The 71,804-nt window shown below is 42.7% G+C and overlaps 2 protein-coding genes and 2 long non-coding RNA genes across 6 annotated transcripts in view; 1 reads left to right on the plus strand and 3 right to left on the minus strand.

The window, feature by feature from the left end:
• Positions 1-261: 261 nt before the first annotated feature.
• LOC310758316 lies at positions 262-4,621 on the minus strand. Its single transcript, XR_014545706.1, has 2 exons — positions 4,520-4,621; positions 262-1,114 (listed from the first exon to the last, which is right to left on the minus strand). It is a non-coding gene; the product is annotated as an uncharacterized lncRNA (long non-coding RNA).
• Positions 4,622-23,055: 18,434 nt separating this feature from the next.
• Positions 23,056-33,432, plus strand: CYP1B1 (cytochrome P450 family 1 subfamily B member 1). Of its 2 annotated transcripts, XM_083606257.1 has the most exons (3): positions 23,056-23,612; positions 27,013-28,008; positions 29,946-33,432. In XM_083606257.1, exons 1-3 carry the CDS (start codon positions 23,575-23,577, stop codon positions 30,550-30,552), a joined length of 1,641 nt encoding a protein of 546 aa, XP_083462383.1. In that variant the 5' UTR covers positions 23,056-23,574; the 3' UTR covers positions 30,553-33,432. The 2 variants fall into 2 exon arrangements, with proteins under 2 accessions (XP_083462383.1, XP_083462382.1); XM_083606256.1 differs by lacking the exon at positions 23,056-23,612 and having other exon boundaries at positions 25,975-28,008.
• Positions 33,433-41,481: 8,049 nt separating this feature from the next.
• Positions 41,482-70,629, minus strand: RMDN2 (regulator of microtubule dynamics 2). Of its 2 annotated transcripts, XM_083604345.1 has the most exons (13): positions 70,346-70,607; positions 69,602-69,750; positions 68,426-68,892; positions 64,051-64,246; positions 63,034-63,136; positions 62,242-62,302; positions 54,251-54,326; positions 53,518-53,595; positions 48,439-48,537; positions 47,517-47,570; positions 47,345-47,425; positions 43,253-43,953; positions 41,482-43,017 (listed from the first exon to the last, which is right to left on the minus strand). In XM_083604345.1, the coding sequence occupies exons 3-12, from the start codon at positions 68,878-68,880 to the stop codon at positions 43,900-43,902; spliced, it is 1,257 nt and encodes a 418-aa protein (XP_083460471.1). In that variant the 5' UTR covers positions 68,881-68,892; positions 69,602-69,750; positions 70,346-70,607; the 3' UTR covers positions 41,482-43,017; positions 43,253-43,899. The 2 variants fall into 2 exon arrangements, with proteins under 2 accessions (XP_083460471.1, XP_083460470.1); XM_083604344.1 differs by lacking the exon at positions 69,602-69,750 and having other exon boundaries at positions 70,346-70,629.
• LOC310758318 overlaps positions 41,482-71,804 on the minus strand; it is a 166,206-nt gene continuing 135,883 nt past the window's right edge. Inside the window, exon 2 of the long non-coding RNA XR_014545708.1 lies at positions 41,482-41,928. This is a non-coding gene — a long non-coding RNA (uncharacterized lncRNA). The remainder of the gene's footprint in view (positions 41,929-71,804) is intronic.

The raw sequence follows: 71,804 nt of genomic DNA on the forward strand, positions 1-71,804 counted from the left end.
GAAAGACCCATTCAAACATTCAAACCCAACAAACATGGTACAACAGTGTGATTTCCTACAATTCCCTGACATTATGGTTTATTGTTTAGGTTGCATTCTTCATACAGCTTACTTCAGTGTAGGGATGAAAAGAGTTGCCAATTTTTGTTCTCTCAGTTTCTCATTTCTCCACAATTTGCATCAATTTTGAAAAAAACAAATCCTCATGAAAATTCATCAGCATTTTAGTGTGACTTTTTTGTAATTAACTTTTTTTAAAAAAACTGATGCACACATTTTCGGCAACAATTTCCCTGGATATCATGCAGTTTTGTATGTTATTTTCACTAACATCCATTTCTATGCACACTTTCTCCCAATATATGCATTTTTTAAAACACCACAAAATTCAGGTAAGTGTGAATTTTAAAGGATAGCCGTTTTGGTTTTCATACTGTTTCAGAACTTGTAAATTTAATAAATTCAGCTTTTAATGCATACTGAATAAAATTCATCCTTTATCAGTGACTAAATATGTTCATATGTGTACAAAATCTGATCAATAATAATGGTTTTGAATGCCATTAAAATTGTATCATTGCAAAGACATCTCTCACAAATATCCCATCATTTCAACCCCTCCAATCTCCCCCTTATGATAATACTACACTACCCACAAGTCTTCACAGTACACCACAAACCATGAGACCAATAACAAAAAGTCTCAGTGTTATATGTTTAATGGTTTAATTTTTCACACACACCCATAACTAATACTTCATCTAAGGTTCAACAAACAGTTGCTATCACACCACAGGTTTCAAAATTATTTTAAATGGAGAAAAAGGCCCACATTTATCTTCTTGGATGGTGTTTTAATTACTGAGTCCATCCCACATCCCAGTGGCTGGTCTTTTGTTATTAAAAAAAGAGAAAAGAAATGGCTTAATTGTTTTCTGAAGCCCTCATGGAACCCATACATATAAAGCGCTTTTCTTTGGACTTTCAAGACCTACATTTGGAGTTGGCTCGCTACCAGCGCACTCAAGCAGATAGTCACGTAGGTAGCAGCGAGGCCAACGTTGATGAAGTAATCACAGTTGACTGTCTCACTTGTGCTATCCCACAAACATGTCTGCAAACAAAACAAAAAAGAAACTGGGTGAGCGTATTGGTTTTGATTCTGAACTCATTCAGATTGGCCATAGCTGCTTTGGAAAGCAGAGAGACACCTTCACGGACTGTTGCCTACGCCTCGGCACAGCTTTGCAAGAGTCTGTTAGACAAAAACAGAGTCTGATCCAGATACCTTAATAAGCATCCCATCTGTGAGGCCATTGGGATATTTCAAACGACTTTCAACTCTCATTAGTTTAGAAGTTTCCACAGCTATGTCCTTATATTTTGTAACTTCTACAGCCAAACCTCATGGGAAAGTCTCTGAACTGGGTGTGACACTTTTACCCATGGGTCAGCCTTCAGTAATGAGGCCCCAATTGATGGGTCTTTTGCACTTTTCGGCAGTATATGTTTGTAATAACCTTTTGCATTGTGATTTCCCCCTTTTATCCTTGTAATACTCTGGCTTCTGCCATGCAAATCTCATTATTTCTAATAGGCTGCAATTAGGGTCTTCAGGCTGGTGTTCACAGACATTCAGAACTGTTCCAGCTTCAGTGGTTGCCCCCGCCATCGCCCACCCCCCCATAGTTATGAAATGCATACACTTGATAAAGATTATTTCTATTACATTTTCAGTTCCTAAATTTTCAATCCCTTTAAAACTTTCTTTAAAACATCTCTAACCAATGTTCACAATTGATTCATGCATAGCCAGTTATAGAGAGAAGCATATTGACTTAAGAAATTGTGGTTAATTTTTCATTATATAGTGAAATGTTTAATGGTATTTTGCACAAGTTGGATAAACAAAGTTACTTTCCTATTAGATAGTCCTGAGCAAAACCACATGAAGTAAGTGAATATTTTTAAAGAGACAAATAAAGCAATGGTATAAAAGTGATTTATGGTAGTGCATTCCTAGATGCGTCTACTCAAAATAACTGGCAATCTAGTCTCAGTTCTTGGATCATCTATGGGCAAGGTATGGGGATGATCCAGTCCTTAAAAATATTATTCATTTGATTGGGAAACAACTAATGTGGGTGGCCAACTATATAAGAGAAATCACAGAATCCTGAGAGTTGAAACTTGCATTATTCAAACTGAGTAATTGTGACATGGCAGGCTGATTTAAAAAATGGAACGGATGTAGAAAGGATTGCTCAAATTAATTAGATAACTGGGGGCTGTGCTCTAACGAAACCAAGCATCAAAATCTGGGGAAGAAAGGAAAGATTACTAGCAAGCTACTCTCAGGCTGTATGCATTGATAACAAGAAAGATAACAATGTTGTCATTAAAAACTGAAAAGATAAAAGAAAGGCAAATAAAAAAAATGGGGGTTTCTCAGAATCCATTTAAAATGCCTCTGAGATATCACAATGTAATTTCAGAAGGATAATTAGAAGTATGTTTGAACAAGAAAGAAAGAAAGAAAGAAAGAAAGAAAGAAAGAAAGAAAGAAAGAAAGATTCCACAAGTGTTTAGTTTATTTACCTCTTCTTTTTTAGATTTGGAAGTGTTAATTCAGAGCAGCCTAGTATAATATAACACATGATATTAAAGTGATAGTTGCACCCTGCTTCCATAATCTAAGTATCTTATAAAGATGGAGTTCCTTTATTTCCCTCATGGAAATGTGCAAGCTGTACCCATATTGGCAACACAATATTGCTCATCAGGGAGATGTGCAAATTAATTCTTCATGCAGTACCAAGTTTTATGGAGAGAGCATGTCTCGGTTATAATGTGCACATCTTAATAGTATTGGATTGAGCCCAAGCACCCAATTCTAAACTCCAAATTTTATTGGCCACTAATGAAATAGACCCAAGAAAATTCCTAAACATTGGTCCCAATCATTCCATTAACATTTTAAGTTATTTCCCCAATAGTTTGTTATCTTTCCTCCATGGTCTTCTTCATCTAGTCCACCTGTAAACTAAAGCTTTGAATACTGCTTTTTTGAACTGCTAAATTCGGGGGGGGGGGGAATGAAAAGAGGTATTATATAAAGTCTCCTGATATCAGGGTTTGCTTCTTTTTAATCACCTGTGTTTGCAATTTGGACATTTCTTCTGGCAAAATGTGTCTGGGAGACCACCATAAGTCCTTGCTTGCTGAGGTCACACATCATATTTAATTATTTGCTCTTTTAATTAGGTCTGCACCATACAATAATTTGCTGACAAACAGCTGAACTCATGAATGGATTGCACTGAAAAGTATTGCATTTGAGATGGTGTGGTGCAAATACAGAACACCACGATGGCTGTGGTGTCTGATCTACGATGGCAGTTTCATTCATACATGCCATGGGTAGGCAAACTAAGGCCCAAGGGCTGGATCTGGCCCAATTGCCTTCTAAATGCGGCCCGCGGATGGTCCGGGAATCAGAGTGTTGTTACATGAATAGAATGTGCCCTTTTATTTAAAATGCATCTCTCAGTTATTTGTGGGGCAAAGGAATTTGTTCATTTTTTTTCTCTTCAAAATATAGTCCAGCCCCCAACAAAGTCTGAGGGACAGTGGACCAGCCCCCTGCTGAAAAAGTTTGCTAACCCCTGATTACATGTTATCACTTCATGTTGCAGACACTGGGAAAAGAATATGTATGTAGGAACTAACTGAAAGTGGTTAGATTTCTTTTTTTAAGTTTTAACTATGCAAATGCCAATGCAAATTTTAAAAAATCCCAGTTTATGATCAGTGATATTCGGGTGCCCGTTTTGTCACATTTTCTTTTAGGTTTTAATCCTAGGCACATTTGCTTGAGAGTAAATCCAGTTAAACTCAATTTAGCTTACTTCTGCAGAGTAAACAAGCCTAGGAAACCCAGCCTGGTGGACTGGGTACAAATAAATTATTATTATTATTATTAGATTGTACTATTAATGTTGTATCTATGATATTCACTCTGCCAGTGCCATTTTATTTTAAAGAGAACGATCTGACTATATAGAGTTAATCTGAGCACTTTTAACATTCAATTTTGAAGCGTTTGCATCTTATCTGAACACACATCCAGAAGCCTTTGAATACTGATTATATTTTTAGATTGCAAATAATATAGAAGCTATTAAATGCTATTAGTCTGATCCCACTCACATCTTGGCTCGCTCAAGATTTCACATTAAACCCAGTTAAGCAATATTTCAAGCAGGGAGGGGTGGGGGAACTGGAAGGCAAAAGTAAGGACTGAATGTCAGTGTCATGGGAAACAAGAAACATTCCAGCTTCCCCATGTCTAAAAAAAAGGCCTCTTTCCCTCATATAACACCGGTATCTGCCATTATTCATTATTTATGTGAGCAGATCAGGAAGCCAAATTTCTCAACACTCTTTGTACAAAGATATATCTATGGATATAAAGTTCTTTGTCTCTTTCACCAAAATTCTGCCAGATGCCTGAGCTTACCCCAAATCCCAGCCAGTTTCTTTGTACAGTCTGTTCAGCACCAGTTGAAACGCCCCCCTTCTGCGGCCTCCTGCCTTTCTCATTGAATCATTCATCATCCTGTTTCTCAGAACTGCTTCTGTGTGAATGGCTGAGAATGCAGCCTCTCAGGCAGAGGGGTCTCAAAGATATTCTACTCAACCTCTGGGTGCCGAAGGGGGGGGGAGAGAGAGAGAAAGAAAGAAAGAAAGAAAGAAAGAAAGAAAGAAAGAAAGAAAGAAAGAATTCCCTCAATTATCTATCCCCTTTCTTTTATATTAAAAATATCATTTTACTCTATCTTCAATATATAATTTATTTTGCTTAGCATCTTTAAAATCTTCCAGTGAGGTGGGGAGTGGGAAATGGAGACACAGTTCACAGATTCCTAATAACAAGAAGGGGGTGATCCTCTTCAAATAGTGAGGTTAGGTCTACATCTGCACCTTTAAATGCTCCGAACTGCGCTACCACATGTTGTAACTGTGATGGTGATTAATGCTTTCCCTACAGATATACATAAGATACTGCGCAGCAATGATCCACATATGACCCTGAAAGCATGTCAAAATGTGCACTGATGACATGCATGGCAGTGACATGGTCATCATGCGCTCACTGGTTTACTCTGCCTTTCTTTGACCTAAAAAACAACAACAACTAGGTTCCTTATAAAGTAACTCAATAAACTACAAAAACGGTTATGCAAGTGGAAAGCCAGCAAGGCTCTGAGAGTGTTTTGCGCGGTCTGTCACGTGCCTATTGGACAGAAGTTGTGGGTGTATCTTTGGTGCAAAGAGTTCCTGGCTTTCCGGGAACAAGTTTGTTCTCTTGAGGCCAAGGTGGCTGACCTGGAAAAGCTGAGAAAGGCAGAGAGGTTAACAGATGAGGGCTCAGGGAATGTTATAGCTGTGTCCCAGTCCCAACATGATAGCTCCCAGACAATAATCTATGCATCTTAACTACAGCTAGCATTGTACACTTATGGCATACGTTTTCATTGGGTAGAGTCCACTTCATGAGGTGCATGAAAAATGTTTTGGTCTGTATTGTACCCAAATACAGATTTAAGATGTGCGCTTCCACGGAGGAGGTTCCACTTCATCAAAAGATACGGCAACTGACAAGTGAATTGCCACAGAAGCTAACATTGGATACCACCCAAAGCTTTCTGGTGAGCAGGAGACTCCACCTACTAATTGAGAAAATTTTCATGCACTTGTGGAAACTTTTTATGTGTCAGCTTAATGGACCTTAAACTAGATGTTGCAGTTGTGAATATCTTGGTTTTAAAGCCAGTAACCAAGCTGCTGAGCTGAATGGAATGTTTGCATTCATACTTTTGTTCCATTGTTTAAACAGGATAAATGGATTTCAGTTTTGCCAAATATTTTACACTGTATAAATCACTCTAAGCCATGGAAGATTTTGCTGAAAGAATTAATTTCTGCATGACAACACTTGTCAACACTTTCCCATTGATTTTTTTTTAAAAAAGAAGGCACTTAAGACTGCTCTTGTGGGAGAGGTTATGATGTAGTTTATGAAGTGAAGAGAAACTGAACTTCCTACAAACCTATATGTAGCTTAATTTGTGGGTAAGAGGGTTTAAGAGAGGGCTCCTCCACTTCCCTACCTGCTTATCTATCCATATGACAGTAGGTTACTACCTTGACAGTAGGTTGCTATCTATCTATCTATCTATCTATCTATCTATCTATCTATCTATCTATCATCTATCTATCATCTATCTATCTATCTATCTATCATCTATCTATCTATCTATCATCTCTATCTATCTATCTATCTATCTATCTATCTATCATCTATCTATCTATCATCTATCTATCTCTATCTGTGGTTTCTTTGTCGTTCTGGTTATTTTTAAAATAACCTCTTAACTTACTTCATTCTGATTTGTTCACATGCTAAGAGGGTGAACAAAAGGTTGAAAAGGATTGAAAAACTGTAAGGCCAGACACTCGCTCATCTTAATTCACTTCTCTTTTGCCTTGAGACAGGGAATCATAACACAACAAGAAGATTGCTATCTCTGATGCCTTAAAGTAAGTCGCATTTTCATAAAGACACACATAGTGATTTGCAGAAATATTTGAGGCAGTAGGGCATATAACGCCTGTGTTTCCCCCAAATCTGCTCCTGGGGGTTGGGAGACCTTCCTGAGCATATTTAAGGATGTGTCAGAGACTGCAAGGGGAAAGCAAGGAAGAGGAAGTCTTATTGTGCGCATGCATATTGGGTTTTATTTATTTATGTAAGCAATATATGCCCTCCTTTTCAGTTTTCATCTCAAAGCAGCTTACAGAAAAAATACAGCACACACTCTGGAAGAATGGCAGACAAAATTGATTGACTTTATGGGACTGGCAGAATTGACTGGCAGAATCCGTGACCAGGGAGAAGAATCGGCAGAAGAAGAATGGAAGAAATTCAAAGACTATTTGCAAAAATATTGTAACATTAAGGAACACTGAGTGATGTTGGATTGAAATTAAGGGGTTATTAGCTGTAATGATACAAAAGAATATGAAAAAAATAGTTCTTTTTTGTACATAAGTAAAAGTATAAGTTACAATAATTTAAGAAGATGGATTGAAAATAAGGTTTATAGCTGTAATGCTAGGAGATAAGGATTTGCTGGATGAATAATTTGAACTGGAATACAAGAAGGGGAGGTATGAGGAGGTCAAGGAAAAATGTTATTGGAAAATATGACATGAAATTTATGTGTTTTTAACATTTTTTCTTTTTAATCTTTTTTTTCTTTTTTTTCTCTTTTTTCTCTTTCTTTTTGATTTGTATAAAATGGAAAATCTCAATAAATATCTTTTTTTTAAAAAAAAGAAAAAATACAGCACACAACAGACAAGATTTAAAAGGTAGAATAAAACATGAGAACAACATTCACAATGCAAAGGCTACCTGAAATAGAACTGAAACTTAGCATGGATGATGCCTGCCTCATTTCTAATGGGAAGGGGCAGGAGATGACGAGGGGTGTGGTCTGTGTGCAAGCCGGCCTGCAGAAAAGGAGGAGGAGGAGGCATGGACATTGGAATGAAGATGAAAGTGGGTGCAGAGAAAGCCTGCAGAGTAGACGAGAGAAATACCTTCATAAATGAGGCTGCAATGGGGGGAAGGGAACTTAGTAGTTGCATGGGGTGGGAAGGAAAAGCTCTGGCGGGGGCAGGGGGTTGGCAAGCAGTGAGCAGAGGTGCAGTCCCAAGTAAACAATAATAATAATAATTTAAACAGGCACCACCATGTATAGTCAACGGCTTCATGCTAGAGAACAGAAACCACAGATTTTAAAGATATTTGTACCAAAAGCTGAATTAGAAGCAGATTTCTGCCACTTTCAGGCTTTATTTTTGGTTGTGTAAAACAATTGAAAAATTCAGTTAAATGATCATGTCCAGGCTATGAATTCGCCTTCTAATAAAGGAATATTTATAAAGAAATCATTATGTCAAATCAAACGGATATTCAGCTTCATCAGTTCAATCAATAGGAACCAAATCACAGCTACAGTAGTTCGGGAGGGAAGGGAAGAAAGTAACCCACAGGTGTGAGCTAAAGTCATTAAAATAACTTTGCCTGAACCACTGTGCTTCATAAATCTCGTAGCATGGAATATAATCAGAATGAAGGAGGTATGCTATTATGGTATAGATATTTTACAGTGGAATCCTATGTATGTCTATTCAGAATGAAGTACGCCCCACTGTATTCAATGGGATTCATTCCAAGGTGTCTGTGTGGGATTGTGGCCAGGAGCAGAGAGTGTGGTGGGGCCCTGCGACTCACCTGACCTCCAGTTGGTTGTGTCACTGCTGCTTACTGGGCGGCAGAGGGGTGGGACAAGGCAGTGACAAATGCACCAGTAGGAGCACCAGATTGGCCCCACCAGTGCCTCTTCTCCACGCTGTACTCGCCACCACCTCACCCCTCCATCTCTTTCATCAGGTAAGCAGCAGTAGCATGGCTGCCAGAGTTCAGGTGAGCAATGGCAGTCCATCATGCCATCTGCTACTTATTGCAGCATTAAAAATACAAGAAGATAGCACTGAACTTAGCAAGTTTATTGTGCATCTGTATTCTACATATAGCATCTATCATCAGTACCATATATGCTTTATCGTTTCCGTGATGCTAGTTTAGCTTTCAGAACTAGTATGTTCTAGGAAAGAAATCAAATTGTTTCAAGTGAATGCCTCTAGCTACATTAGAAAATCATTTACTTTCACACCTTTCATTTCTCCACTTTGAAAAGCAGGGAGTGAATTTGTGACTCTTAGGCTTACTTGGGTAATTCCAGTTCTCAGCTGTCAATCAGTATTAAAGCCAAAAAATATCTCAGTTGTCAATGGAAGAATCATGTAGTTTTTGGACAGCCCCATAGGTCAGTCATAGCCCAGAGCTTTGTTTAGGCATTCCTTTTTGTGAGAGGGTGGGGTTGCAGATGGGGATGGAGGGAATCAGGGTGCACCCACTGTGCCTTATATGTGCATAGGTACATAGGTCTAAACCACAGAGCCTCGGGCTTGCCGATCAGAAGGTCGGCAGTTCAAATCCCTGTGACGGGGTGAGCTCCCGTTGCTCGGTCCCAGCTCCTGCCAACCTAGCAGTTCGAAAGCACAAGTGCAAGTAGATAAATAGGTACTGCTCCGGCGGGAAAGTAAACGGCATTTCCGTGCGCTGTTCTGGTTCGCCAGAAGCGGCTTAGTCATGCTGGCCACATGACCCGGAAGCTGTACGCTGGCTCCCTCGGCTAATAAAGTGAGATGAGTGCCGTAACCCCAGAGTCATCCACGACTGGACCTAATGGTCAGGGGTCCCTTTACCTTTACATCAATATACCCAATGCACATACCCAACTATGCATAGGCTCTCATTATTCATCCTATTAAAAAATGAAGGCTGCAGATCAAGCATAGGAGCAACAGGTGCTTGGTTGTTTATGTATAGGCACAATGCACCCAGAACCCACCCTTAAAAACATTGAGGTCAAGGGCATGACCGCTGGGCATAACCTAGTGTGCACCTGTGCTTTGTATACATGTGAGGGCTCATGTGATTTGCATGTATTAAGGTAGCTTCTACATGGTAACTAAATCAGGTAGAAAGGCTGTGAAAGACTTGTGCTCAGTGGTTGTTCTCATAGTCACCTGAATATTTTTTTTAAGCATAACACTTTCTTTTTCCTTCATTTGGGATGCCTGCTCCACATTTATTTTATTTATTTTTTAAAAGCTGAACAACATTAATTAAGAATAAATGAATGGTAGGATGTAGAACACAGCTATAGGCATCTTTATTTGCTCTCATTTTCATCAAGAGTCTCTCACACAAAGGTTAGCAACTCCCCTTTATTCCTTTTTATTTTGTAAAAGGGTAAATGTAGTTAACTGGGGGAAATCACACACCAGGGCCCACTGCTTTACTCCTTCAAATCGGGCCAGTTCTTTTGCCGTCTTGCCGTGGACTATGGAAACCAAGGAATCCAGCTTTTGCTGCCAAAAGTTTAGACTGACTCTATAAAAAGGTTCCGTCTTGCCAAATTAAGAGAACACAAAGGCCTGTATTGGTTCACATGGAAGCAGGTAGGTGCCACAGATTCTATGCCGATAAGCACAGCAGATAAGCTGTTGTTTGCAACTAGTTGCCAGGCTTTTAAAAAACAGGAGACAGGACTAATAGGGATGGAATTTTCTGATGCCTTGCTTATCAATATCCTTGATCTTAATGAGAAACAATTTTTTAAAGAACCAATTTCTCAAAAAATACAAACAACTCTAGTATATTATATGCACTACTATACATATAATATTATATATATATTATATGCATGTACTACTACAGTTTTCCTAAGGTAACCAGCACATAAATAAATGTAACAAGTATAAAAATACTTACAGATCAATACTTATACACCCATGTTGCAGCAATACACAACCAAATGGACTTGCCTCTTGTGTATGTATAATACATATAATAGACAAATGTTTAGTGTAGAATTTTGCACAGAATTAGTCATGTGCTTTTTAAAAAGGGGGGCAATCCACAAGGGGTTCAGACACAAGCAGGCACATAGTGAAAGATGGAGTTTGATGTGGAAAAGGTCAGTTCCATTGTAATGGTCAAATTCTGTTTAAACTCTTCTTCAACCCTATAATAATAATACTGGTTCTCCCCCCACCCCTTTTTGCTCAATTATTCAGCAAGCATTCCATATTTTTTATGTTTCTTACTAGTTATGGTCAGTGTCTCTATATCTTTCTTTCAACCTTTTGTGGCTTCCTGCTTAAACCACAGCTTCTGAAACATACTACCTTTGTACTATTGGAGGGTGGCTGCTAATCTCTTTATTTTTATTAGCCTTTACCAGCATTATTCACAACCTGCGTGCAACGTATGATGGTCTGATGATATCGGCTTCATCTAACTCCAGGCAAATTCAAGCCACAGCAGGTATATCTCAAGATGAAGATAAATTACTTCAATGAACTTTGCTCCGAGGTATTTCTTTCTTTTCTTTTTCTTTTTTCTTTCACAGATCCTAGCTGGTTAGACAATGTTTGTTCCACTATACTTATGTAATTACAGCTATTGCTTGCAGATCCTACATATGTTCCTCTGTGTGTGCACTGTTTTCAAGCTCACATGCAATTCACATGCAATCGTGCCTCAAAGAGTGAACAGGCAATCCAGGTTGCAGAATGAGTTGCAGTAGGTGTGGCAAACAAGACAGTGGTGCTCCCTCTTTCCACAAAACCCTTCCTACAAGTGAGGTTTGTTTTGGCCCAGGCATAGGCAAACTCGGCCCTCCAGATGTTTGGAGACTACAATTCCCATCATCCCTGACCACTGGTCCTGTTAGCTAGGGATCATGGGAGTTGTAGTCCGAAAACATCTGGAAGGCTGAGTTTGCCTATGCCTGTTTTGGCCCCTTGTTAGTTCTGCTTCCTTGCCTGTTTTCCCCAGCAACATGGTCAATCCTAGACTTAGGCTGTTTTTTAAATGAGGGGCTCCTAGTCCTACCTGATCATTGCTACATGTAGAATTGCAATTGGCTTTCTACCCTGTTGCATTCCCACCCCCCCCCACCCCTATATGTACATCCTGCAATGTTCTGTCCACACCAGTAGGCATGGCATAGCTGCTGTGGGTGGGAACATTTGCAGCTCAGCAGACATTCACTATAATGTGGTGAGTACCATTTTATCACAGTGTTTCTATTTTTGTTTTTGAATTTCTCTAAAACACTTTCCCTTGGTTGTTTAAATGAAAGAAAGATACAGCACTATAATGGTATAATGCTGTTGTGCTTTTATTTTTCAGCCGGAACTCGCCACAACTCCGTTCTGGCACCTCTCAGGTAGGTGCCATTGCCATTATAAGAGAAGAAGGGGGTGTTCATGGTGAGTTCCAGCGCTTCTTTTTCTAGAAAAATAGCTCTGGCTGTAACATTATGCTATAATAAGGCTATGACAGATTGATGTTATAAAACTGTTTCTCCCTGGTGTGTGTGTGTGTGTGTGTGTGTGTGTGTGTGTGTGTGTGTGTGTAAGATAGATAGATGATAGATAGATAGATAGATAGATAGATAGATAGATAGATAGATAGATAGATATGGTAGATATAGAGTTGTTCTGCTGGGGCAATTAACACCATTTACCTTCTCCTCAGCCCCTTTTCTCCCCCTACTGCAGTTAATTGCTTGACTGCCCAACTGCTCTTTAAGTAGCAAAGCGTGTTCTCCCTAAAATGAGAACACGGGTTGCGGTGTGGGCCGCCAGGCCAGCCCTCTATTACCAGGCAGGTTAATGGCTATTGCCTGGTGCAATGATTGGCTGACCAGGTTGCTGGGGCAAATTGCATGTAGCAACTTGGTGGGTGGGACCATAGTCTTTAAATATTGGGACACTCTACCTTTTGCTTTCTCTTTAGCAGAGTGCATCGGATCTTTAAGTAGCAAGTGCTTCTCCTTCTTTAAACGTTAGTTTCATTTCCCCCTCTCTGAGCTTCTCTGGGATGCTGCTTTATGCATTTCTGTTGCAAGAGCAAATTTGGGGCGTGACCGACAGGTGACTGTATGATTTTTTAAAAACCTAATACTTGAAATGCATAATTGTCTCTCATTCCAGTGACTAACTTTCCAAATGAGAGCCAGCCCTGTCACAGAGATGGGACATACATTTTCTCTTCACAGATTTCAGTAGCTTAAGAGGGGAGACACCTGAGATTGGATGACCGTAGGAATTTCCTTTATGGCCACTAGGTATTTATGTATATTTGTAAAATGCAAGCTGTGTTTACTAGTCAATATATATTAACAATACTGCACCAAGCATTTTTAATCATAGAATTATCCAGTATTTCAATATTCCCATTCATGTTCCCTGGGTAAAGTTGGCAACAGAGCAGTGGCGTAGCATGGGGGGTGCAGGGGGGGCCGGCCGCACCGGGCGCAACATCTGGGGGTTAGGGTTAGGGGGCGCAAATCCACGGGTTAGGGGGCACAAATTACTTGCCTTGCCCCGGGTGCTGACAATCCACGCTACGCCACTGCAACAGAGGAAAGGGGATGTTTGCAATGTATAATTTTTTCATAATAATGTGAATGCATAGCAGACCCTTTTGTAGACCCACCAGGTTGAATCCCTGGCATCTTCCTGGAAAACTATTGCCAGTCAATGTTGGCAGTGCTGAACTAGATGGACCAATAAGCCTGACTCTGTGTAAGGCAGCTTCCTATGTTATTAGGACCTTGTTGGTTTTTAGACATCTTTTAAATATCTCTTTTGTTTCAATGGACTTTTAGTGTGCAATTTTAAATTTGATGCTTTTAAAAGTTTTCTTTCTGAGGCTTTGAAATGTTAAGATTTTATTGACTTTTGTGCTGCTGTCAGATTGCATGTTTTGGTTTTAAATTCTTTTACTGTAGTTGTATCAATAGTGTATACAGTGGTACCTCGGGTTACATACGCTTCAGGTTACAGACTCCGCTAACCCAGAAATAGTGCTTCAGGTTAAGAACTTTGCTTCAGGATGAGAACAGAAATCGTGCTTCCGGCAGCGCGGCGGCAGCAGGAGGCCCCATTAGCTAAAGTGGTGCTTCAGGTTAAGAACAGTTTCAGGTTAAGAAGACCTCCAGAACGAATTAAGTACTTAACCCGAGGTACCACTGTATATGCTTTTTAATTCTGCACGTCTCTTTGTTTACTTTTTTAAGGGGGGAAAAGGAAGAAGGTGTGTCAACATATATGAATTTAAGCTCGTGAAAACCACTGTGATCCTGAAACTATATATTGAAAATTAAGCATTACAATATGCTATGGAGGGGTGTGAAAGTACAGCCAGGTGAGCTGCCTTTTCTGCCTGCAGTGCCAAGATAATAGTACCATTCTGTATTATTACACCATTACTGTTGGGAATATATTGTCCCTAGGGCACATGTGCCAGCAGCGCGCAGGCCTCAGGAGTGGACTGTAAATCATGTCACTTTCTTCTGAGAGCTCACAAGATGTTCCTCCTTCCCACTCACTGCAAGTCTCACTGGAGCATCCTGTTCCTTAAGACCCTCTAGTGGCAGGTGCTTACAGACTTCCCTGTAACTGCAGCGACACGTCTCTGTCTAGAATGATCACCTTGGGGAACTGTCTCTCATTTACTTTATGAGATTATTCCTGTCATCTTTATTAGGGGAAGTGGTGAATCTCCTGTGTTAATTACATTTGGGTGCCCCCAGGGGCCTGGCTTCAGCGGGGGCGGCTTTCTAAGGAATGTAGGAAGTTTAGAATTCACTCCATCCTTCATCAAAATCCTCCATCCTTCTGATCAGTTATCTTGCCGATTCTTGAACGCATTCGATCATCTTGTTAATTAATACCTCTATGGTGTGATATTCCACTGTCCCCCAGGACTGGGAAAGACCCTTTAGCTCACCTGTATGCTAGATGAGTTTGATCCAAGGTATGACAAGCTTCACCAAGCTGTGCTTCAGCTTACACAAGTTGAGGGATATGCCTCTTGCCCCCAGGTCAGAGCTCCTGGTCTTCACCCACAGTGTGACTGGCAGAAATCCAAAATGTGGAATGAGCTAAAGAAGAAGAAGAAGCAAGATTCATCTACCTTCAAAACTTTTGTTTCAATTGTCATTACCATTTTTTTAGTGGCTTGTTGGTTGTATATTCAAAAATACATAATAAAAATCAAGATGTTTAACATTTTATAGATGATGTTTATTACTTTGAGTTATAATGAATTAAAAACTAAGACTAGTGTCAGTCACAAAATGGCCACTGAGTACGACTGGACAAGTTACTGTAGTTATATGGGCCAAATGGCCGAAATATTGGGTAATTTTGGAACAAGAGGGAGACAGATTAAAACTGCAGAGTTTTGAAAAATTAAAAAATAGAGTGCGAGATTGGCTTCATTACTACCAGATAATGGAGGCATATAACTTGGACAAAAAAATTGGCTTCCAGGTGGAAAAATCAAAATTGGAAACAGAACTGCTAGATCCTAAAATTAAGAATTTGTCAAGAATGTATAACTTGCTGTTGAAATGGAATACTCAGGATGAAACGGTGAAATCTGCTATGATTAAATGGGCACAAGAGGTTGGACATAATATTATGATGGCTGACTGGGAACAGTTATGGACCACAGGTATGAAGTTTACGGCATGTAATGCCTTAAGAGAGAATATAATGAAAATATATACAGGTGAAGAGAGAATATAATGAAAATATATATATAATGAAATATATATACAGGTGGTACATGACACCAGTCAAGCTTGCAAAAATCTACCATTTGCCCGATAATAAATGTTGGAAATGTAAAGAGACTGAAGGTACATTCTTTCACCTTTGGTGGACATGCCCAAGGATTAAGACTTTCTGGGAGATGATCTATAATGAAATGAAAAAGGTATTTAAATATACCTTTCTGAAGAAACCAGAGGCCTTTCTCCTGGGCATGGTCGGCCAATTGGTGCCAAAGGATAGAATTTTCTTTATGTATGCCACAACAGCAGCAAGAATACTTATTGCAAAGTACTGGAAGACACAAGATCTACCCACCCGGGAAGAATGGCAGATGAAGGTGATGGACTACATGGAACTGGCGGAAATGACTGGCAGAATCCGAGACCAGGGAGAAGAGTCAGTGGAGGAAGATTGGAAGAAATTTAAAGACTATTTACAGAAACATTGCAAAATTAATGAATGTTAGAAGGATGTTGGAATGATGTTATGTGGCTTTAGCAGAAATGTTATAAAGGATTTGGGAAAAACTGACTGTTAATTGGTGAAAGGAGGGAAAGTAAAGATACATTATATTAAGATAAATTACAGAACAAAAATTTGAAAAGATGGAAAGGATTTGCTGAAACAGATAATCGAACTAGAATACAAAAAAGGGAGGTGTGAGGAGGTCAAGGAAATAAGCTAATGTAAGATAAGTTATGGGAAGATGCGCCGTATTCTTCTTTTTTGTTTTTTTAATGGATTTTATTTTTTCTTGTTTTTTTTTCTTTTTCTCATTCTTGTTTTTCTTTTATTGAGATGTGTTGTATTGTTTCTGTTTAAAATGGTGTTTTTTGCTTTTTCTTTCTGTAACCTTTAAAACTTTAATAAATATTAATTAAAAAAAAAAGTTACTGTAGTTATATGTAGTTTCTGTATTTACATGAAAACCAATAAAAATTATTGGGCAGGGGTGGGGACAAATGGCCACTGTGAGGTGTGTGGTGTAGCACACAGTGTGTGTGGCATAGTACAAAATGAGAGAGAAGAGAGTCATCACTACTTGCCCCCATGCTTACCTCATGCTTAGTGGCCAACTGCATTCTGTCTTGTACATGCTCACACATGCACACAGGCCTGTCTCTCTCCCTCTCACACGCAAATTTCATATACAGTATACACATATATGTCTCTCTTTCTTGGCCCCTGGTGCATCTTTCCGCCACTCTCACACACATGCATACATGCCTCACGCCTCTCTAACACAAACACACCATACATACATCCCTCTCTGTCCAAGTACACGTCCCCCCTCACTGACCTAGCATACGTACAGCCTTTTCTCTCACATGCACAGAAAACATAAGAGATCACTTCCTCCCTCCTTCACACACACCCTGCAAATATATATTTCCTCTCTCTCACAAATCACACAGTTTCTCTCTCTCTCTCTCTCTCTCTCTCTCTCTCTCTCTCTCTCTCTCACACACACACACACACACACACACACACACACACCTTGAGCTCACATCCCCATCCAGAATATTTCCTCCCTGGAGCAAAGGAGCCACCCACCACCAGCTTCACATTGCTGACAAACAATGGTAGCCTGAATGCACAGGGATACCTCTAGGGTTGCCATACTTCCCCGGGGAATCCCGCCTTTGAAATCCTGGTAATGTCTGGGAAGATCTGGACATATGGCAGCCCTACTCTTCCCTCCCTACTAACTTTTGGGGACAAAGCTATTTGCCTCTGGTGGCCTGAACGAAGGAGCTGGTATTCTGTTCTAGAGCATCCCACTAGAAAAACCCCCACATTGTTAATTTGCTTTTGGGTATTCATATAACACCCGTGTTGTAACTGCAGTATCATCTGAGGCTGGGGAACCATGGATACAAGACAGAAATGGCAGATGAAAAGGGGGCGGGGGGGAGTCTACTTTGTTATATATTGGAATAACAGCATTTTAAAAGTTCATCTGCTTTGAACTTGATGCAAAAATGACCACTCCCAGAGGCCTCTTAATTTTTACTACTTTTCAGAAACTGTGATAAAGGAGGTGGCTCCCCAAATTTGGGGTTAAAGCTTATCAGCTGTTGGGTTTCGTGACTTCAGTCTTGGTTATTCTCAAGCATTACTTGGAAGATTCGTGATGGAACTAGGAATAAAAGCCAGACCTTTGTGTATCATTCAGTCTCCCGTGTCTGCTGAAATGGAAAAAGAAATGGCAATATGCTCCTTCCCACAAGGGGATGCATTTCCTCCGAATACATTAAGACAAGATGGCTCGCCTAGTGCCTTTGTTAATAGGGTTGCCAAATTTCAAATTTTCAAATTTCAATAGGGTTGCCAAATTTCAAAAAGTAAAATTCCTCCCCCCAATATGGTGATTTTAAGCCATACACCCAGGTTTTCCCTGACATTTTGCCGATTTGGCATTTTTGCCCTCGTCATTTTTACACCCAAACACCAGGACATGTCAGGAATATGGCAAGCCTTTTGTTACATATCTTTAGGCACCAGGCACAAACATTTATTTTCCCCAGGCCTATGGCTTTCCAAACTGGGTGTGTTTTTGTTTGTCATTATGGTATGCATTTTAGTGCTTTTATATTGTAAACCATCCTGCGATCGTCGGATGAAGGGCAGTATAGAAATGTAATAAATAAGAATAAATAATATTAATAAGACGACTCTGGGCAGTGCATGGCAGGATCCCTTTGTTGTTTCTCTGTGAAAAATCCTAGCAAGGTAATTTGCAATACAACAGTACTGCAGTGCAACAGAATCCTGTGGTGCAATTTTTTGCACCCAGCGATTTAGGCGTTGCTTTGTTCCATCTGCCTTTTAGGACACTGGTGAAGAGAGTAATGAATAGCGTGAGCCACTTGGTTATTAGCTCTCCCTCCCTCCTCCTTTCTGCCTTTCATTATGGTAACTTTACATGCACTTTTAATTTGTGTGCAGACAGGTACAAAAGCATAACCGGATATACCTGTTATTTGCCAATGACCTGAGAGAGTTTAGTTTATGTTAAGCCTGGGGTTATGTCAGAGTTTGCACGCAATTCCCCAATAGATTTGCTGCAGGCAATTAGTGGATAGTGGTGTTGGAAGGGGGAGGAAGGCTTTAAAGTGACAGAACTTTATTTCATTCTCCTTTAGTCTTTTCAAGCACGCAACGAACTTACTTTTATTCCGCACGCAGGCAAAGTTACACATTCTGCTCAGGAAAAGATATGTATAATTTAAACCATATTAAGTTAGGAAAGAATTTGTTGCAATTTGTTAACAATCCCTGCAGCAGCTAACCTTGTGAGTGCTTTTCTTTCTCTCTCTCTTTTTTAAAAAAATGACTGTTATAAAAGCCAGGCTCCTAATAGCACAGAGACTATGGGATGGCAACGTGCTGTGCTTTGTTAATGCAGGATCATGTGTTGCTTTCTCTGTGTGATTTGGTCAGGCACACAATCTTAAAGCCCAGTTCTGTGTGTGTTTTACTCAGAAATAAATCTCACAGAGGTCAGTTTTACTTCTCACACTGGACATGTGCAGCCTCTACAATGAATTTCAGGAAATCCTGCTCAAGGATGAAAAAAATGTGTAACTCAAATGCACACAGTGCATGTTAATTCAAATATACTTTATTTATATCAGTTGTCTTCTGGCACACCAAATTGTGAATGACTTTGAAAAAAGAGAACATGAGATAAATTATGTTCAAATATAAATTCTGTTTCTGATGATATCAAATATTTGTGATGGTAACAAAATTTGGATGGGACAGTTTATTCCATGGGTAGGCAAACTAAGGCCTGGGGGCCGGATCCGGCCCAATCGCCATCTAAATCCAGCCCACGGATGGTCCAGGAATCAGTGTGTTTTTACATGAGTAGAATGTGTCCTTTTATTTAAAATGCATCTCTGGGTTACTTGTGGGGCATAGGAATTCATTCATTCCCCCCCCCCAAAAAAATAGTCTGCCCCCCCCCACAAGATCTGAGGGACAGTGGACCAGCCCCCTGCTGGAAAAGTTTGCTGAGTCCTGGTGTATTCATTAGTTCTTCTGTGAGACTCAGTCAGAAATAGATAGTGGATAGGATAGGATAGTGGAGTAGGAAGGGATAATAAAGGGTAGCAGTTAGTTCTAATAATTTTCCTGTTAGTCACGATCAAAGTTAATTCATTAGTGAAGGAGAGGTACAGCAAAGGGATCTTTTCTTTGTGGCCATTGTTGATTGTCAGTCTCAAAGGCGGACCAAAGGAAAGACTGACAAAGGAACGCTTCACCAACAGGAAAATGCTCTCAATCTATAGCTAGGTTCTACCTTTTAATTTTATGACTGGCATAAGAACTAGCCAATCAGCCCTGAGCATAATACTTCAGCAGGAAACAAGGAGAAGTAGTTCTACCTAAGTTTGATCCAGGCCAGAAGATGGTGCATGTGCTCAAAATGTGGTAGGTGCACTTCCACAGCAGGATCTTCACTAGAATTACTATGAATATTTGGTCTTACCACTGCCTGGTACTGTACATAGAACTAACCTTGATGCCTGTTTGCAAGTTGTATCTTAGCCTATCAGCTGTTGAGTGTGGGCCTCTATGACCATACTCTACAACTATATTGATTGCATTGTCAAGTCTTGCCACAATTCAAGGTGCCAGTGATTCCCGTTTCAACTCTTATATGGTCTGAGTCCAGCATATCTTGGAAAACTCCTGACCTGAAACCATGGTAGCACTTTCTCTAGAACCACAAACTATTTGCAGTGTGATTCTTTCTGAGCTTCCCTGTGCAATTTCAGGCAGGCAGGTGAATCAAACCAGCTAGCCTTGAGATGGTTGAGAAATGTCTCAACATGGATGCCTATGTCCACATATTTAGAGAGGTGGGATGTAATCGTCATCAAGGAGGTGGAACTTGAACTGTGTGAGCACAACCACCTGCTCTGAACCTACTATTCACCAAGAGAAGCATGGCACAGACGTCGCTGCCATGGGTAATGCATTCCTTGGAGGCCTGATCTGCTGTCCCTGTTGCCTGAGGCAGTCCCTCACCTTGCCTCATGCGTAGGCTGACCCTAGAAGCACACAAGCTGCAGATAAGCTCTCCTGCAGAAGCCGCCTTCCCCTCAGTCTGCACTGAATGCAGAAGTGAGGAAGTTTGGGAAATGTCTAAACAAAAAAAGCCCAAATATAATAAGGACAGGCACAAAGTGTATTTTACAGCTGAACTGTAAAACAAAATGCACATTGAAAGAGCTTTGTGAATTGGATACACTTGAACTGGATACACTTCCTCTTTCTAAACCCCATAAATCTCATGAACATTTCATAAACCAAATGAAATGTCGTATGAGGTCCATTTTTATGAAAAGAGACCAGCTATGTTCTGTCTCTTCCGCAGGGTTCCAAGCAGAAATGGACAGCGGAGGCCTGTCTGTTAGGCAAATGGAAGGCTGCCCCACCAACCTCAATCAGCCTCCAATGGCCTCTCTTCCTACTTACATCCAGTTATGGGGATGGCACTGACTGTCAGCTTTCTCCACCTTAGGGTCAGCGTTGCCCCTGTAGAACTCAGCAGGGAGGATGGGGATGGGGACAAAACTAGAATGAGCTGGCTCTGTCTGTCATTGATTCTCCCTCTATGTACCAGTGTGGTGTAGTGGTTAAGAGCGGTAGTCTCGTAATCTGGGGAACCGGGTTCGCGTCTCCGCTCCTCCACATGCAGCTGCTGGGTGACCTTGGGCTAGTCACACTTCTTTGAAGTCTCTCAGCCCCACTCACCTCACAGAGTGTTTGTTGTGGGGGAGGAAGGGAAAGGAGAATGTTAGCCGCTTTGAGACTCCTTAAAGGGAGTGAAAGGCGGGATATCAAATCCAAACTCTTCTTCTTCTTCTTCCTTCTTTCCTACTAGTCTCAACAGGCACCAGCCACTACTGAAAACAGACCATCCACATCCTTAGAGCTTTCCCCATACAATAACCTCTGCCACCACACATACAAAAGAGTGACAGCTGTCATAGCAGGACGAGCAACTGTTTGCTGTCATTAAAAATAAATAAATCAAAGCATGTGGGTTTCAGTAATGAGGACTGGGAGCACACGGTGTTCAAAGAATCAAATATTTTTAAAGCACAGTCAAGGAAATAATAAGTCCCCCAGAGCACAATATTCATTAGGAAGCTTAGTTTGGTCAGAATTGAGTATACTGTAAACTTATTGAAACAACACTAAATACGTTACATATGGCAAATGAGCCACCATAGCCACTAGAGGGCCATGAAAATTTGTGTCCCAGGCTTTTTAGACTCATCTACCCATGTAGTATCTGAAACCCAAGGGGCACCTTGATGGCAGATGTAAGGTTCCCCCCCCCCCCAGCTCTCCTACCACACTGTTAGAGAATAATACATTTCTGAAAAATAAATAAATGACAAAATTATAACCAATAGAATGCCTTTTTGGAGTGACTAGCTGAATGTGTTGTTGGTTTTCTCCATTCAGTATCTAACTTATCATATTTAGGGCTGGGGATGATTCTTTTGCACAGGTGAGATTCATTATGGAACCCTTGGATTCTGTTTTTGTCTTCCCCTTTAGGCCAATTCACTTGCTTAAGTGGTTTGCAGACATGCTGATGTGGACTTAATTTGCCAGACTTGTACATGGTGGCCTGGATCAAGTGGGAAGGGGCCATAGCTCCGTGGCAGAGCATCTGCCTTGCAAGCAGAAGGTCCCAAGTTCAACCCTGGGCATCTCCAAGTAGGGCTGAGAGACTCCTGCCTGAAAGCTTGAAAAGCTGCTGTCAGTCAGTACAGACAACACTGGCCTTGAGACACCAGTGGTCTGACTCTGCATAAGCCAACTTCCTATGTTTCAGTGTTCCATGGTGTTTAAAAATCTGCAGTCTTTAGCAGACAATACCTAGCAACTGAACTTTTTAGCTCTAAATCTCTCCAGCACATCATTTAACCCCCCACAGTGTGGTCTTCAAAGCCCTTTGTCTTTCAGGTCTCATCTTTTCAGATAAAATGAAGAGGGAGAGAACCATGTACGCTGCCTTGAGCTCCCTGGAAAAAACGGTGGGATATAAATGCAGCAAATAATAAATATCAGTGTGTGAAGGGATTCATGGACCCCAGATAGAGAGATGCATGAGGCAACAAACCATGTGGATTTGTGTGGCAAGCAAGGGTGCCAACTTGAATAAAATATTGGGGGGGGGGCAGGTAAGCCCCGCTCCACAATCACATGACATGGCACACACGCACGATTTGAATGGGATTTTCCCTCAACTTTGGGGTGGGGCTAGCCCCCTCAACTATTTTACTGATGGGTGGGCTGAAGGGACCTCAGCTCCTAGGATTCAGCTACCATTTCAGAGGTAGCATTCTGGCCATGCCATGCCCAAGTGGTCAAAGATCTGAGTGTAGCTTCAAAAAGAGATTTGGCATCAAAACACGCCCCCCAACGCTATCCTCTAATTTCACCCTCTGATACCCCGGCGGGGCGGGGGGGGGGTGGCTGGCTGAAGCTGGCAATTCCTCACACACCTTGCAAAGCCAGCCTGGGAAACAGAAGCCTCTCTAAGAACTCGAGGGAGGGAGCGAGGGAAGTGCCGGGCTGAGCTCCGTCCTGGGAAAGCAGCGCGGGGGGCCCTTTGGCCCGGCGCTCTCCTCCGTCTCCGTTTCCCTGCGGATCTCGCGTGCGCGCCCGGGGAGGGGAGGAGATGGCCAGAGGCTTCCCATCAGCCGCAGATCACGCCAGGCGGACTCCGCACGCAACGGGGAGGTGACACACGCCGAGGGTAGGAAACTTCTCCAGCCTCCGGGGGCAGAGGAGGGCTTTCCCCTACCTCCAGCTCCGCGAGAAGCTTGGGGGGCTGCTTTTTTGCACGGCACTTGCGAGCTCCACTTTCCTCGCGGGGCCCGGAGGGAGGGAGACGAGGAGACGGCTCGCCAGGTCTCTCGTCGAGGAAGCAAGACAGTTGCCTGGGCTTCCCCTCGTCGCAAGGCGCTGCTCCTCCCGAAGCAGCCCGAGGGAGACCCCGCCAGGCGGAGCTGGTGGGCGGCACCGGCAAGCGCAGCGCGGCCGGGATCGGGGGCCGAGGCTGGCGCTGATTGGCCGGCGCGAAGGACCTGCTGCCCAGAGTCGGGGAGCGACCGGGATCTTTGGAAACCGCTCGCTCGTCCTCCCCCAAGAAGGGGCTGCTTGCTGTGTGCGTGCGGAGCTCGGGTCTTGGCCGGAGGCAGGATGAGCCAGAGGGATGTGGCAGAAGCTTTGGTGAACAGGTGAGTCCCCGATCCTGCGAACAAGAAATTTCGCCCCCTGTCCCGTCCTTTTTAATATGGGGTGGCTTGTGCGAGGAAACGGCCACTCGTGCCTTTTTGAGGCAATTGATCCTCCTGGGTGTGGGTGGGGTGCCCCTCCAACATATACTTCCCTTCTTAAGGGCGTTTACCCAAATAGCTGCTTTGAGTCTCACTCCAATAAGTTGGTTTGCTTAGGTCCCCAAGTCTTTGGGTGACAACCTGGGGTGCTTTAAAGAGGTGTAGCTGCCTTAGCTTGTGGCAGCAAAACCTGCAAAGACTTCTGCGGCACAGGCAAATACAGTGGTACCTCTGGTTACAGATGCTTCAGGTTACAGACTCCACTAACCCAGAAATAGTACCTCGGGTTAAAAACTTTGCTTCGGAATAAGACCAGAAATCACAGTGGCAGCGTGGCAGCAGCGGGAGGCCCCATTAGCTAAAGTGGTGCTTCAGGTTAAGAACAGTTTCAGGTTAAGAACGGACCTCCAGAACAAATTAAGTTCTTAACCCGAGGTACCACTGTACAAAGCAGCCACCTCCTAGGGGCCAGGGGCTTCTACTCTCCCCATAAAATATTTGAGGGGCTGCCCCCCGAGTTAATGGGCATTGCCATTCAAATGGTGTTCATGCAGTGCGTCATGTGATTATGTGTGATGGGCTTACCTAGCCCCTCCCCAATATTTTATTCAAGTTGGCACTCCTGGGTGAATGCATCTATTATGGCATCAGCTTCCATGGACTAGAGGTCTCAGATGCAGATGTTGCCCTAAGTTGGCAAGCATAGGTGGAGAAGAGTCCTTGGCTCTCATTTGCCCTCTGCTGTTATATCCCTTCCACCTGCAGTAGGATAAGGAATCTTGCAGCATCATTTGTAAGTGTGAATGCTGACTTGTTTCCATCGTCAATCCACCTTCTGCACACATGCTGAGGGTGAGGAATGGAAAGGACACTCCCCTGCCCACAATTCTGGAGTACAAATTTGTGTGGGTAAAACAGTGGTTTTAAAAACCATGGCAGTGGATACAAGTCCAGAACCCAAGATTCTGAAAGTTTCTAAAAGTGGCTTTCTAAGGCTACTGGTTTGAGTGTGGCCAATCTACAGCATAAGGGTGGCAGCCAACTAAGTCACACTCAGGAGTAGATCCACTGAAATCAATGGCTCTACTGATTCAGAGTATGAAGAACACTGGGTATCACCTTAAGATCCCATTGAACTCAGTCATTCTGGGGCTACCCCCAAACTATTTGTCTACCCCAGTCCTATCAATGGTAAATTGCATTGCCTTGATTTCTGCATATTGGTCCCAATCCTACAATCAATCAATCAATCAATCAATCAAAAATCACTTGTCCCATTGCCTTTGGTGGGTCTTGAGGCTGAAACCCATACACACATTACTAGAAGTAAACCTTCCTGAAAGGGACACGGGTAGCGCTGTGGGTTCAACCACAGAGCCTAGGACTTGCCGATCAGAAGGTCTGCGGTTCGAATCCCCGCGACGGAGTGAGCTCCCGTTGCTCAGTCCCTGCTCCTGCCAACCTAGCAGTTCGAAAGCACATCAAAGTGCAAGTAGATAAATAGGTACAGCTCCGGTGGGAAGGCAAACGGCGTTTCTGTGCGCTGCTCTGGTTCGCCAGAAGCGGCTTAGTCATGCTGGCCACATGACCCGGAAGCTATATGGCTTCTCCCTCGGCCAATAAAGTGAGATGAGCGCCGCAACCCCAGAGTCAGCCACGACTGGACCTAATGGTCCCTTTACCACTTACAACAAAACAAACACTGAACTGGGTAACTGCTATGTGTTTGGCATCAGGATGTACAACGGCAACCTGAAGGTTAGCTTGTAATCTTAGTTTCCACACAAGTTTCAGTGAAATCAATGGACTTTGTTTCAAGTAAGGATGTGATGCTCTGCACTTACTTGGGAGTATAGTACATCCTATTGAAACTAGTGAGACCAAAAGCTAAGTATCATTTTGAAAAGCTGCAATCCCTTTTTTATTTGGGCAAGCAATTAATGGTCAGGAGAAGAGGGTTGTTTTAATGTACCAGTATGAAAGCAATTCATGGCTCTGCTCGAATTCAATCTAACTTATCGTGCAGAACACCTTACTTTTGAAGTGATGGATGCTTACATGCTGTTTAAGTACTGCAAGTTTTCTTACTTCACTGCTAGGTTCCTGCCTGAAACAGTGCATAGATATGCACAAATATGATGAATTCCCACATAACATTTCAAAGTGCAAATTTTCATGGAGTGTTCATGCCTTTTTTCTGGCAGGACTCTGGGAAGCTTTCCAAAAGCACAAACCAAAGATGAAGTTTAGAGCAGGGTGGATGGAAATTGATGGTCTTTATTTTTAAAATATGTTTTTAAAATTTGTAATTTTAAGGAAACTGATTCTTTTATTTGTTTACTCTTTGTTTACTCTTTAGCGATATTACATATCATATTTAAAAAAAACCACAACTTGGTTTAAACTAAAGCCTGTACTTAATGCAAGCATGCATTCAACGATCCCCTCACATACACTGAATTAAAGCCTGCTTTTCCAACATGGAGGAAAAAACCATGGAGATCATGAATGTGTTATTATACTTGATTATGAACGTTTCTGATTCTGCAATAAACTTCCCAACTTATGCAAAAACAAGTTCCCCCAGAAATTACCACACTTGCTTTTGAAAAGTACTAGATGCTTACAGCTAAAGCTTACTCAAAATTCACTCCAAAAATAGCATTTTTGCTATATGCACTTAGAAAAGTGTACACACTCTATACTGGAGTATAGCCCTTGTTTTCAATATTTGGTTCACAGTGCAACCCTGTACCTGTTTATTTGGACTTAAATCTCCTTGTTTCCTGGGGTTTACTCCTTAGCAAGTGCGTTTAAGGGCACGATCAACATTAGAGTTAAGATCCTTGATAGCATAAAAGGCTTTATGAGTTACAAACCAATACACTTGTTACAGCAGCCAATTAACATACACTTCCGTTGAGAAAACACAGAGACGGTTTAAGTCAGTGTATTTACCCTTCAGACACACACGCACATGCTGCCTAAAATTAACCTGCCCGGGCTCCAAGTATTATTACCGAGTATGTAGGGCAGGCTGCGAATGCTGGATGCCGAGTGTCTATAGCAGGCTTGCAAGTTTGAGGGCCCTCAATTTGGTGGGTGGGGATCCCTTTCCACACAAAGGAAACTGCACGTGCAGGAAGTTTTGGTACATAACAGTTTCCCCCTCTTTTTCAATGGCGCCGCATTTAAAACTGCACCTGCGGCCTGACGCGCGGAGGGCGGGGGCGCTTCCCAGCCGCAGGCTCTGCTGCCAGTCTCTGTCTCTGCTTGTAACCCTCCGCCCTTTTCTCCGCAGCGTGCGCCCCCGCGCCTTGGAAGAGGTGCTCCCGGCCGGCGTGCCCCCGGTGCAGGGCTTGCTGCTGCTGCTGCTCTCGCTGCTGGCCGCCTTCCACGCGGCCAGGCTCCTGCTGCAAGAGCGGCGGCGGCGGAGGAGGCTGGAGCCGCCGGGCCCCTTCCCGTGGCCGCTGCTGGGCAACGCGGCTCAGCTGGGCAGCGCCCCTCACCTGGCCTTCGGGCGCCTGGCGGCCACCTACGGCCACGTCTTCCAGCTGCGCCTGGGCGGCTGGCCCGTGGTGGTGCTGAGCGGCGAGCGCGCCATCCGCGAGGCGCTCATCCGCCAGGGGGCCGCCTTCGCGGGCCGCCCGCCTTTCCCCTCCTTCCAGCTGGTGTCGGGCGGGCGCAGCTTGGCCTTCGGCGGCTACTCGGAGCTGTGGAAGCTGCAGCGGCGCCTGGCGCACTCGACGGTCCGCGCTTTCTCGGCGCGCCGCCTGCTGGAGCGGCCCCTAGTGGCCGAGGCGCGCGCCGTGGTGCGGCTGCTGGTGCGTGCCTGCGCCGGCGGCGCCTTCGTCGACCCGTCGAGGAGCCTGGTGGTGGCCGTGGCCAACGTCATGAGCGCGCTGTGCTTCGGGCGCCGCTACAGCCACGCCGACGCCGAGTTCCGGCGCCTGGTGGGCCGCAACGAGCAGTTCGGGCGCACGGTGGGCGCGGGCAGCTTGGTGGACGTGCTGCCCTGGCTGCAGCGCTTCCCCAACCCGGTGCGCTCCGCCTTCCGCGCCTTCCGCTCCCTCAACCACGAGTTCTACAGCTTCGTGCGCCAAAAGTTCGTGCAGCACCAGAGCAGCCTCCGCCCGGGCGCCGCCCTCCGCGACCTCATGGACGCCTTCCTCCGCCTCCAGCAGGCGCAGCCCGCGCTGCCCTTGGAGCACGTGCCCGCCACCGTCACCGACATCTTCGGCGCCAGCCAGGACACGCTCTCTACCGCCCTGCAGTGGCTCTTGATCTTCCTCATCAGGTGAGCTGCTGGGCCGCGGGGTGGGGTGGGGGGCTCGGAGGAGACCGAGGCAAAAGCGCCACTTGAACCTCGGAGAAGCTCAGGTAGTGCAACTGGGGAATTGGGGACCCGAAGAGAAGCTGATCTCCGCCGAGAGGCGGTGAGAAAGCATTGTTTTCAATCCGAGGGCCACATTCCCCACTGGGCAATCTTCCGAGGGCCGCATGAGCGAGTAGGGAGGGATGTGGCTAAAATGGGGGCAGAGCAAGGAATGGGAATTCTAACTTCCTACATTGTTCGGCCAGTTTCTACATACACTTGCGCACACACACCCCATCCAGGTGTGCAAAAGGCTTTATGGATCGGAGTGCCAGAACCTGTTCCAGGCACGCACAAACTCTCAAGAAGAGTGCAAAGCTGAAGGACAAAGAAGTCTGAAGGCCTATATTTGCCTCATGAGCTGAGGTTCTCCAACTATGTAGAGAAAGCTGAATGTATCTTCCCATAAGGATGAAGGTGATAGCTGAGGTGGACGTGCCATTCTTTGAGAAATCCAATTTCTCATTGAATTTGGCCTTATGTGATTATCTGGGTCTTTTAGTTCCCCCATTCTATCCTGGAAAAATGAAAGGCCACCAGATCCTGTTAGGATATTAGCCTAACAGAATATGGTACAGAACTCTTATTTTCCAGGGTTGTGCTTGAATTTCAGTTTGGTATCCTCCATTAAGATGCAGTTGTTCTCTTCTAGAATGATGAAGCACCACCTTGCTGTATAGAATTTCAGTAAACTGAAAGTTGTTGCAAAATCTCTCTCCCCCCCCCCCCCCGTTTAATTGGATGTTTCCTTTCATAATGTGACATACAAGAATAGGTCATATGGCAAAAAATAGTGGTTCATCAGTCCCTTTTCCAAACCATTGCTCAGCCCTCTTACTTCAACCCAATACTGTTGTTAAGGGCTCCTAGTTTAACCTAGCTGCCCAAAACAATTTGTGTGTCTGCAGGATAACAAAACCAAACCAATTTGGATCCTACCCTGAGGCCAAAATGTGTAATGCACTAAATAGATTTTCATGTACAAATTAGCCCAGTATTGGGTATTAGCTATTGATATGAAGCCATTAAAACTGTATTGAGTCAATTACTGTATTATCTCTTCTGGACGCTAGTATATTCATTGGGAGAATGATAGTGGAATGTTTTTAGATAGAATGCAAGTCCTCAAAGTTTCAGAATATATATTATTTTTGGATTCATTGTTTAAGAATCCAAGAAGTAAAAGCTGAAATATGAGATTAAACATCTCAAGGCTCTGGTGGGTTAACAGCGAAATTTTGCAAACAGTTTGCAAGCAGATTAACACAAAAACCAGTTCAGTAATTAACACTGACACAATCCAGTTCAGTAATTAACACTGACACAATTCACTGCGCAGTGAAAGCAGCAATCCCTCTTGCTGTTCTGGCTTCCGGGATAGCTGCACAGCCTGCATTCACTCCATAAGACGCCCACACATTTCCCCTTACTTTTTAGGAGGGGAAAAGTGAGTCTTATAGAGCAAAAAATACGGTATTTAAAAACAGACCAAACAGGAATTTGTAAGGGGAAGAAATTAGTCTCTGCACATTCATAGAGCCGATATGGGTGCTATCCAGTTGCCTGTCCTGCTTGTGTTAATGGAACTTCCCTTCCTCTCCTTGACCTGAAACCTGATTGGGAGGTTGGGGACCCACAGGAGCAGACTTGAGGGCATGAGAGGCTGCTGAGGGTACATTGCAGGGGGGACCTGGAGGCACAAGAGGTGGTCACACTTCCATCCCACCTGCCAACTCATCCTCCCCACATTTTACCAGTGGACATACATTGGTTTGGGACATACATTTGCCCAGGGAACCTTTTCTTTCAGAAGAGTTGAGAGAAAATTTCCCAAATGTGTTGTTGTTGTTTTAAACCAGGTACCCAGAGGTACAGGCTAAGCTGCAAGAAGAGATCGATAAAGTTGTCGGCAGGGACCGCTTGCCTTCTGCTGAGGACCAGCCCCACTTGCCTTACGTCATGGCCTTCCTTTACGAATCCATGCGTTTCAGCAGCTTTGTGCCAGTTACTATTCCCCACTCCACCATGGCTGACACCACCTTAATGGGCTACCGCATCCCCAAAGACACCGTGGTCTTTGTCAACCAGTGGTCAGTAAATCATGACCCGGTGAAATGGCCTTCCCCAGAGGAGTTTAACCCATTGAGATTCCTGGATGAGAATGGATTCCTCAACAAAGATCTCACCAGCAGTGTGATGATTTTTTCGCTGGGCAAACGTCGGTGCATTGGGGAAGAGTTATCTAAAGTGCAGCTCTTCCTCTTCATTGCCATATTTGTACACCAGTGCAATTTCAGTGCTAATCCAAAGGAAGACACGAAAATGGATTTCACCTATGGCTTGACTATTAAACCCAAGCCGTTTGAACTCAACGTCACACTTCGAGATAACATGGATTTGCTGGATAGCACCGTACAGAGACTTCAGGCAGAAAAGGATTCTGAAAATTGCCTCCCAGATATGTAAACGTTGAAGTTTGAACACTGTTTGTAGTCCTCTTATAAGGATCATTTGCCTTTGCCTTTTTATATTTAAATGAAACGCATTGAAATATAATGTATTCTGGAGAGGTAGTAGCATGAAAATGAAGTAAAACAATGCATTATTTTTCAAATATGGATTTGGTTTTAACCATTGGTATTTCATTACCTCTGCATTTCTTGCCAGGCAGAAGCAAAAGGGGCATTCTCCAAAGTTGTTTAAAAAAATCTGAAGTTCTTTTCACAGTAGTGTTTAGTTTGGGATTGCCATGCTACGTTTACTCATCGAGCATCCACATGATGGTGCCATCCAATCATTGTCATCCTATCCTATATTTTCCTGCAGTTCTTCAGTCTTTTCTCAGACTGCAGGAAGTCTGACTTTGCAGAAGACGACCTCTGTACCAGTGGAGATTATGCTGCTCTTCCGTCACTTTAGAAAGGGCAGAATTTTGACACGACCGGTTTGATGTATGATGCAGTTGAATCAACACAGCACAATTCACTACTGTTGCAGGCACCATTTTATCATCCCAGTTACACAGTCTTTTTAATTAGCACATTTTAAATGCTTTACAAGGGTTTATGTCTATTATTGTTATTGTTTTTATTACATTGGTGAAATACCACTTAAGTGAAAGTGTGCAAGCACTATAATGCTAAAATTTAAAATATGATGGGGTGAAGTCCCTTTCTATCCCCAGCTATCTGGGCAACAATTTTTTTATCCTTTTTAAATTAAAAATGGTGCTTTACCATCTGATACAGCTACTCCCTATACTGCCCAAGGTACAAGTTGGGATTGTAGCTGTGAATGACAATTGTATTTCAGTGCCTTGGTTATAAAATATCTCTCCATTGACATTCCAGATGTTTTTGTCTGAAGAGATTTTAAATATAAGCACAATTTCATTCTCAAATATTATTGACATTTTCTAAAGTAATCAGGCACTCATTGTGCATTGCGTCTGTTATAACAAATCTTGATTGAGGCAGTGATGTTAAAAGATGTTGAATAAATCGTCTGCTTACCTCAGACTATCGCACATAGGGATGTAAGGCAATGTTTTAAAGTAATATTTGGAAAATAATTGCATTTGACAACCTAGGTTTTATTGGTTGAGTGCTCTGTTAGTGCACTCATTGATATACATTCATAAATAGGGATGTTATTAATTTGGATAAATGCATATATATAAATAATATGGAAAGTGCTAATTAAGGTTGGTTCTGCATTTTAAAACAATTTGAATAAAAAACTGGAAGCACTCATGAGTGCTGTTGAAGCCAAAAGGCTTCTTAATTAGTGTGTTTCCTTCCAGGATTAGACTCTGTTAAATCAGTTCTGGGCCTTTCACTCTAATTGAATCAAGCTCTGCTACGAGGGGTGGGGAACATGAGGTCCCTCAGTTGCTGTTGGGTTCCCAACTTCCACCATCCATGATGGGCTGGGTCTGATGGGGAGTTCCAAACATCTGGGAGAGCACACGTTCCCCACCCAAGCTCTGCACCGATGAGTGACAAAAGGACTGAGGACCTCATCCATCTTCCATTTAAAATAAATAGAATTGCAGTTGCCTTCAATATAAATAGAGTTAATTCCTAATCTAGGGTTGTGGCAATTTGCCCCCCACCCCCACCTCTTTTATCCCCACTTAGGCTTTGAACTTGAATTGCTTTGAATAGGAAAACTTGTTTGGTCATTACCCTTCAAAATTGGGAGTTAAAGGTGTTGCAAACCAGACCCGAGTGCACTGGTCTCAATTTGTGTAGGCTCCTTTTTGAAATGTGATGCTCAGCGTACCGATGACATTCAAATGAGGGTGTGGGTCATCATGATCCCAATCCCCCACTATTAAAACCATATCTGCATAGGGATGTGATGGCTCATGAAATAATATTATGTTTTCCCCTCCATAGCTAAGGTCCTGTAAGCTTATGTCAATCATGTTAATTACTTGGGTGTCTCACCATCCAGCTGTCAGGAGCTAGACCAGGGACTAAATGGGTGGCTTTAATCTGAAAACAGAAGGAAAATCTGTAGTTGTGCTGCTTTTCTGGCAGTGCTTCTGAAACTTCTGATCCAAGCCCTGCTGAAACATTCACCTTTACCTCTGAAGCAATAGATTTGCAAGTGAAAATGTGTTTTACTTGATTCGCAATGCGTTACTGAACTCTGTAGCCGAATGCTTACCAATATTTTGTCATTAAACTCAACAAGATCTGTCTACAAGATCTTGTACATTATCTAGTGGTCTTCCATCTTGTCACCGTTTTAGAGAACATAAAGCAGAAATTTAAAAACAGAGTTAAGATCGATAGAAGGGTAGTATGCTTAGATACTTTGTAGATTATAAAAATAAAATTTGGTATTGCAGAACTTAGCCTGCATCTGTGAAAAGCTCTGTACTACATGAAACATTTTCGTGCTCAGGTCTACATTAGATCTGTCATTTAGGATAGTACTATTTCCCTCCAATGCTATGTCTGTAAATATGATTCATCTGTATATTATAGGCAGTGTAAATGCTCCTAACATAATAGTTCCCAATAACTCAAGAATCATTGAGTTTATTTTAATACATGCTGATTGTAATTTTGTATTTTATTTTATTTTTCATAAAAGCTTTAAAATATATCAGGCTGGTAGTAATTACATTTTGATTACGTAATGATTTTTAAATCCCAGTTTACCAGATTGACTGTATTTTTACATTCAGTTTGTTTGACAGCAAGTATTAGACCTGGGTTGTTCTTGTTGTTTTAGGATAGATTATTATTTTAATGAAAGAGTAAAGAAAACTTTCTTTTCACACAACCACACACAACCAATCAAATAAATTAAAATAAAACAACTAGTGTCACATACTGCGAATCAATTTCTGATGTACTATATGAAAGTCTAGTTGCAATTTCTTTCTTAGGATACGTGAATCCAAGCTTAAACTAAAGAGTCTCTCTAAAGAGATCACTGTAAGAGTGAAGGGTCTTAAGTATTCAAATTGATGAAAGGGGGAAAAAAGGCATTAAATTTTCTTTAAACGTGTCTTCCTTTATTTCTCCCCTGGCAAGCCTACACTGCTGCATAAGCTTGCCCAGTTCCAAATTCTATCACACCATCTCTTGAGAGCAAACTCCTGCTCACTGTTGCTATAACATGCAGTTTAAACTGTGAGGAGATAAGATGGCATCCTCTTGTTACACCCCTCTTGTTATTTCAACAGGGACAGTTTGCCACCCCCTCACAGGAATGTATTAATCCTAACATCACCCTCAATGGAGAAGTAGAAAGCTCTTATAAACATGATGAAGACAAAACACCCAGTTATATACTGCAGCTACTTTGTACTTGCAGAGATTTACTTCCTTACATGGGTCTGGTGTTTTGCTTGCTATGTTGGCCCAGGGTTTAGGATGGGTAGCCAATGTGTTGTGGACTACAGTTCCCATCTTCCATTATGATTGGTCATGCTGACTGAGGCTGATGGGACTTGTCCAAAAATCCTGGGGAAAGCCCCTTTGGCTGTCTCTGTTCTATGAGATTTCCTAGACTGAGAATCTAGCTTCCAAGGATAGAAAACTAAGCTTGTCTTCTGTACCCCACTTGAGTCTTCACACCATTTACCTACTTCACTCCGGATTTGTGTAGGCTTTGTCCCTTGGCCTTTTCCTCTCCAGAAGATGTCCCACAAGGCAGTGGAAATATAGGATTAGAGTTTTCCTTCCCCTTCCCCTTCCCCTTCCCCTTCCCCTTCCCCTTCCCCTTCCCCTTCCCCTTCCCAGGTTCACGAGCCCCATCAGCCCCTCACTTCCCACTACAGTATGTGCAGAAACTGTCTTCTTGACCGTTGGACCCACAATTGGTCGTGTACCCTCAATCCACCAGTGCCTGTTTTCACATGCAGGGAAGTCCCTAACAGGGTTTGAGACCCATTGGCTACCCTCACCTAGCCAGCCAGTTGAAGCCTGGGTGTGGCCCCTGTCACCTGCTGACAGCTTCCAGGAGCCACAGGATGCAGGGTGAAGACCAAATGTGGAAAAACTATCCCGAAGGAGCATAACGTTCCTCCCCAACCAGAGGTACTATTCCTCCCCTAATGCTCCATACACCCCTTTGCAGATCAAGCTGCTGTTAAAAAGCTAGTTCTAAGCTGGTAACTTTACAAGCTATGGGGTTGTGGAAACCTCAAGATGCTTCAAAGATTGGGAACGTCCATTTTAATTTCCCACAATACCCTGGGCCACCAAATATAGTGTCACTCCAGGGCTTCTGCTTCCTGAAGGGGAGGTCCTGAAGTCAATGCTGGTGGGTTTTGCTGGGGCACTGAAGCTCTGGCAGCTGCCTGAGGATGCCAGGTGCCAAAATGGAGCCTTCATCCTGCAAGTATCCATTTAAAATAAAATAAAATCAAACTTTCATGGTTTCTTGCCTCTGGGTTTGTATAAACATAGCTTTAATTTTTAATACAGGTTTTCCCCTCAGTTGTGGATTTTGGATTGAATGTCTCTGTTTGGAGATGATAGATCAAGCAAAACAATAGATCTGAAGATTAAAACCTTTTCCTAGAAACCCTCTGGACTGGAAAAGAAGCTTTGTTTGGGGGATTTCTCCTGCGTCTAGCGAGACGGCGCTTCCTTCCTGTTGCTGAGGTTCAGTTCAGTTGAACAGCTTCAGTCTGAAGCCCTGGCTCATGTTGCAGCTTGCTGCGAGATACAACTGCATTGGCCTCTTGTCTTCTGGCAGAGGTGAGAAGGCAGACCTGTATCTACAGTCCAGAACAATGTGCCTTGTGGGGTAAACGGTGCAAGTGATGCAAGAACAAAAGGGAAGTAGCTTCCCTCCCTGAAGCTGTTTCTGTTTTAAATGCATTCTCTGTCTCTCGTGTATCCTACTAACATCCTGCATGTTGATGCCAAACAGTACCTTCTAAAGTGCGTGACAAGGATGCTGGCAACACTGAGCCCCTTGCAGAGCAGTTAATCCACTCTGGAGGGGAAAAGGAAACCTACAACAGAAGCTAAGTCTCAGTATTGTTAAGCGGGATCAGGTAGAGGGGAAAATGGGAAGAGCTAAATGTAAACAAAGTCTCTGTGTCTGAGGATGGAGTGGCGCAGGGAGAACAAAATAGACATTAGAAAAACAACTCTTGAAATGCAACCTAGTGCCGTCTTCCACAACTTGGGTCCCTCCAGATGTATTGGACTACAATTCCCATCAGTCCCAGCTAGCACGGCCATGCTGGCTAGGTCCGATGGGAGTTGTGGTTCAAAATATCTGAGGCTACCAAGTGGTGCAAGGCTGATCTGGCAATGGCAAACACTTCAAAGTAGAATTGTTTGGGGATTCGCAAATATCTGATGCAAAGGAACTAGATCTACACTTTCTGGGTTAATGTGTGAGTCGGCAGTTAGCTGTTTCCTTTGGCACTTTTTGAATGTCCCAATATGGTTCTGGGCTCAAAAGTACAGTGGTACCTCTGGTTGCAGACGGTATCCATTCCAGAGCTCTGGTCAGATCCCAAGGTTTTTGCAACCGGAGGTGCCTGTTCTGTAGAGTGATTCTGCGCATGTGCACACAGCGAAACCTGGAAAAATACTTCTGGGTTTGCTGTGTGCGTATCCCAAAGGATACGTAACCACAGGTGCACGTAAGTAGAGGTACCACTGTATATCCTATTACATTAAATACCAGAAATAGACTGGTTCATCCATCCCTACACTAGAGCTACTATATTGACCACATTTAATCAGAGGGTGTAGGTCTCAGAAAGAAATAACGGGGAGCCCCTACCTATCACCGCCCAGTGCCCCCAACAGATTATGCCCAAGGGAAGGTTTTTCACCCCTGCTATGGAGAAGAAACTCAGTCTGAAAAAGCCAACCAAAGGAGGGTGGGGGAACCAGTATGAAAAACAGATGACAGTGCACCCCCCCAAATAGTTACATTTAGGTAAGTTAAGGTAAGAAGCTGTTGCTTCTGAAAGCTTTTCCTGATGTTACCCCAGTGGTTAGGAAGTTCCTAGTTCAAATCTCTTCTTGGCCATGAATTACTAGCTGGCCTTCAGCAAACCACTATTGCCCTATGGGAATAATGTGGGATGTGATACATAAGTAGCAGTCAAGTACAACATTCCTTGTTTTCCTAGAGAAGACATGCAGGGGAATGTTTGGTCCAGCCAGTCAAAAACTTCCTGTTTCCTCCTGGCCTGGAACATCCTTCGTCTTGCATATGACTAGAGGTGGGCATGACCTTACCTGTTCAGGTAACAAAAGGGCAAGGCACGCAGCACACTTCGCTTCTTTTCAACTCTTTTCCATCGTCCTTTCGTCGTGTGAGCTGCAGTGACTGCTAGTCTGAAGTCACTGGGATTATCCCCCCCCTATGGGGTAAATACAAATGTATATACTTTGTAACTAAGTCTGCCTTCAGGGATCCAAATGTGAACTGATGATGTGAGTAATCTTTTATATACTTTACACAAGATTGTGTTGTGTTTATTCCTTTAAGAGGGATATAAAAGGGACTTACCAGGAACCAAATAGTAAGAGGCTTAAACAAGCCTGCAACCAGCTACCTGTTGTGAGGCTGGCACACCTTACAGGATTGTTGAAGGTATTGTTGATATAGCGTGTACAAATACCCCAGCAATTGTATGTAAGTCACAGTATTACCTAAATGATGGTTTAATGGTGAACATGTCTCTATCTGCTCACACAAACTCCTGCATGGTTTCTCCCTCTCCCCCCACCTCCCTGTGCAGCTCAGTACTATAGCTTGTGGTGCATTCCAAACCTGAATTGTGGTTTATTTCCAAAAAGAAAGATATTCAATCAAACTATGAGTGGTAAGCTAAAAATAAGCCAAAAACCTTTGTACAACACCATAAGCTATAGGTTGCATGGAGATCCATCAGGCAAGAATGGGGCGCATTTTCTCCTAAATGTGCAACCCAGGCCATTGCCTATTAGGAACTCCCATCCTCTGAAATGTGCATTATTATTAATGATGCAATAACAGGCAGTGTAACTCTCCAACAGTTTGACTTCACCCCAAAAGGCACACTCCTCCGTTGTCTCCCAAGACAGATGACAACAACAGATGCAACAGAGGCAGAATAGAGAGCAATGTGACCTCCCCCTTTTGTATCGTCTGTTATTTTAGAGCAACTTTCAAGCTATTTCATGCATATTTGCCCCCTTCTTCTGTGCGTAATGAAGGGGACTGGCCAGCCTCAAGTGATCAATCAGGTACCCCTGAGGCTGAAATGAGCAAGCAAGTTGTTCATGACATTCCCACATGTTTCTGCTTTCGGCACTAATGGGAACCTTCTGTACTGCTGGCCCAGCGTTCCCTTCAACACCAATTGCCAGTGCAATCAGGACGAAAAATGCACAGCTATGCACAGGATCCCAAAAGCAGGCTTGACCTGGGGACAATCTCGACCTGCGTTGACCAGAGTGGGTATGACTGAAGGTTTTCCAGTGTGAATATGTTTCTTCAACTACAACTCTCTCTTCGTATAGCACTCCTAGAGTATGTGGACACAGCAGCTGGCAGTGCTCCTAGTGTAGCGCTGTGCTCTAGTACAAAAATGGAAATACTGGGGGCAGTATCATAGTGGACAAGGTGTTTAGTGTCCTTTCCATAGTGGGGCTGCCTTACCATATTGGTGCTAGTGTTCGAAATGCAAACAAACCTGCAAAGTTTAAGTTACTAATCTGAAGTCTGAATCCCTTCAAAAAAGTATCCAACTTCTCCTATTTCAAATTTCTTCAAATTTGGCATTTAGTCCCTTGCAACTGACTCTGTGGTTGCGGCACTCATCTCACTTTATTGGCCGAGGGAGCCGGCGTACAGCTTCCGGGTCATGTGGCCAGCATGACTAAGCCGCTTCTGGCGAACCAGAGCAGTGCACGGAAACGCCGTTTACCTTCCTGCCGGAGCAGTACCTATTTATCTACTTGCACTTTGACGTGCTTTCGAACTGCTAGGCTGGCAGGAGCAGGGACCGAGCTGTGGTTTAACCCACAGCGCCACCCACATCCCTCCAGACGTGATTCTTACCCTTTCAATTTAGTGTAATCATCACAAACAAGCAACAATAAAACTTAAAAGCCTCATTATTACCCACCAGAACAAGGAGGGCTGGTCCACCAGCGTTCCCCTGGCAATTGGATTTGTTGGCACCTGGGAATGTGTACTTTTATCTGCATTATGGCTGTGCATTAGCCATACATTTAAAGCATGTTGCTTCCCCATGGAGAAGCCGGGAAGCTGTAGTTTGTTTAGAGAGTGTGAGGAATAAACTACAAATTCCAGGAATTTTCAGGGGGAAAAACGCATTTTAAATGCATGGAGAGTATGCAGCTACAGTATATGCACTTAAGATCAATAGGGACTATGTGAACATTGCAATGTGTAATAATATCAATAGTACCCACAGATCTCCCCTTGCTGGACCCTGCAGTATGAGTTACTTTGAATGGTGATTTGGACAAAGCAATAAACTTTAGCCATAAAATAAAAAGATGGCTAAATATCCCTAAGCTATATTTATTTCCATTAATAGAACACTGGCAAATGACATGTGTAAGAAATGCATTTTGCCAAACCCATAAATGCTGTGTGAGAGCAGTTAACACATGCCTTTGTATGACTGATATGGTAGATTGCTTCCATATCATATGGTAGGAACTTTTTCTGCCAGGGGAGTATTAAAAAGCACAAAATGGGTTTTCTTCTGCAATTTATTGCAGTCTGCTTTCCATCATCGAATGTAAATATTTCAAACGACAAGACCAGTTTCCTTAGAGAGTGATATTATGTTTCTCCTCTTCCTGATAATGGGAGTTTTAAACAGAGCCATTTATAGCCATTGTTTTACTATCTTTTAGCCTATGCAAGTTCCTAAGAGAACTTCAGAATATGTCACAAGAGGAGCTGTGCTAAAACAGCCTATGCAAATACCATGCAGCAAGAACTATGCATTTATCTTATGATCAATAAAGTATAGTAAGCATTGTTAACACTCCACAAAATCCCCACATGTATAACATCAGCTCCCTTGCATGGCCCATGTGGTATAGGGAAATGATCTAATTACTAAATAAACTGACCATATAAAGTAAACACGAAAGGAAAAAAGTAATGCAGACCCTTTACTTTTTTATATCTTCTGTCTACCTATATACACACACATGTGCACAAACACACATAAACATGTGTAATCAGAGCACATAAGGATGTGGAAGTCAAGCAACCTTTCACTGCAAGATACACTCGAGCAATGTGATATTTGAGCACTTTTACACACTTGGAGTTTGGGAATTATGGCTCTTCTTCCTGCCCCTGGGACTCTTCTGTGTCAGGTATAGCTTACTGACAAGCTTGTGGTCACTGCTGAGTGGCTTGCCTGTCTGCTTGGCATAAAAACCACGTACTAAGTCGCTCAAAACTTGGCTGGGTAGCTCACAAGTTTAAGATTACATTAGGTTTGGCAAGAAAGATGGCAGCGAGGCAGCACAACTGTGTTTTCTGGGTGGCTCAGCAAATAAGTGGTTCAGATTATTTTGCTCCTAAGGGAAGGAGAGCGGTACAGCCTGCATATTAAACGTGCATAAGTGAAATGGCGCTGATTCGTTCCTCCCCTCCCCCTTTTTAGATGTCTTTTGTGGCTAAGCCATCATCCCCAGGGAGCAAAATCACACAGAAAGACGACACAAAATGGATGCCAGAAGCTTCTGGAATGTATGGGAAATGCTGCTTGCTAGTTTATTGTAGCAAGTCTCAATTAGCTGTGAAAACACTAACATTATAGAATATAGTAGGGAACTATTTTCAGCGTTATGTAAATATGAAACCTATCAGTGCCTGAATTGTTTGTGGCTTTGAGCAGTATTTGTAAAAGCTATCTTTAGCAAGCTACATATGCAAATCGGCCCCAGCTATGACAGGCAAGTCAGCATTGGGAAAGGTGGACTTTCCCTACTTAGTGTTGTAATTTTATGTTGTGATCTATGGATAAAAGGCAGTTTACAGGAGACAGCTGTGTATGCACCATGTTGAAAAGCATGTTTTCCAGCTGCCATAAAGAATCATCACAGCTATCATTCACAGCACCCTTAAACTATAGTTCCCAGGATTGGCTTTTTGGGCGGGGGGTAGGGATGTGCATACACAGATTATTCAGCTAGAGAAAGAGATGAGACAGCAAGTGTGCATATTCAAGAAAATATTCCATATTCTCCCTTTCTAAGCAGCCATCCCTCCAGAAGGTGACTGGGAGGAAGCAGAAACAGTAGGCATGACACAAGCTTGGTTGATAAACCAAAACAGAAGCAATCAATAGCAATGTGGATAAGAAGCAGAGTGCTGAAGGGGAAAATGGGCCTTTAAAGCTATATTTATAAGGTTTGGACGTTCTGGAGTATGTACAATTTTGTTGTAACACCATCTCCGCTATAGGAACACAGACGGGATAGTAAAGATTTACAAGGGCAGCCATCAGGACCATCTATTTCTCTTGAAAGATATCAAATATGCAAATGCATTCATTTAGTAAGATGGTTATTGCCTATGGAAGACAAAGTTTGATGCTGTGAAGTCTGAAAGGATTATCTAATCTTAGATCCAAACAAAAATTGGTCAGATGCCCAGATTGCAACAAATTGCCTGTATTAAACTGTTTATATAAGTGGATTTGGGCAGGTGGAAACTGGGAAGGGGTGAGGACAACTGAGGCTTCACTGCTATGACTTGAAACTCTCCAGACTCTTTATGCTGCCCATGTTCAGTTCAGGTTCCTTCTCCAATACGCATAGACTTTACATTAGATCAGCCGTTCACCAGAAGCAATGCCTTGAAGCAACTCACTTTGCCACTATGCATATAGAAATATACTACCACAGCAGGCAATTCCATCAAATCTCATTTAATATTTCAATTTCAGATGTTTCAAGAACAGGATAATATGTAAATACATGATTTATAAAATATATTTCTATTTAAAATCCAGAGATTAAAATAACAGCCTCAAAGAGCAATTCTCCCACAACTTACATACTTTCCAAGAGAAAAGGGAAAAGAACAAGTGCACATCAATTTAACCTTCCATGCCTGTGCAGGCAACAAAGACTAGCTTCCTAGTCATTCTCAGGACGATTAATGACCATCAAGACATCCATTGCCAGCAGTGGATTTTATGTTTGGAGATTCCCAGCAAAGTCTTAAAAATTAATACTAGTAGAAATGCGTTTAAAGAGACAAATGCATGGTTTCCATGTTCTAATTTCCTTGGCGACATTCACCTAAGGGCCCCGATGCACAATTTATTCATTGCAGATTAAGTCTGTACAGTGGTACCTCGGGTTACAGACGCTTCAGGTTACAGTCGCTTCAGGTTACAGACTCCACTAATCCAGAAACAGTACCTTGGGTTAAGAACGTTGGTTCAGGATGAGAACAGAAATCACGTGGCGGTGGCGCAGTGGCAGTGGGAGGCCCCATTAGCTAAAGTGGTACCTCAGGTTAAGAACAGTTTCAGGTTAAGAACTGACCTGCAGAACAAATTAAGTTCTTAACCCGAGGTACCACTGTAAAAGGAATGAGGCGATTATGGATGTGTTCTGCTACAGAGAGCCCATGAGTATATGTTGCCAAGGAGAAAAAGCAGCATTTAAAACTAAAACCAATTCCAGAGTTAGCTGCACTTTTTTCAGCCCAGTCAAAACAGGGCAATGCCTGAGACATATGGCGATGCTTTAAGTTTGTGTTGTGCAGTCACAAATAAGGCTTCATGTGAACCAGCCACCATATGGAGAATTGGGAGTGTTGGCATGCCTCAGCAAACCCATCTGAATAGGAGTCTGGGGTGGCATTCAAGACAATCCTGCTTAGCATAAGAACATAAGAGGAGCCTGCTGGGTCATACTTCTCAGTAAACAGTCACATGATTGGACTCCACTGGTGGATTGATAATTCTTTTACAGCATAACCAACAATATGTGGCTGAATGGGTGTCTAGTGTAAAGAAATGTGTCAATGCGGGCATATGATACCTGCTTCACATGTGTAACTGCTACATTCTTAATGGGCTTGAAGTAATCCAGTCCAATGACTTTTTTCCCTAGGGTTCCAGACTTCATTAGAGTTGGGGAAGAAATTAGATTCAGTTCACATTTAAAGGGGAACATATCTAAATTGTACTTTCTGGAACAACAGGAGAATTGAAACACAGCCATCCTTCAAAATTAGCAGTTCTATGAATTTTGCAGTGCAGTTTTCCAACTGCACAATATTTACAAAAATGCATATGTTAGGAGAAAGTGTGCATAGAAATGAGTATCGGTTAACAATAACATACATAAATGCATTGGGGGAAACTGCTTCCAAAGGTATGGATGTTAGTCAAAATTATGCGTACAAAATTGTGTTTATGAGGAGAAATTCACACTAAAAGGAGGAGTTTGGATTTGATATCCCGCTTTATCATTACCCGAAGGAGTCTCAAAGCGGCTAACACCCTCCTTTGCTTTCCTCCCCCACAACAAACACTCTGTGAGGTGAGTGGGGCTGAGAGACTACAAAGAAGTGTGACTGGCCCAAGGTCACCCAGCAGCTGCATGTGGAGGAGCGGAGACGCGAACCCGGTTCCCCAGATTACGAGTCTACTGCTCTTAACCACTACATCAAACTGGCTGCTGGCACTCTCCTTCCCTTAGTATTTAAGGTACCACTCTCCTTCCCTTAGTATTTAAAAGTGGAGCGGGATCCTGCAGGGTGCTGCCACAATGTGGAGAACTGAATTGAAGACCGGAAAAATGAGAAACTTAGAAAACTGAAATTGACAGATGCACCTGTCCCTTGACTTTATTATTGGGATTGTATTGGGATTGCACCCAGCAGTGGCTTTGTAGTAATAATGGAAAACGCTTCCACTTGTACACGAGAAGCACCTGATTTTTGCCTATCCCACCCCTATCCACTGCAATGTTCCATACCCACTCCCCCACCTGCCTCCTCAAAAGCTGCTTCCGTGGGTTGGGAAACCCTCTAAAACATTATGGGATAGGCAGAGGACACAACAGTAGGTAACTGGTGAATCTGGGTGCATCATCTTGTGCAAGTGGAAGTGCTTTCCACTAGATCAAAGCCAGCCTTAGATACAACCCTTTGGTATTATCTCAGCCCTGTTTCCCCAAATTCTAAGCCTTCCATGGCTATAAACCCCACAAAACCCACATATAGGTGCTTTCAGAACTCGGATCTGGGTTCCCAGATGCCTTTCACAGTATCATTCAAAAACATAACGAAAAGTGCTTGTTGTTGTTTGGTTCACAGTTTCAGTGACGGAAGCAATGTTTCTAAATCTTCATCAGCCTCTTTATCCTAAAAGGAAAAAAAGGACATTGCATATGAGGAACCACCCAGAGCTTCTATACCCACTGCCAATTTCTGCATCAAAACAAGGGATTATTTTCAGTGTTCATGGACTAGGAAAACATAACTAGTTCATTCTTCCTTTTAATCATTATGCAATAGCTCATTAGAAAGCTGAACAAAGGGTGGGGGGCTAACCTGATACAATGATTTTCCTTTCCAACTTCCTCCTGCATTGAAGTATTCATTACATTACATTCTAACGGATACTAATAAAGGTTTTCATCCTCCAGTCATCACCTTTTGGAAGACTTTAAGTGAACCCAGGCATTCCTGTGGCTTGACGTTTGTGGCTTACATTATCATCATTTCTAGGCCCTTCAAACACATATACTTAGAAGTCAAATATAGTCTATTACAATAGTTATGGTTGTTTTGGATCGCATTGCATTTTGATTTATTTGGTGTCTCCCACAAAGTCACTGCTCTACAGTTGCAAAGCTCAGTTCGTCTGCATATGACCATTTCAAATGGAACCCTGTGGGCACTACATCTCCAAGCGGCAAGTTGTCTGTGTGATGTGGCTCCACAGCAGCATGAGGCACTTCTGACCACTGCAAATTTAGTGATGCTGTGGCTGAGGACACCAGTACTGCACAGACACTTGCATGGAGCAGTTGCCTTGGTCTTTTGGAGCTGCAATAAACTGGTTCTATTTTAAGCAGTATCCTACACAGCCAGGTATATGCCTGAATTAGTCTTCAGTTTTATGCAAGGTGTATTGGGCTTGATTCCCAGTCACTGTACTCTGGGAATCACAAGTCCCAACCACCAGACTGATGGGACAAGGCACACACAAAGATAATTGGAAAAGGGTCTAGCTCTGCAATGTTGTTAACACTCAGCGGGCACTGATATTTCGGGATCCGTTGACGAAAGCTTCCTGGCCAACAGCAGATAAGATGATAGGAACTGAACTCCCACAGTGAGTTCATTTCTAGCTAATAGCAAAAAAGATACACAGAAGAGGCAACATGCTGTTTGATGCAAATCTCCAGTAACTTGGTAGTTTCGTCATAAGAAGAAGAAACAATGGAAAGCAGTATTGACTACTTTTAACTCCATGTAAAACAAGAAGGGGAACAGAAGAAACAGGCCTGGTTCAGACGTCGACAGGATGTTCAAAACAACTGGATCAGATGTCATTGAACACTGAGGTATAAGAAACAAACAAATCTCCTCTGCAGCTGAGCAGAGAAGAAGAGGGGGTGTTCAAGCTCATTGCTTATGTTCACACAAGTCACGGTTTGTTAGAGTAATCTCATTACATCTGAGAGCCAGTGACCCATAATGGCTAAGAATGTCAACTATTAGCCAGGAAACTGCTATCTGAAGCCTCACCTCCACTATGATATCATGAGATGGCCTTAGGTAAGCTACTTTCACTCATCCTTGGTCCTCCCATCCCCACTGCAATATGGGGAGAATAATACTGGCCTGCCTTACAAGAAGAACATTCTGCAACTGGAGGGTCACTACTGATAAGACCACATTACAAGCCCTGGTAAGCTGGAGAGATAAAATGCAGGGCACCCTGCAATACACAGAAAAACCAGGCAACCCCTAGGAATTAACAACTCTGTGGACACATTAAAGTCTTGGAGACTTTTGAAATGTGCCCTGTAGGATTAAAGTGCAGTATAACAGATTTAGGGTAAGTGTTAGGAAACCTCACAGGAATTCTATAGCAGAATGAGCCACTTGGGAAGGATATGAAATCTCAAGCTAGGCAGACAGAGCTGTAAAGGACCTTTTAGTTTATCTTGGAGCATGAACTGGACTGGAGATCCGGGAAGACTTCAGAAATCTATCCAACTCCATAATTAATGTGTCCACAGCAAGCTTTTGCTTGATAGTTCTTTCAACAACATTAAGGCAACATAACCAAACCAAGAAATTATGTATCAGTGCCTTGAAATATATTTATTGTAATCATTGCAAATCTTTGCCAAAATACTGTCAAGTAACAGGAAGAGATGCCAGACAATTTCCCCACCTGAACCTGCTTGCAGCACTGGTTCCAAAGCTTGCACTACAGAATTCCACATTTCAAACTTCTTGCGTAAGTAAATGAGATATAATTTATCTGAATCAAGTCTTCCTCCTCCCTGCAAAAAAATGCCACCCATCTTATATTTAAGTGCATTTGTAGCACGTTTTGCATGGTGGGCCTCCGATGTTGGGCTTCGTAGCCTTAAGGAACGCTCCAGACTGCTTACTGAATTGCCTATGACAATTCCAGTGCAGAACTTCAAAATCAGACAGTCACAGCTCATCTGATCAGTGTGACTAACTGCACTGCATGCCACCCAGTTCCTCATTAAAATAAGCACCACTATTATGATAGTCCTCTGTTTAAACATAATTTCATCATATTAGTTTTTACTCGATTTACGCAGTTTCCATGTGTTGCTGCAATCAGTCACACTGGGGATGTCACAAGCCACCTTCTACTTTGCATGCAACTGCCATATTTCATAACGATTTGGGCCCAGGACTTCTCTCTTTTTTTTGTTTCTAACTGTTCCTCTAGAGCAGTGTTTCCCAACCTTGGGCCTCCAGCTGTTTTTGGACTACAACTCCCATCATCCTTAGCTAGCAAGACCAGTGGTCAGGGATGATGGGAATTGCAGTTCAAAAACAGCTGGAGCCCCAAGGTTGGGAAACACTGCTCTAGAGCACTAGAGGAAGAGGAGGTTGGGGACTTGTGGCCCTCCAGATATAGTGGAGCTACAACTGTGGCAGCACTTGACCACTGGCTGGGGCTGACAGGGTTTGGGAGTTAAATATTTAGATGGCCACAATCTTTCCCATTCCTGCTCTACATAAATAAAAGTACAACGTACCATGAAGCTCTCCTCTGCAGCACTCTTTAAAGTACATGAAAGCAGCAGAAGACAAGTACCACCATACAGACCCTGTACTTCATCATCACGACTAACAATAGCATGGAAAAGACCTTAATGATTCAGGCTATGATACATGACTGTATCATAACATCTCTAGGTGACTGATGAGGCAGCAGAAACTGCTTCCAAAGAAGGCATCCCCCTTTTTTGGAATGCTCTCCCCAGGGAGGTTCATCTGGCATCTTCATTATATATCTTTAGGTGCCAGGCGAAAACGTTGCTCTTCAACAAGGCCTTTGGCTGAATAATAGTCTACAGCCTTTTAAATGTGTCTGTGGGAAGGGGGAGTTTATTGCTTTGTTGTTTTTTCTTTTAGATATTTATTTTTTTATCTTGCATTTTTATCTTGCGAACTGCTCTGAGATCTTATGATGAAGGGTGATATACAAGTCCAATAAATAAATAACATTTAAATGGGGCTTCAGACGCACCTCTTTGGTGACTGACAGGATTGATAATGCAGTGTCACAGAACTTCAGCGCATTGGTCCTCTGGCCAAGATCTTTGTAGCACTGGATAGGAGAGAGGAGGGAAAACATCACACTCAGTCAATAGAAATCGCTGCATTATATTAAAGGAAGAGAGCAGACTAGTTTCACTTACCTTTGCCAAATAGACATAATTGTGTTTCGAATATCCAGGGCGTAGTTCTTCAGCCTGACCAAGAAGAGAAAAAGATGAAGAACAGGACAGCAAGAACACCAAAGTCAATGGAATATTTATAATAAAGCACAAAGATCCTCTTAGAAACAGTGGAACTGTTAGCCCTGGACTTAGGCCTCGGGGCTACACCACTTGGTGGTGGTAGTGGAATATCTGTCAGGCATGCAGCAATAGCAGGCCGGGGACAGAAAGACACAGCACAGTAGGAAATGGTGAACCCAGCAGCTGAGGCTGCATCTGCTTGCCACCATTAACCCAAAGTGTGTGGAACAAAGAATGTCAGGGAACTCAGCCACTGAGGTACCATATGTGGCATTGTGGGACCCATGGGGACCCAGACCCAGTGAGGGGGCACTTGAGGAGGTGAATAAGTTAAATTAAAATGGCCCCAGTTTCAATGAGGTGGAGGGCCACAAGGCAGTTTGCAGCTCAAAAAGCAGCACCAGCGTGGCACTGGGTGGATGGTCCTGCCCATCTATTCCGGGCAGAACCTGCAAATTACAGCTTGCAACTTGCACAATACATCGTGCCAGGTTTCTTTCAGTCAGGATCCTATTCACAAGCCAAAAGCTCTAACAGGTGCAACTTTCACATAAACAGCTCTCCATATGAACCTTAAGGTGTTTTACACTTTAAGCAGCCCAAATCCCAACAAACGCTGACACAGCAGATGAATTAAATTTAGTTTAGGCAGATGCGTGCAGTTACTCCTCTACAGATATCATTTCAGAAATCTTTGGCCTTTAGAAGAGCTTTGAATTTATAGCTGCCGAGAACAACTTGTTGAGCAAATTTCTTGAACACCAGCCACTTGGTAGGTGGGCTTTTGCAGAGAAATGAGGGAGTGGGAAATAGTATCTACCTTAAGAAAATTCTGCAAAGCTTCATGAATTGTTGAAGTTGGCGGAGTCCCAAAAAGAGCAGCAGCTACTTTTTTCTCAATCCAAGACAACTGAGCCACCTTTGGAAACAGCAGGAAGAAGGGGTGGAGAGAGTGTTGTTTCAGAGATGCTTTTAGGAAATAAAACAAAGTGTTGTTTTGCAAGGCAATTACCATAATAAGCTATCTTCAAGAAAAACAAATTAACCAACCCTGGAAAAAAAGCTCCATACTGGATCTACTCAGTTGTACAACTGGTTTCTATAGGTGATACCCAACTAAACAGCATTGCTAGCACAAGGACCTTTAGTTGTGCAATGAAACGTCTGCATCCTCTCCTCTCTCCAAACACCCACTGAATCTGTTCCAGGGATTCCACCAACAGCCCCTGGTGCATATTTATAAGCAGACATGTGGGAAGGGAAAAGGGTGGTTAAAAGTTCTTGCACTAGCAGACCTGTTCAGAGGAATAGTGTTTACATTTTGCAAACCAATGAGAAGCTAACTTGGCACTCAGTGGCATATAAATAAAGTATTTTCACAAATAAGCAAGATGGCCACCTCTGTATCTCAGGATACACTCCTGAGAAAAACGCTTTTATTTTTGGTCTAAAGGGGGAGGGGAGGCAGGAATTTAAAACAACACCATGGCACACCAAGAATCCACATTTAAGGAGAAGTCCCAGTGAAGACAGTAGAATTCACTTCACATTGGTCAACATGATATATTGGGTGTATACAAACTCACATATTCAAACTTCACCATAGATGTGTCATTCAAATTCTTCATGTGTTAGTGGTTTCCTCCCGCCCCCAAAGAATACAGTTCCCGACAACTATAAACAGGTTATGTAAACATATTTTGTTAGTTAGTGGAATGACTTGCAAATATACTTCTAGGATGAAAACTATCATCACATAGGAAGTAGCAAGCACATAGATCTCCCCGCCTCACTCTCAAAGCCTCTTCCTACTTTCTTTCTTAAGGGAAATGTTATTGTCCTTTTTATCAGAAAAAACACGAAATAAATGGACACTTCAAACTTTAAAATAAACTTCCCAGCAGTTTGGGGTTGTTGTTTTTTTTTTGGTAAGGCCAGTTGTGGACAAGCATTTGCTCTCTTGGAAGTGGAGGAACATTTGTGCATTAGCATCAGTTTCAGCTAATCCAGACGAAGCATATATGGCTTGACAGAAGAATAAAATGAGGGGAAATACTGCTTATATAATATTCATGTGGACCACCCAAATTCCAATATACATACACTCATAGTACTGTGCACTGATGGATCCCACACAAGGTTCAGCTGTGATGTCATAGGACTTCTAATTTTTCCATTGTGGAATTTATAATTAGCTTCTTGAAACCTGTGGCTTGAGCTTAGAAGAATGAGATGTGTCTGGCACTATATACAGGTTTCCTTACAAAATTTAATAAGAACTGACGTTGAGGGTTTCAGTTTCATTTCTGGCTGGCTTAGCGTTTGGTTTTCAGTGCTCAACAAGCCTTCGTACCCAAAAAAGGAACTGCTTGGCTTGCCTCTAGTACCTTTCTATATATAATCTCCAACAAAATTAAAGGAACACCAAAAATGTATGATGTCAATTGCATACAGGGCTTTGACTTTCTATTCTAGCCCCTGTTAAAGGGAAATATGTCCAGAAGAATTTCTAATACCTTTATAAATGAGATTTCTCAAAACAGGCCTTTTGGGGTTTTCATTATTAATACAATATTGCCAGATAGAGAAAGTCTAGGAATATCCTTTCTTGCTCTTTAGAACAAAAGCCATTGTACAAAAAAAAAATATGCTTCTTTTTATATCAGAGCTGTACATGTTACAGTGGTACCTCAGGTTAAGTACTTAATTCGTTCCGGAGGTCCATACTTAACCTGAAACTGTTCTTAACCTAAAGCACCACTTTAGCTAATGGGGCCTCCTGCTGCTGCTGCGCTGCCGGAGCACGATTTCTGTTCTCATCCTGAAGCAAAGTTCTTAACCTGAAGCACTATTTCTGGGTTAGCGGAGTCTGTAACCTGAAGCGTCTGTAACCTGAGGTACCACTGTATTTCTTTGTCACATTTGTAACCTGCAGTTCCTCCAAGGAGCTCAGGGCAGGATTATCCCATTTTATCCTCACAAGACTTCTGTGGAGGGTGCTTGGCTAAGAAAGAATGTGACTGACCCAAGGTTATCCAGGGAGCTTTGAGGGGATGCCAGTGAAAACTGTGATGGAACAAGTGAAGTGCAAGTACACATTAAATTATTCCACTACTACAAAGAGGTAGAATCATAGAATCATAGAGTTGGAAGAGACCACAAGGGCCATCGAGTCCAACCCCCTGCCAAGCAGGAAACACCATCAGAGCACTCCTGACATATGGTTGTCAAGCCTCTGCTTAAAGACCTCCAAAGAAGGAGACTCCACCACACTCCTTGGCAGCAAATTCCACTGTCGAACAGCTCTTACTGTCAGGAAGTTCTTCCTAATGTTTAGGTGGAATCTTCTTTCTTGTAGTTTGGATCCATTGCTCCGTGTCCGCTTCTCTGGAGCAGCAGAAAACAACCTTTCTCCCTCCTCTATGTGACATCCTTTTATATATTTGAACATGGCTATCATACCACCCCTTAACCTCCTCTTCTCCAGGCTAAACATGCCCAGCTCCCTTAGCCGTTCCTCATAAGGCATCGTTTCCAGGCCTTTGACCATTTTGGTTGCCCTCCTCTGGACACGTTCCAGTTTGTCAGTGTCCTTCTTGAACTGTGGTGCCCAGAACTGGACACAGTACTCCAGGTGAGGTCTGACCAGAGCAGAATACAGTGGCACTATTACTTCCCTTGATCTAGATGCTATACTCCTATTGATGCAGCCCAGAACTGCATTGGCTTTTTTAGCTGCCGCGTCACACTGTTGGCTCATGTCAAGTTTGTGGTCAACCAAGACTCCTAGATCCTTTTCACATGTACTCCTTTCAAGCCAGGTGTCACCCACCTTGTATTTGTGCCTCTCATTTTTTTTGCCCAAGTGCAATACTTTACATTTCTCCCTGTTAAAATTCATCTTGTTTGTTTTGGCCCAGTTCTCTAATCTGTCAAGGTCGTTTTGAAGTGTGATCCTGTCCTCTGGGGTGTTAGCCACCCCTCCCAGTTGGGTGTCATCTGCAAATTTGATCAGGATGCCCTTGAGTCCATCATCCAAGTCGTTGATAAAGATGTTGAATAAGGTAGATGTGGCAGTGGGGTTTACAGGAACAAAACAAAACAAAAAAACCAATGAAATTCCCAAGTAGTACAATTTTGTACTTGGCCTCAAAGTAGCCAAGACAATTTTCAAACTTGGGTCCTTTCTGGAAAATGCCTTATTATTACATTATCCCCCCCCCCCCATTAGGCTCAGTGCAACCTAACCATACTTCTGAGAGGTAGGTTAAGCTAAGGGACAATTTGCCCAATGCCATCCCATAAACTCGATATATGCAAAGCAGTTATTTACCCCCATCCAAACCAAACACCGTGATCATGGTGTCCTAATGAAAGCACTAGTGTCTCTGAATCAGTTTTTTCCATGGCTGCACTGAATCAATTGTCTGCCTATGCAATTAACATAGTGTATGGAATTCTGCTTCCCTGAGTTTTAATTGACCCCAGATTTCATCTAATTCCTTGCTTCACGTATAATTTTCTCTCTTGAGATATTCTGTCTAGATTACTTGATAAGAGTAAGATTATTATCTTCACTGTTTTGGCTCCTTTCCAACTTGGATATGAAGTTCTCTTACCTTGAATACCATTTCAGTCTCAAAGTAGGGTGATGTCCAAGGTAAAGTTAAATAACATGAAACAGAGATGCTACTCATAAATTGCATGTTCTCTTTTGTGAAAAGAACAGGAAAGTCTGGCATATTTATGTCTTTATTACTAATGGCTTTCAGGTTCAAGCAGAAGTATGCTTGGTAGATTTAAAGCTTACATCCTTTTTGAAAAGATATGCAAACACTAAATATGGGTATGAAGAAGAGAATACTACTGCTACTTTGGGGGTTTTTTTTGTTCCAGTACTTTTTAGAAGTCTAAACCTCAGTCCTGCAGTCTAGTTTGGAGCAATGATCTTCCCAGTAGCTGCTCTGGGCTTTGAAGGCACTCAAAGCAGCTTAGAAACACAGTACTCTGAAACTTCCAGGTGGAGAGGTGAGCTAGGGCTCATCTACGTTTGTCAGAGGGAGACAGACATCTTCCCAGGGCAAGGAGGACGGTGGGGTCTTGGTCCCATATTTGTCAGCCTCATCATGCATCCTGCCCTTAAGCTTTGGAACCCAGCTTCTTCTTCCAGATCCAAGTTATTGCCTATAGAGAGCTAGTGTGGTGTAGTGGTTAAGAACGATAGACTCGTAATCTGGGGAACCGGGTTCGCGCCTCCGCTCCTCCACATGCAGCTGCTGGGTGACCTTGGGCTAGTCACACTTCTTTGAAGTTTCTCAGCCCCACTTACCTCACAGAGTGTTTGTTGTGGGGGAGGAAGGGAAAGGAGAATATTAGCCACTTTGAGACTCCTTCGGGTAGTGATAAAGTGGGATATCAAATCCAAACTCTTCTTCCTCTTCCTCTTCTTCAAGTGCATGTTTAGCACCTACTGCTTTGTGTTTTGTTTTGTTTTGTTTTGTTTTGTTCTAGCAGTTGCAACTTGCCCCCTTGTATCTTCTTGTTTGCTTGGATTCTGCTGTTTTTATATTGTATTCAATTTTGTCCCTTTGAGAATTTTGAATTGAAAAGCAAATGATCAATCCTCTAAATAAAATAAAACAGATCACCTGTCACAGGCACACTATACAAACTTCATTAGGATAGACTCAGAGCTCAGTGGCAGAACTTTGCATGCAAAGAGTCTGGATTCGGCTGCCACTCAGGGGAGAGCATACTAGGCTAGGTGGCATGGCTCTCTAACAGAAAGCTTCACACACTCAACTCCTCTCCGAAAACAGAAGTAAAATTGTTCAGTGGTGCAATTTTAAATAAGCTTCACAGGGCTTCTGCTGAGTAAAAGGACTTGAGGATCACTTACTTCATAGCACCATCTTCCAGTTAGATAATATAAAAATGGGTCTTGCGGCTTAAGCTCAATAGCTTTGTCTAGATGCTCCTGTAAGAAAGAAGACCAAAATGAACTTTCCTTTGCCTGGCTATAGGGTCAAGTTCACAAAGCGGACCATTTCCCTTTTGTCCTGGCACTCTGTAAATATAGTTGTCCAAAGTCATCTTTGTATCAAGAAGAAGCCTCAAACAAGCATTATCCAACACACATGGCCTATTAACTCTAAAGTTTAGAATACAACAAGTAATGCCTTATCAATAACCAAGTAAGGGTGAAATACTGCTTTAATTAAAATCAGTAGCAGCCCTGCATTTAAACTCCATCAGCAGTGAATCAACAGACACAAGCAGACCTCAGAGTGTTAATGTAAACCAAGAGTAAATGAGGGTTGTTTTTTTTATACAAACACATAATTATGCACTTCTTTCCCCGTCTCATGCTGTTCTTTGGAAATTCAGACTTGGGAACAGTACAAAAATTGAACGGCTGGTTCACAAAGTCATACTTAAATCTTCTTCAGTTTGAAAGCTACTTCATTATGTCTGGTAGGAGCATACAAAAATAATCTCATCTCCTCAGCATAATCCTGGCACTGAAGCATGTCCCCCAGGCAGTTACTTTTACTCTAAACACTGTCTTCAAAGCTGTCAGGAGGAAGTAATTTAATAATAGCAGCAGCTTAACAAAGCTACCAAAAACATACCTTAAAGAGATAGCCATTCCTGATTTTGTTCTGCACACTTTCAAACCGAGACATGTAGCCACACATCATTGCAAACCTGAACAGGAAGCAGCAAGGAAAGAGAGAGAAATATCCAAACATTGATGATCATTTTAATCACAATAATGCCAGCCTGGCTAAGATCCTCATGCAAGGAAAAACACAGAGGCAAAACCAGTTTAAATGCAGCTTGTAGTCAAAACTGACTGAAGCCCGTCCAAATCTTTTAAGCAAAGCTGTAATGTTTAGTCTATTATTTCATTTAAGCGTTTTGATGGGCAAAAAGTACTAACGGATTTTAAAGTAATTGTTCAATAATTTTCAGTACAAAAAATACAGGAGTGGTGTTTCATTTTAGAAGAGGCGTTCTTTCTCCTCTCTCTCTCAGAGACTGCTGTGACTTGTAAGGGCATAATCTAAAAACAAAGAAGGGTTTCTTTCTTGTTCAAAACAATAGCTTTGTTCGTGTGCACTGCAATCTGAAGGATGTGGACTAGTCAGAAGTCAGTCCCATTAAGTTCAATAGGACTTACTGCTTGAGTGTCCTTTGGACCATAGCCTTAATTGATTAATCAATAACTTGTGAGTAAATGTGTAGATCCCATATGCCAAGACAAAATAACTAGAAGTGTGGGGTATAAATTGTTCATCCTTATATTGTTAGTCCTGACCCTGATGGCTTTGAATCAGTTTTGACTCCAGCTGCTTTTATACACTATTCAAGGTTCATACCACAAGTGGCTTATGCAACAAGAGGGAGGACAACATCTTTCTCATCAGTATGGATAGAGCAGTGCATGGACAGCGCAACACAGTTTTCAACTACTCTGTATTTTCCTTATAGTATAAATTCAGGGTATCCCGAAAGAGATGATGCTTTACGATGCTATGGAAGATCTTTCAAAACTGGCCTTTCAAATAATAATAATAATCAAGAGTGTTGACAGCCCTAAGCAGGAAAGATAAAGGAATTTCAACTATTTGGATGAGAAAAGGGTACTACAAACTTAAATTCCCATAATTTGCAGAAATGCAGGCAACATTTTCTCTCCAAAACCCTTTGGCTCATTAGGTGCTAATCAGATAAACTCAGCATACCATAGCTAAACGGATTGCAGCTAGAAAAGAAAACAATGAAATGCAAACAAGCTAATCCCAGGTTTTCACAGTATCTCCAAGTCTGTGCGTGACAAGGGAAGAAAGGTGCTGGGTTAAACTAGTTAAGGGTGATACTTTTACATGTAAAGGCCTTTCTAGACAAATAACAAGCTGCTTATTTTTCTTAGTGCAAAAGTCACGCTAGTTGCAATCGTATCTGCCCCGAATAAGAAAGGGGAGAGGAAGCCTTCGAAGGGGAGGTATACATTTGCTGCACATTCACATAACCCTTTGTAAATAAAAAGCAAGTTCAAAGATACAGTGGTACCTCGGGTTACGAACTTAATTCATTCTGGAGGTCCGTTCTTAACCTGAAACTGTTCTTAACCTGAAGCACCACTTTAGCTAATGGGGCCTCCTGCTGCTGCCGCGCCGCGGGAGCACGATTTCTGTTCTCATCCTGAAGCAAAGTTCTTAACCTGAGGTACTATTTCTGGGTTAGCGGAGTCTGTAACCTGAAGTGTCTGTAACCCGAGCTACCACTATATATGTGGCAGCATGGAATAAGGTAAGTACATAAACAAACTACATTTCCATTTCGAGGAAAGTAATTAGCCAGGGGAGCAGGTAGGAGAGGTGGAGGCTCAGGGAAAGGAGCCAAGAGAGTTTGGGAACAGAAGAGCAAAGAAACAGAAGAAAAGAACTGTGTTTAAAAATGGCACATTGCTGGAAGAGAAGATGGTAGCATTACTGGCATTTCTCACTTAATTTTTCATTTAAAGAGATACATGAGTTTTGCTGTTCTTCAGGGGCACAAACTTTAATTTTACCCTAAACACACACACACACACACACACACACACACAGAGAGAGAGAGAGAGAGAGAGAGAGAGAGAGAGAGAGAGAGAAAATGACATGGCTGTAGCAAAGGGCCCTTCTGAGCAATAATGCTAGAAGTAATGCAGTGGCGTAGCGTGGGTTGTCAGCACCCGGGGCAAGGCAAGTAATTTGCACCCTCTAACCCGTGGATTTGCGCCCCCTAACCCTAACCCCCAGATGTTGCGCCCGGTGCGGCCGGCCACCCCTGCACCCCCCACGCTACGCCACTGAAGTAATGTCACATAAGTGTCTTTAGATGAGACCTAATTTTTATTTGTTTATTAAATTTTTAAACTGCCCTTCTTTCTAAAGGAACCTAGGGCTGCAAAACAGCAAGTGACAAAACATGTTAAAAACCTCTTTTTAAAAATTGCAACACAGTTGCAGAGCGAAAAAGATCTCAGCTCAGGCAACTTGCTGGAAGAGGCACTGAAAGAAACAATAGAGACAGGGCCTTTCTATTTTGCAAGGGAATGAAATTCCGAAGGGTAGGTGCTACAACATTAAAGGCCTGACTATTACATTGTGCAGAAATTATCTCCTGATAACAGGATACTAAAGATAACAGGATACTACAGGATACTAAAGGGCTTTGGCCCAGTATACCTGAAGGAGCGTCTCCACCCCCATCGTTCAGCCCGGACACTGAGGTCCAGCACTGAGGACCTTCTGGCGGTTCCCTCACGGTGAGATTACAGGGAACCAGGCAGAGGGCCTTCTCAGTAGTGGTGCCTGCCCTGTGGAACGCCATCCCATCAGATGTCAAGGAAATAAACAGCTATCTGACTTTTAGAAGACACCTGAAGGCAGCCCTGTTTAGAGAAGTTTTTAATGTTTGATGTTTTATTGTGTTTTTAATATTCTGCAGGAAATAGCCCAGAGTGGCTGGGGAAACCCAGTCAGATGGGTGGGGTATAAATAAATTATTAATTATTAATTATTATTATTATTATTATTATTATTATTATTATTATTATTACAGGGAACTCTCACCTGCAGAGCATAGTGATCACTTTACGTATACCGAGGGTGAGATTATCCAACCTCAGGTATCTTGGTCCCAAGCTGTATAGGATTTTAAACACTAAAACCAGCACCTGTGTTGGTTTAGCCTGTGACTGACAACTGCTATAATTCTTTCAATATTGACCCTCCCCTCCCCTTCCACCCACTATCTGACAACACTTCACAACAATTTGATGTGGCCAGATAGAGGGCAAAAGCTCTGCACTATCAAGTTCTGACCCCTGATCTACTGGTTCATAGCCTTAATGAATTGCTTCAGTTAGTAATTAGATTCATAGATTACATTAAGAAGAGCATGACTTACTTCCTAGCACAGGATGCGTAGGTTCTGACTGTAACCCTCTAACCTTGCTGCAAGCAATAATTAATTAATTTTTAAAAATGCAATTGAGCTATGGTAAAATGGTGCAACTAAAAAGCAGGGAGAAATCAAGCTGGCAAGTTTTCTAACCAGGTTGTGAAACCTGATTAGGTACAGTGAAATTGGCTACAGCAGAGATTGAGCCTTTTAAGGTGAAATCCAAGGGACCTTCAGACTGATCTGTAATCATGTTTACTCAAATAAAAGCTCAGCTGCAATCTGGTGCTGTGCGGCAAACATTTAAAAGCAAATTATTTTTATTTTGCAATTGCGCTACTTCAAAAACTGTAAGAACCACACACAGGCACACACGCAACACAAGGTGCTAAAATGGCATTGAGGAGCACAAACTATGCAGCATCGTAGTGTACATACAAGGGTGTATGTGTCGCTACCAATAAAGTGCAGAAAGGGGAACACTGCACACATGGCTATGCCACACCCACAATGTGGACAGAACATAGTGAACTGAGCATACCAAAATGCATTGCACATCCCTGAAATGTAGGTAAAGGTAAAGGTCGTTGCCGACTCTGGGGTTGCGGTGCTCATTTCGCTTTACTGGCCAAGGAAGCCGGCGTACAGCTTCCGGGTCATGTGGCCAGCATGACTAAGCCGCTTCTGGCGAACCAGAGCAGTGCACGGAAACACGGTTTACCTTCCCGCCGGAGCGGTATCCATTTATCTACTTGTACTTTGACATGCTTTCAAGCTGCTAGGTTGGCAGAAGCAGGGACCGAGCAACGGGAGCTCACCCCGTCGTGGGCATTCGAACTGCCGACCTTCTGATCGGCAAGTCCTACGCTCTGTGGTTTAGACCACAGCGCCACCCGCGTCCCGAAATGTAGGTAGTCAATTGCAATTAGCTTACAGCTGAGGAGCAATGATTAGCACCACTAGGGTGCTTCCAGACCAGAGGGCTTTCATGACTTACAAGCTAGTCCCATCCTTGCAAGGAAGAAATCTAAGAGCTGGCAGAGCATGATTTTCCAGGAGTTGAGGGCTTCGATAGAGGAAAGTCATTTAGATCAGGTGCAATAGATTAATAACTTCTGCACTATCTCCATGCAAAAAAACCAAATCAAATTTGTTTGCAAAACTCTAAATCAACTTCTGGTAAGCAAAACATGTTCGTAAAATGAAGATTTAACACGATCAATTACAGCGACATTCTCTGAAATAAACTCTAGGACTGCAATCCTATAAATACTGGCCAGGATGTAAGCTCTATTGCACACAGTGGGACTGTGTAAACATGCATAGGATTGTGCTATAAAGTGCATTAGCCCAGTCTACTTAAGTAATACTGGATAGAGAGTACTCATCTGTGTACTTTTCCAACCAAAGCTATGAAAAAACTGATGCAAAAGCTGTTCCTCTAAATAAAAACAAATCAATAGAAGAAAAGTAAAAAAGGACAACTGAGGTTGTAAATTGAATACATAGAAGTTCAAGTATGGCTTTTTGATACGCCATATGCTCAGGAAATGTGTATTCAGGGTTCATAGCTATTCCCTCCTAACTGATTCAACCTGAAGCATAGCCTTCTCTATTGCTTCAAACTATGCTTTTTCCAGTATACCTGTAAAGACCTGTTATAATATAAAGGATGGATATTAAAAGCTACACAGTAAAATCACTAGGGATAAACACCATCAGGATAGGGATCAACATCCTGTTCCCATAACAAATGGCTGTTCTAACTACAACAGTCCATGAGTGAAAGAGGCACATGTTACTTGCTGATCTAGTATGATTCAACCTATGCAGTGAGCTGCTTGGGGATCTGACCAGGGACCAATGACTACTGAAGTGGACGGAATCAACATAAAGACACAGAACTTGCAGGGAAGACATCTCATGAGGATCAGAAATAATTGTGAAGGTTGCTAGTGATTTTTAAAAACTGATCTTAGGTCCATGATACACGGCACGGTTCAAAAATAAAGTTTGAAAAAGCATGTGTAAATAGAGGAAATTAACTGGAGTTTTAAAAAGGCTATCCAATAAAGCTACAAAGGAGGGAGGCTAGAAAGTGGTTGAAGGTAATAATTTAGAGCAGTTAGAAAAGGAACTGGCTGTAATTCTACACACACACTTGTGAGGAGTAAATCCCACTGAACTCAATAGGACTTACTTCTGAATAGACATGCCTAGGATTATGCTGGTGGAGGATAATAATACAGTTAGGGAAAAGTGAATGGGAAAATGTCAAATGTGACAATAATTCTGAAGGAAATGGAGTTGTGCATGTAAGTTGTATGTCTCAAGTATATTCCTAGACTTCTACCAGCATGGGAAGATACAAAAGATGGCAGCGCCAGACACAAAATTAAAGGGAAGGGTGGAGATGTATGGATGTCATCAAGAGGCATTTGGGCTGCAACCTCATGAACAGTGAGACTTCTTGCCCACTTAAGTCACGTAGCTGTCAGCAGCAAGGGCAACCTTGGTGGACTGTGAAATCACAATAAAAACAACTTGGCTCTGAAATAGGAGGAAGCCAGGGATAAAGAAGGGCCATGAGCGCCACCTAATGGTCCAGCTAGGGATCTGCGAGTAACTCAAAAGCCACTGCTCAGGTTTCCGTTACTTTGAAACAGGGCTGACTAGCAGGAGGCAAAGTGAAGCATTGGGAAAGACTGAGGGCACAAGGAGAAGGAGGCGACAGAGGTTGAGATGGTTGGAAAGTGTTCTCGAAGCTACAAACATGAGTCTGTCCAAACTGCGGGAAGCAGTGGAAGACAGAAGTGCCTGGCGTGCTCTGGTCCATGGGGTCACAAAGAGTCGGGCACGACTAAACGACTAAACAACAACAACAGCCATTGATTTTGGGCTGTGTTTTAACTACAATATGTCATTTAGATTTCCCTTCTCGGGTGCCAAAACATTGTGGGCTGACCCTGATCTTACAGAGGTTCAAAACATTGTTTGTCCTTCCTCCTCCTTTTCTCTGCATTTAGATGAAAACACAAGGAGTTCACTATACAGGCTGTATAACACAGGCAGCATTTCAGTTCCATGTAGGTAAGAACATTCACAACACATGTGGATCCCACGTGTTATAACTGCACATATTTTCCTGTATATATTGGGAAGATGTGAGTGGCTGAGACCTCCTACCACACATGTGTGTGTATACACATTCTCTGCATGTACAAAATGCAGTGAGATGGAATATAGGAAACTGCCTCATACGAGAGTCAGAGCACTGGTCCATCCAGCTTAGCACTGACTGGCAGTGGGCCTCCATCATTTCAGACAAGAATCTTCTCCAGCCTTACCTGGAGAGGCCAGAGATTGAACCTGGGACCTTCTGTTATGTCCCACATGTGTTCTACATGGGACTAAGGTCCTTCCCCACACTTTCGCTTTAGGATAGAGTGAAATTTGTTCCAATCAATATGAATTCAAGTCTCTTGGTCCAAAAGTATTGCAGAGCTTCACACTGGCATGCCTAAATGTGCTTCCCTCAGCAATTTGGGGGGTTGTTGTTGTTTAGTTGTGTCCGACTCTTCGTGACCCCATGGACCAGAGCACGCCAAGCACTCCTGTCTTCCATTGCCTCCCGCAGTTTGGTCAAACTCATGCTGCTAGCTTCGAGAACACTGTCCAACCATCTCATCCTCTGCCGTCCCCTTCTCCTTGTGCCCTCCATCTTTCCCAACATCAGGGTCTTTTCCAGGGAGTCTTCTCTTCTCATGAGGTGGCCAAAGTATTGGAGCCTCAGCTTCAGGATCTGTCCTTCCAGTGAGCACTCAGGGCTGATTTCCTTAAGAATGGATAGCTTTGATCTTCTTGCAGTCCATGGGACTCTCAAGTCTCTCCTCCAGCACCATAATTAAAAAGCATCAATTCTTTGGCGATCAGCCTTCTTTATGGTCCAGCTCTCACTTCCATACATCACTACTGAGAAAACCATAGCTTTAACTATATGGACCTTTGTTGGCAAGGTGATGTCTCTGCTTTTTAAGAAGCTGTCTTTGGGGGGGGATATGCTTAAATGGAAAGAGAGTCTGAATGCAAGTGCCCTTATAACTCTGGAAAGATCAACTCTATTGAACCCCTTTTTATTAATTCCCAGAATGATCAGATGCATTTTACATCCTTTTAACTCCTTTCAGATCAAAATGCATCTACAGTGGAATCTCAACTTACATCCGCCTCTTCTCGCCGATGTTCCAAGTTGCGACCGCGGCAAACCCGGAAGTAAACACTGGGCTTGCCACAATTTGCACATGCGCAGAAGCGGCTTCTGCCATCTGCGCGTGCGCACAAGTGGCTGCCACTGTCTATGCATGCGCAGAAATATGCTGCCGCCGAATGCGCACGCGCACAACGGCGCCTCTACTAGTGTCTGGTTTTGCCCAGCGGACGGGCCTCCAGAATGGATTATGATCATAAATAGAGGTTCCACTGTATTGCTTTCAGTGTGGCCTATTTTAGTTTATTTTATGTTACTTTTATTGATTTTATTTTGCCCTATTATACACATTTGGATAATGTGTTCTACGTGGTTCGTGTTTACTTATTTCTTGCTTTCTTAATACTGGTCATTGGCTGTAACAAGAAAGATTTGATTCGATGGATCCAAGTCCTTCAGACTTACCACTGGTGACTCTCAGCACTTGATGGATCCAGGTTTACAGCATTTTCACTCACAAGCTTTCCTGCAAAAGATGCATCACAGAACATAAAAGTACTATTCGTGATATAACAATAAACCTGACCATATTAGCTGACGAACATGCTATGCAATATAAGGATAACAATACAGATGTACCTTCAAAGTCGAACGGAATCTGTTCTGGAAGTCTGTTCGACTTCCAAAACATTCGACTTCCAAGGCGCAGCTTCCGATTGGCTGCAGAATCGGAAGCTACGGAAGCCGTGCCAGACATTCGGCTTCTGAAAATCATTCGAAAACCGGAACAATCACTTCCGGTTTTCAATCGTTCGGGAGTCGAAACCTTCGAGTTTACAGGCGTTCGGCTTCCATGGTTCCACCATAGTTAGTTATAGTTTGTGAGCCACCCTGTGATCTTTCGATGATGGGCGGTATATAAATTTAATAAAATAATAATAATTAATGGACAATGTTGAACTTTATAAAGCCAGTTCAAAGGTTACCTGGCTTAAAACGATTAACACTAATCCTAACCATGTTTGCCCTGAAACAAGTCTGTTATTTTAGTGGGACATGGGTAGCCATGCCTAGAACTGTGTCTAGTAATTGAAAAACAACCCAGGTATGAAGAGAAAACTCCTATCATGATAGTTTTTTAAAAGGATTGGTGCTCAGCCCTTCTGCTGGCTCCAGTATCCCCCAAGTGAAACACAGGGCTGGAGCAGGGGAACCTAATCCTCTGGTATTATAAACTCAGTACATAACTCAGCTGACCTTTGGATGCATAGTCCTTTTTTTCTTCAGCCTCTGTGGTTATTGCAAACATGTCTCCATAAGCTCGGGCAAGCCTCCAAAGAAAGCCAGTATGATTTCTATACTGCAGATAAACAGAATTTGATACATTAGATTGCCTTCACCGCATATTTCTTTTGCCATAATTAAAATGCCTATTATGCTAGCCCTCGCTTGTTATTCTGCACCTATTAAAGCTTATTGTATTCTCATTCATTCTATTCTGCCACTGATTTCTTTTGTTGGTCTTTCCAGATACTTCTGAGGAACAACAAATAGGGCTTTGAAATAAACAGCCACCGCAAATCCATAATTTTTCCCAGTTACCCTCCAACAAAATGGAGAGTTGTTGCTAGTTTGTTGTGCAGAATCCAGGCACCTTCTGCTGAAGCAGAGATTATGTTGCAGGAATGTCACATTTGTTTAGTGCTCTAGCCACAACATTTTGTGGCTGAGAAAATCTAATTCTTCTATCAGAGCAAGGACTGAGTTGTAATAATTTCCTGTGGCACCTTCTGCGGTACCTCCTTTAATTTTAACATAAAAAAGGTAAAGGTAAAGGGACCCCTGACTGTTAGGTCCAGTCATGGCCGACTCTGGGGTTGCGGCGCTCATCTCACTTTATTGGCTGAGGGAGCCGGCGTACAGTTTCCGGGCCATGTGGCCAGCAGGACTAAGCCGCTTCTGTCAAACCAGAACAGCGCATGGAAACGCCGTTTACCTTCCCGCCAGAGCGGTCCTTATTTATCTACTTGCACTTTGATGTGCTTTCAAACTGCTAGGTTGGCAGGAGCAGGGACCGAGCAACAGGAGCTCACCCCGTCGCGGGGATTCGAACCGCTGACCTTCTGATCAGCAAGTCCTAGGCTCTGTGGTTTAACCCACAGCGCCACCCGCATCCCAATTTTAACATTACATAAACATTAAAGAGAATGACATATAGCACACTGAATTATAGCTTTTAGTATGAAATGTTTGCGTGGCGTGGACCCTTTATACCTTTTCCTCATTTTCAAGCAGCAGTTTGAAGCTCTCCCTTTTCTCATTGTCTGAACCATAATGCAACCTGTCCGCATTCTGTAGAAGATTAAATAATTCTATCTTCTCTTCAGGTGCCAGAGGAGATGTGGGAGAACTGATCCATTCTTTTTCTTCCTCAGACTCTCCTTCAGTGTCAGTATGAGCTGTAATGTAGCTAAAACACAAAGGGTTTTGTGGGTGGGAATAGCTTAACTTCTCCTAAAGGCGACAAAACCCAGCACTCTTAGCAACTTTAACAATTTTACCAGTTATGCCATCTTAAGAAAGTTGCTCAGTTAATGGAAATTAGAGAAAGAGAGAGAGAGAGGAGAAGCCATACTTTGTAATATCAATTGTGCTTTTGCAGAATACAGGCAACTCCCCATTTACACAGGGGTTGGGTTCTGAGGCACTGCATGTTTAAGTGAAATCTGCTAAAATGTATTCTTCTGCTAAAGTGTCCACTTCTACTGTATAAAAAGGTAAAGGGACCCCTGACCATTAGGTCCAGTCGTGGCCGACTCTGGGGTTGCGGTGCTCATCTCGCTTTATTGGCTTCCGGGTCATGTGGCCAGCATGACTAAGCCGCTTCTGGCGAACCAGAGCAGCGCACAGAAACGCCATTTACCTTCCCGCCGGAGTGGTACCTATTTATCTACTTACACTTTGACGTGCTTTCAAACTGCTAGGTTGGCAGGAGCAGGGACCAAGTAACGGGAGCTCACCCCGTTGCGGGGATTCGAACCGCCGACCTTCTGATCGGCAAGTCCTAGGCTCTGTGGTTTAACCCACAGTGCCCCCCGTATCCCGTTTCTACTGTATACCACTATTAAAAACCAATTTTTCATTGTTACCTTCTATGCACCCACTGGGTTTTTAAAGCAGCATTTTCCCGATGCCAAAACAGCATACTACTTCGGACACTGACCAAATTCAGTGAAACTTAAGTCTGAATGCAGTGAAATGTTAACGATAAGCATTTTTCAAAGCATACTACCCACTCCTTTTGTTTCTGGTGCAATATTTATGCTTTAAATTAGAGAGCAAGAGAGATTTCACTTGTTGAAAGCTACCAACTGAAAGTGCTTTAAGACCCTGAGCAATAGCAAAGATAAAAATTTACTATGTGGGATTACAGGTTCCTTCACGATACCATCTACTTTGCTGCTAGCAGCATTTCGGCACCACATCAAATACCCTTCCAGGGTTATAGGCATAGCGATCAATGTTGCTCACCAAGACCTTGAGATGAGGAAAGTTATCTCTTTCCTGCCAACGAAAACAGTTCCAGGCTTAAAAAACAAAAACATTCTGTCAAGGCCTTGTTCTCACAAGGTTGAAAAGTTTGTAATGGATATTACAAGATTTGCTGTACAAATAAAAATTAATGCATCAAGACGTTTTCATATGATGCATCGAGTACTTATTCTTGGAGTTCTTATTAAGTTTGCAACAATTTTGAGTGGGCTCCCCCCCCCCCGCATGCCATAAGTACCACTTTTTAGCTTCTGCAAATGCTAGACAAAATCAAGTCAAGACAGGGAGTGGGAAAGTGAGGAGACAGTGTAATTCATAGTTTATCTTCCCAGCTTAGATTACAAACAAAGGAAGGTCATATATGTCAAGAGGACACTTCTAGGCAAACCAAAACCTCTGCACCTTGAATTTGGCGTGGTTTTCATCTATGCAGGTATGGCAGGGTCTCAATGCTCTCCACACTTCTGGGGATCCCAAGAGAGCCACAAGGAAGGGAAAGGGTTTGGGGGGGGCACGGTAGGGGAATGTAGCCACTGAATGAAGTTAGCTGGGAGTTCTCCATTTCCTTCTCCCTCTGCCTGTGAATTCTAGTCAGTGCTCTGAAGAATTGGCGCATAGAACACCAACAGACTGAAATATATATATTTAAAAACTAACCAAGCAACTTGAGCAAGGAAAACATTTTACAATCAGCATTTCAGTTTCCTGCTTTTCTTTTCTGTAATTTATACATAAAACATTAAAGGTTGTCACCTGTATGGATCATTCCAATATTTGTTTGGTGTAATGCAAGTTAAAAACTGACACCACCAGCCACTCATCCATGTACAAAAAAATGCTCCCACAAAGATAAAAGCGGTGACCTTCATATGATTGCCCTCTAGTGGCCAATTCTCAGACCGGTTCTATTGAAACATGATGTATTGGAGGAGAACGTCAAGAGTGCAAGAAGTTTTGTAAGGAGGACTATTAGAAATATTGCAAGAAAGACTATGAGGAGAATTATTCGTTAATGACAATTAAGAGTAATAGAGAATATAAGAAATGCAGAATAAGTGATAAAGAACGAAAAACCATCAGAGGTGTTGACGGAAGTCTAAAACATTGCATAAGATAAGAAATTACGTTATATGACTTTTGGAAATGATATGTTACAAAACTAATAAAAATGTGTGTGTGTGTGTGTGTGTACACACACACACACACACACACACATTTTATTAGTTTTGTATATATATATTTTGTTTGTGTGTATGTGTGTGTATATATATATATATATATATATATATATATATATATATATATATATAAAATTTATCATCTGAGGCCCCTCAAAAAAGGTCCAGAGGGCGGCAATACTAGGATGGGCCTTTTCTGCAGTGGCTCCCTTTTTGTGGAATGCTCTCCCCAGGGAGGCTCACCTGCCACCTTCATTACATATCTTTAGGTGCCAAACAAAAACTTTTCTCTATATTTAGGCCTTTGGCTGATTAAATTGTGATTTAATTTAATCTATTTTCTGATTTAATTAAAATTGCCTTTTAAATTGTGTGTGAGGATATTGTTCGGTTTGTTATTATGTTATGTATTTTTATACTGAAAACTACCCTGTGACCATCAGGTGAATGAATGAATGAATGAATGAACAAAAAAATGAGCAAGCAAGCAAGCAAGCAAGCAAACAGTAAATTGAATCCACTTACTCTGAAGCAAATCCAGCAAAGAGAGGGCAGAATAAGGAGTCTTGGCAAATGTGTTTCTAGAGCTGTCACAAGACACTCTCGGTACTCAAATATTAGCACTTATTTGATAAATAATTGCACAGAAACAACAATATAATGTATCTAGGCAAATACTACATTATTAGCTTGGTTATGATACAATTATAAGCATGCACAGAAACTTTGTTATCTAAGTTGAGGCTGTCTTTTTTGTGTTCCATTGAAATTAAGAGCTACTTCACAATCTCTTCTCCCAGAGGTTATTATTAAGTGGGTCTGCTATGTTATTATTTTGGGGGGTTTGTTTTGCTATGTTTCATTACCTTTTCCCTTCTTACTAAAGTTGTACTGATCAATGGAAACTGCCTTGGTTTTACAAGGTGGGAAGGCACAGCTTATGCCTTCTATTAAATACATAATACATAGTACATCAACATGCACCTACAACACCAGATATGACAGTCTGGTGGATATTTTTCTGAGTGGAATTTCTGGCACAAGCACACTGCTGTAGATTTAAATTTTATAGTGAATTGGAATTAACTAAACCATTTCCAGGCAACGTCAGCACTGGAAAGTGATACAGGAGCGATCCAGTATTAGATATTATCGGTAGAAGTGCTGACACAAAAGCAGAAGGGATAATGTTTCACCAAAGGAATTGTATTTTCCATTGTTAACAGCTCTTAAGATGGGAGGAGACCAAGAAGTGCAAGTTCTACTCAGCTGCAATGCTAAAGGTTTCTGGAGTTGAAGCAAACCAAGGAGCACAACTAGTGCGTAATATTTGAAAACAATCATACAAAAGCCAAACTGAGGGCGAGTTTGGAAGAGCGAAGGCAATACATCCCTTTGCCATAGGCTTTCCTAAAATATACTGATATTTGAAAGATTTTGGGCTACTTCATGCAATGCAAACTGGCTGGATTTTTTGGTTGCTCTGAGTTGCCTTGGGCAAGATAAAGCAACTAACAAATGTAATAAAATAATAATAGTACTAATAAAATGTTGAGAATGCAGTTTACCTGCCACTGATTTCCAATATTGCTTCCCCCCTGCCTTGGGGTGGGCAGCTAGCTCAGGTTTAAAACCAAACACTTCCCACCACAGCTTCACCTGAAACGACTGAGCCTCAGACTCGTACCCCACTCCCATTTTCCTTCAGCAATGCCACAGAGATCAGAAACATTTGTTTCTGTTTCCAATGGCAAATTGTCATTATAACTGAACCAGGAGCTGCTGTTTGGATAACTACAGGTAAAGCTAACAAGCCATGATCTAGAGAGTGGATTTGCAAATTACTTACACTCAAAATAGTGAGATTATATATATAATTAGAGGTTGGGATAGACCTGAAATAATTCATAAATACCTACCCGCCTTCACTTTCTGCTTCTTCAGAACTGTTGGTATCTGACACACCTTTGCCAATCTCAGTCTTCCTCTTCTTTGTTCCTCTGTGCAAAGGGCTGCTCCTGCGAGAATCTGTTCTCCCCTGGAGTTCATCCCGGACAAGTTCTTCCAACTTTGGAATTGCTTCTCTCAGAAATTTTACTTCTCTCTTAAGTTCTTCCACAGTTGCTATTAAACCATTCATTTTTTCCAGTACCTGAAGCTGCCTTCCTTGCAATAGCATCACAGTTCCTTGTTCATTATGAGCTTCATGTGGAAAATTTACCAAGTCAAAACTGCCCTCTGAATTCAAAAAGGTAGGCAAGTACATGGCTTTACTGCATTTCTGTGTCTTTCGATACCAAATGAGGCCCAAGGTTATTCCAGCAGCCCCTGCCATTAGGCCAAATAATATTTTTTTGCTTTCGAAATAAGGCATGACTTTTCTCTTCTGAAATGATATAAAAGCCATAAGAAAACTGGGTTTACAACGTTGCATGTGAAACTCCTTGCTACTGCAATGTAGGCTATAGAGATATGACAGCTTCACTTACAAACCAGTTATACAGGGATTCTTGGTTAAGAGGCATTTAGGTCACAACCCAGAACATGCTTGCATAGAAATAAATGTGGGACAGCTTCATATGACAATTGCATAATAGGGCTGTTTGCATTCTAAGCAAATTTTTTGTTTGTATTGTTCGAAACCAATCCGGGTTTTGAAGAACAATCCATTTGAACTTTGCCCTTATTGTTGCATGGTACTACCAAGCAAAAACTCAGTGTATCTTTAGTATTTGTTTTGCATCATTCTCATCAGTTTCATCATCACTCCCGATCTACTCCCAAACTAGCAATTATTCTAGTTCCTTATTAAAGACATGTGCCATTCTGGTTGGCTTTCAGAGTTCAGCTAGCAAATGGACGAGAAAATCAATAGTATAATTGGTGACCACCAGGCAACATGATTAAGTGCACTTAATTTTGCACAGAAGTGTGGCTCGCGTTTCTATTGTCTTTTAATACCTGCATTCTCTGCCCTGAGCCTTTGGGATGCAGTCTGCTACAAAACTAATATATAATTGAAAAGTCAGAGGGAACCCAAGGCTCAGCATGCCTGAGAAAAACACGACAACTGAACAGTCCCGTCTTCTACATGCCAATTTTGTTGGAAACCGATGAGATCTACTTCCAATAAACTCTGATTTTTATTTGGGAGAGTAACAGAGGCAGCTGGCATTGGAGAAACTGGGCAACTGTGAAGGCTGACCTCTGTAACTAGATAGCAGTTGCGCAGTTTCAGCAAACTCTGGAAGTAAATGATTGTCGATGAGGAGTGAAATGATAACAGCTAATGGGGATACTTGCACGCACAGCACCCATTTAAACCACACACAAATCCTGAGAACTGTAGTTTCTAAAGGGTGCTGGGGACTGTAGCTCTGGGCTAGGAAAACTAAAGTTCCCAGAATTTGGGGGGCGTCGGCGTCAGGGCCGGATTTAGGTTTGATGAGGCCCTAAGCTACTGAAGGTAATGGGGCCCTTTATATGTCCAGCTGTCCTTTGTCAACAACAAATTGTCCCTGTTTTTTGTGTTGAATATATGCTATATGGCAAGTTATGGACCTAATAGGTATCTAAAGCCATTTGCACATAACAAAATATGCATTTTATCAAACTAATTGTTGAACTGAAATACAATTAAGAAGAAGTATATTAATAGGGGAAATTTTTTAGTGGGGCCCCAAGAGAGTGGGGCCCTAAGCTATAGCTTGTTTAGCTTATACGTAAATCTGGCACGGGGGGCGGGGGAGGGTGCGGGAGGGAGATGTGCTTCAAACCCAGGGGGGGTGCATGCAGCCTTATTGCAAACAAACAGCCCTCGCGAGGAAGTAGGAACTGACCTGGGCAGTCGCTTCGCCTCCCTTGAGCAAGCAGCCGGCAAACAGGCAGGACCTGAACCGAGCCCCAGAGAAAGCTGGGGAGAATGACCCTCAGGTGTCCCACACGCCCAGTTCCTCCTTGGAGCGCCGCGGGCACCTGCGCAGGGGTTTGCAGCGTCAGCTCTTCTTCCGCGCCAAGGCAGCCCCCCTGCGAGGCTGCTTCAGCTGATTCCAAGTTGCTGCCTCAACCTCCTTCGCTCCGCCGGCTACCCGAGCCGTCACAGAAAAGAGGCGGCGTCCGCAGCTCAATGGGCGGCCCCAGATGCCGAGACCCGGATATTGGTGGGCGGGCGCCCTACCTGCTTGCCTGCTTCTCCGCGTCGGGGGGCGGCGCGCTGTGCGCAAGCTTTTCCCTGCCGCCCAGCTGGAGGGCGGGAGAAACGGCGGGCATGGTGGTCACAAGCAGCCTATCCTTCCGGTTCTTGAAGGATTCCCCTCACGGTTAGTCCCAGGAAAGCAGCGGCCCGCCAGATGTTCCCTAGACTACAACTCCCATCATCCATGACCATTGGCCGTGCTGGCTGCGGCTGATGGGAGTTAGAGTCCAAATATTGGTGAAACTTGTCCGCACCAGACAATGTATTGGATCCAGTCCCCGCAGATGCAGCCGCTGTTTTGTGTTGGTTTTTTTTGTCAGTGATCTGGGTTAAGCATTTCCCCTCTTTTTGCTGCTGGGAGATGCCTTGAGAAAACTGTTCAGGGTGAGTTGCCAGCGAGATCATTCTTTTGCGCTCTTCTGGGCCAAAACAAACAAGATGAATTTTAACAGGGAGAAATGTAAAGTATTGCACTTGGGCAAAAAAAAGGAGAGACACAAATACAAGATGGGTGACACCTGGCTTGAGAGCAGTACATGTGAAAAGGATCTAGGAGTCTTGGTTGACCACAAACTTGACATGAGCCAACAGTGTGACGCGGCAGCTAAAAAAGCCAATGCAATTCTGGGCTGCATCAATAGGAGTATAGCATCTAGATCAAGGGAAGTAATAGTGCCACTGTATTCTGCTCTGGTCAGACCTCACCTGGAGTACTGTGTCCAGTTCTGGGCACCACAGTTCAAGAAGGACACTGACAAACTGGAACGTGTCCAGAGGAGGGCAACCAAAATGGTCAAAGGCCTGGAAACGATGCCTTATGAGGAACGGCTAAGGGAGCTGGGCATGTTTAGCCTGGAGAAGAGGAGGTTAAGTGGTGATATGATAGCCATGTTCAAATATATAAAAGGATGTCACATAGAGGAGGGAGAAAGGTTGTTTTCTGCTGCTCCAGAGAAGCGGACACGGAGCAATGGATCCAAACTACAAGAAAGAAGATTCCACCTAAACATTAGGAAGAACTTCTTGACAGTAAGAGCTGTTCGACAGTGGAATTTGCTGCCAAGGAGTGTGGTGGAGTCTCCTTCTTTGGAGGTCTTTAAGCA

The sequence above is a fragment of the Podarcis filfolensis genome (genome assembly GCF_964270895.1).
Source record: "Podarcis filfolensis genome assembly, chromosome: 3".
Classification (NCBI taxonomy): Eukaryota; Metazoa; Chordata; class Lepidosauria; order Squamata; family Lacertidae; genus Podarcis; species Podarcis filfolensis.

Excerpts from the sequence above, each read along its gene's own strand:
- RMDN2 (XM_083604344.1), bottom strand. The coding sequence starts at position 68,880 with ATGCCTTATTTCGAAAGCAAAAAAATATTATTTGGCCTAATGGCAGGG. Across the intron at positions 63,137-64,050 it reads TGCTTGAAAATGAGGAAAAG|TATAGAAATCATACTGGCTT; the intron begins GTATAAAGGGTC and ends GTTTATCTGCAG. Across the intron at positions 53,596-54,250 it reads GGAATGGCTATCTCTTTAAG|GAGCATCTAGACAAAGCTAT; the intron begins GTATGTTTTTGG and ends TCTTTCTTACAG.
- CYP1B1 (XM_083606256.1), top strand. The coding sequence starts at position 26,762 with ATGCCGAGTGTCTATAGCAGGCTTGCAAGTTTGAGGGCCCTCAATTTG. Across the intron at positions 28,009-29,945 it reads CTCTTGATCTTCCTCATCAG|GTACCCAGAGGTACAGGCTA; the intron begins GTGAGCTGCTGG and ends GTTTTAAACCAG.